Source organism: Heptranchias perlo, chromosome 12 (assembly GCF_035084215.1).
Source record: "Heptranchias perlo isolate sHepPer1 chromosome 12, sHepPer1.hap1, whole genome shotgun sequence".
NCBI classification, from domain to species: Eukaryota; Metazoa; Chordata; class Chondrichthyes; order Hexanchiformes; family Hexanchidae; genus Heptranchias; species Heptranchias perlo.
This window is the reverse complement of record NC_090336.1, coordinates 42,005,785-42,077,873: the sequence shown is the minus strand read 5'-3', so window position 1 is coordinate 42,077,873 and position 72,089 is coordinate 42,005,785.

Genomic DNA, 72,089 nt, shown 5'->3' with positions numbered 1-72,089 from the left:
TAGTTGGCACACATTTTGTGTGAAGAACTTTAACGTGGTCAGCCTGCTTTTTTCAATTGCCAACTTTCTGAACAAGATCATGTCATCTCCATTGATCCACTACCATAACCACCAGCACCTCCTGCATTGCCATCTTGAGAATAACTATGCCGTAGTTCAGTGTCCCATTTCCATGACATCTGCCAAGGTCTTTTTTACTCTATGCCGTGGATCGGTTCCCAGAGTTTGACAATTCCAAGAGTATTCTTTAGCTTCATCCTGGCAATGTGCCTGGGCTGTAGTAACTGTCACTTTTCTATAAATGCAATTCCTGCCCTATGTCACTAGCAAGCAGCGATTCTACAGAGAAAATGTTCTTTAAAAGGTTAAAGTAATAAATTTAAGAAGAGGTGTGATTATCTCTCATGGTAACCTCTGATAGAGGAAGACTTAAAAGGGGAAAGAAATAGAAATAGACTTGTCTATTAGCAAGGTAAGAGTGATAAGTGTAGCATCTAGTGTCTTACTGAATAGAGACATTGATAAAAGAGGATAGTTGGTGAATCTTTATTGTTTGCTGTGATTCTATATCGTTCACATTTCTGTTTCAGTATTGTCAAGTAGCTTAGGTTGGAATTTTCTGTCGGTGGACAGTAACAATGTTTCTTTGATTCAGTGATATATATGCTCAACTACTGAGCAAAGTTGGGACATGACGTTTCCCCTGTAACTGGGTGATGTTACCACCTCATGTTGATAAATGCACTCTTATGATGCATGCTCTGCCTTCAGGTGCTCCCAGGATCCTCGTAGACCTTCTGGTCTGGTGAAGGTCTTGCCACAAACCCTTCTGCCAGCTATTTGGGACATGCCTGTGTCTAGATAGTCCATGTGCAGACACACTGGAAGGGGAGGTAGGAGGGCTGGGAGTGCCCTCTCCTGCCTCATCTGCATGCTAATCCTAGGCCTGAAGCTCCTGCGAGCACAGGTCCAGTAAAGCCCACTGAGGGAGCCTCAGGAAATCCTGGGGCAACATCATGGTTGTTAAGACTTGACATAGTGGGAGTGGAATTCTTCTTGGGTGGGGGAGCCAAATGAGCGGTAATGAATCGGCTGCTCGTTATAAACCCCACTCGATTTTTTATTTCCATAATGGCTGATCCACCACTTTGTGCCCCCGTCAAAGTTGAATCTCACCCCCAATGAGACTCTGCCCTGATTTCCTTTTCGCAACACCTAGGATCACCGCATTCTTCAGGTGCTGTGAAGAGGAAAATGGATTTATTATTGATTGTACTTTTGCTGATGCAACGTTTTACGGAAACAGATGTGACTGTCTGAGCCTTGATGGCAAGTTGGCTCCTACTGGTTTGAAAAGAATCACATGCACAGAAAGCAAGCCAGTAGTCATTTTCACGGCTGTGGTAACAATTGCAAATTCTCATGTAGCTTGTTGAGAACAGTCACAATAGAAATAAAAAACATTATTGTTTAGCGAATGCCAGTGGTTAAATAAAAATTCTGCTTATGGACCTATGGTGCTAGTGCGTGCTGTTGGCTTCTGTGTTTGTTGTTGAATATCACAGTGCAGCTGAAACGTCGAACATTAACAGTAGATAGCTTGTAATACATTGGGCTGGATTTTGCTTTGAGCGGTGAATGAATGGCAGCCGGCATTCATTAGACTTGCCCTTGCCCGTAGACTTGCTATGACCTTTTGCACAGCAAGTTCCTGAAAATTAGAGAGCCAAAAAGCATGCGCCCTCTACAGGGCATCTGGGACCTGTGTGAACAAGGCAAGCAACTGTCCATCCCCTTAACCAAGCAGATTGAAGTATGCTAATAAGCCATGCAGAGACTGAACCAGGAAGTGTAAGTAAGAATAGTGAATTCAATGTCAAATCAGGTACAGTAAGTGAAATAAAGAGAGGGTAAGAAAGATCGAACAAAAGAGACAGAAAGAAACAGTAAAAAAATATACTTTTTTAAATGTCCAACAACAATTAAAATCGGAAGGAATGAGACTCCACACTTGTTAAAGTTAATTTTCAGTGCCAGTGGCAATCATTAAGACTTGCAACGCCGTTAAAAAGGTACTTACATCAGAATGGATAAGCCCTAACTTTTTCTGGCGAGTCTAGGCAGTACGTATGGCGTCAGTGCAGGAACTTCACGCTGTTCCAGTCATTTGAATGGGAGCCAGCCAGTGAGACGCCGTTCTCATGAAGCATGAGCAATCGCCAGATTTGCACAGTAATAACGGTGAGCGCTGTTAGCCTCGCCATTATTTTCACAGCAAAATCTGGCCCAATGTATCTTATCTTATCTTTCTTCCTGCCTTTTTCAGATTTTAAAAGACACTATTTCAGTTCAAATAGCACTTCATCTCACAGCCAGCAAGCCTCAGTAAGAGAAAGAATCAGCACTGGGACAGAATCAATTTTTCAGCAAATCCAGGGGCCATGGTCAAATCCTGCTTTATTTATCCATAAACTTCAACTCATCCAAAACTCTGCTGCCTGTATCCTATTCTACACTAAGTCCCATTTTGTTGCTGACCTATACTGGCTCCCGGTCCTCCCAATGCCTCAAATTTAAAATTCTCATTCTTTGTTTAAATCACTTCATGATCTCGTCCCTCTCTATCTCAGTAACCTCCTCTGGCCCTACAACCTACCCTGACCTTGCTATTCCTCTGGCTCTTGTGAATCCCTCCCCCCTCGTTCCCCCACTCTCAGCTGTGCCTCCATCCACCTAGACCGCATGCTCTGGAATTCCCTCCCTAAATGCCTCCACCTCTCCACCTCATTCTTGTCCTTTAAAACCCTCCTTAAAACCCACCTCTTTCACCTCTCCTATTCTTTCCTTCTTTGTCTCAACATCCATCAGCATCCATTTTTTCCTTAGGCCATTGTAAAATGCCTTGGGATGTTTTTCTACCTTAAAGGTGCTACATTAATGCAAATTGTCATTCTTGTTATTTCACACTGTGATCAAATAACACTTTCCACATAGTGCACTGCTGAAGTGAAGTACAGGTAGTTCAATTGAAGGACTTGATCTGATAGTTTGTCCTTCAACTGAATTGTCTATATTTAATTCTCAGTACAGTACACAAGGGCATTCTTTATAGCTTAATTCTTCACATGCAGGATCTTGACAGATCGTCTGTGTTTGCAGTTTCTTTGCCAATAACAAGTTAAATGGATATGGTATCAGGCTCCATCATGTCAGTCTTGCATTGCAGTCTTTATTTCATCTATCTCTATAGCTAACCATTATCCCTCCACATTGTTAACATTCTTTTCCCTTACTTCAGATGTGTTTTGACGTGGAAGGCTGACCATATCCAGTCTTAATCTGGATTGTTTAAAATGCTTAATATTTAGTAGTGCACACTGACCTTTCATTTCTGGGACCAAGACACATATACAGCCTAGACTTAATTATCTGCTGACTTTTGTCAGCCCTCCTTTGTTGTCCATTCCTGGCTTGGCGTCAGTCCTCCTTAAACCTACCTGTAAAGTGCCTTTGGTTTGTTTTTTACATTAACAACGCTATATAAATGCAAGTTGTTGCTGTTAGCTGTAATGGGCCTGCATGAATAAGTTTGGGTAGTTTCAACCCAACTTCTAGTTGACACAAAACTGCCCATGATTAAACATAAATTGCCATTAAGTTGACAGTCTCATTCAAAGAGAGAGAATGATAGTCAGCATGGGGAATGGAAATATAACAGTAGTGCAGTACAAGGTGTTCTGACATCAGGATTAAGGAACCTTGGTTAAGCAGAGTAGAAGGAGCTTGACTCTGCATCTAAACTTTATTATTTTCAAACTGGAAGTATTCAGTGCCAACACTGGGTCCTAAATGCAAAATATATGCCATTCATCACTTTTGACTTCTCTCAACTTAAAAAACACATTCACCAAAAGAAACAAAAATAGAAGTTGCTTTCAACACTCACATGTAAAACACACACAAACTTGTCTTCCAGCTTTTTCTCTTTGCATTAGTGGAGTAATTTTGCTGTATTCCTGAGTGGTATTGCAGCATCAGTGGAAAATGTATTGCTATGCTTGGTCTCTGTTAAGTTTCAACACCTCAAATTAGTCTAAGGCTGCCGGAGATTACCTTTGAGATTCCTGTATTAGCGAATTAAAGATTCCAGTGCATCTTTTTCCAGCTAATTAAACATATGTGTTGCAACAATCTTTCTTCCAGTAAACTCTTGTTGACTTTCTGCAAAATCTTTTTGTAATGCATCATGTTCTCTAGCTTGTCTAAAGTAGCTATAAGTGTTTTTGTGTTCTTCAAAGGAAGAGTAGGACAGCAAATTGACTTCAAACTGTGAACACTTTCTAGTTCATCTGTCTCAGGCACAATCTTGGCTGTATGAACGCTGAACAACTCAATTACCAACAGCCACCTCTGAAACCTTGAACATTTTTCTCTGTCTTGGTACTGCATTTCCATCTTCATTTGTATTTCATTATGAATTCATACTGAGAAATATTTTTCTTTATCTGCAACCTTACCTGGGTTCAGCTTCATGACTTGAAAGAAAGGCCAGGATTTTAACTGCCAGCAGGTTTCCAGCAGGAAAGTGGACTGGAAAAATAATTTCCCGCCTGCCCATGGCAGGATGTGATCGGGCCTCATTTAAATCCCACCAGCCAACTTCCCACCTGTTCTGGATGGAAAGTTGGTGGAAAGCAGCAGATGCCATGCAGGTAAGCGGCAGGGTCGGCTGCTGGGCTGTCCTACAATCGGTGGGGCGGGGTGGGGGGGGGGGTGGGGAGAACGAGCTGGCAGCAGGGGAGGCCTAAGCTTTCCTTATAGGCACTTTTGCTTCTCCTGGCCCCACAAGTAAAGTAAAAAAACAATTTTAAAATGACCTTTTTGGGCCTCTACTGCCCCAGATCCGCTTCCCTGCTCTATTAGCCTGACGGAAAACTCACTACTGTTACCTGCTCAGGCCACCAAGTAAAAATTGCAGTCAGGTCCCAGTGATGTCATCAGGACCTGACATGTATATATAAAAAAGGCTCCTGCATGCATTGGGTGGCTGTCCTTGCCGCCTGCTCAGTTGAGCAGGTTAAAATTGTGATTGGTCAGTTCCCGGCAGCTTCAGGGAGGGTAAGTAACTTGAGCGATTTTAATTGCCCATCCACCTGGTTGGGAAGGATTAAAATTGCCCCAAAACATTTCATTTCAAGAAAGCAATTGTTGCAAATAACTTTCAAATTGAAACAGAAAAATTTATAGTCAAAATCTAAACTTTAAAAAAAAAATCACTTTTTTGTTTACATGACAGAAAAATCATACACTGGCTTTCACATTGATAAAGTAGTGGTAAATATTGGCCGATTCCCTGATTGATCACTCCTGATCAAGAATAGTCCTTCCAGGGAGCACTGGTTGCTCACAGGTCTCTGTCCAATAATGAAAATGGATGGAATATCAAATTTTACTGGCCAATAATTTCCCAAACCAATGTTCCTTCAAGTGCTGTTCAGCCAAATTGTGGAATCCAGTATTTACAGGAAAATACATTAACGGCATAGCTCCATATATTTGTACTGTGGTTTAACACATGTCAGGACTTGGGCAGACATGAGGTGAGGCAGCACAGCTTGACAGGGACGAACAGGGACTATTCCATCTTTTCTTGAGGTAGTTATGGATCGGTTCACTCTATGCAGCAGGGGACGAAGCTGGGCAGAGGACTTTCATTGGCATCTATCCATCCCTCCCTCTGCAGGTGTGTTTTATGTGATTGGTGAGAGGAGATAGTTGCTCAGGTCTCCAGGAAGGGGCTGCAGACTGCTCGATACTTTTCTAGTTCTAGTTGGACATCGTATATCACATGCTCTGACTGGCATATGTCCCACAGGTACTTAATCCACAAGTACGTGATGGGAGGGTAGGGTATTCTCACAGCATCTGCTCGCCATTAGCAGTGCAATTTGTATTAGTCTGTACATTTCAGGCACATCTCACCACTCTGGGAACAGGCCTAGCAGACAGGTGAATGGATTGGAGGAGATGTCAATGCTGAAATGGCCTTTGTGACACTCAAGATCACTTCTCACAATGGCTGGATTTAAGGGCAGGGTTAGAAAACATAAGACGACCCCCAAAATAACGCCTCCACTCTGTACACTGTGCCTACTTCCGCACTGACAAAACTTACAGAAAATCTAAAAGGAGCATGTGAGTGAGATCTAGGTCACCAAATAACAGAAGAATAGAAGACAATTTGGGAACAAACCCTCACAGTCACCAGTTTCAGTAAAATATGGAATGGACAACTCAAACTCATCCACCAAATCTACTACATTCTACAAAATTTTCATAGATTCGAAGCCCCCCTGTCGGGTGAATATTGCCATGGTTCATTAATAATCATGTATATTCTGCTGAAGGCTGCATTTCTTTAAAGAAAATAAGATCAATTTAAGAATGCGGACTTTTATATATGTACTGCCGTATCAAATCTATCAAAAAATTTCAAACTACTTCACACAATAAGTAAGTTTTTTTTGGAATGCAGTGACAGTTGTTACCTGGACAACTACTGCTACCATTTTTCGCACAAGATTCTGCCAATAAAAACAAAATGTATAACTAATTAATCAGTTATTAATGGCGCTGGTTGAAGAAGGAATGTTGGCCAGGGAGACGTCCCCGTTCATCCTCAATAAGTGCCATGGGATCTTTAACATCCATCTGAACCAGAAGAACAGGCTGACAAGATTTGGATTTAATGCCTCATCTGAAGGCAGCATCTCTGACAATGCAGTAGTCTCTCATTTTAGATTACATACTCAAATTCTAGGGGGTGAATTTCCTCAGATGCACCCCTGTCGTAACTTTGGCAGAAACCCCAGTTACGTACCACACCTCATAAAAGCTTCGTAGATTCCTAGACCGCCATCAGATGAATACTGGCTGGGCTCATTGTTCATGTATGAACAGGGTTTCCACCACGGCGGCTGATTAGAACCCCAACAATGTTCATGGCGCTATCTGTAGAGATTCACAGACTGTTTATTTAATAATAAAATCGGGACGCCAGTCCTCCAATCGCTTTCACAATCGCAGTGATCACAGAAAGGGCAATTTTGACTCTTCCCCAATTGGTGGGAAAGGTGCAGGTGAGTAAATGAAATGGAGTGGCTCCATTTCCTGCTCCGTTCCCACTGACTTGCAATTTTAACACTGCTGTTTTTGGTGAGGGATGAGGCCCCCGCCAGACTCCGGCAGGAGTCGCAATATTAAATACAAATCGTATGTGGGACCCCGATGGAATTTTAACCCGCTTCTGAGTGGGCTGCCCGCCTGGCCGCCTCACCAAGTAAACCCATTGGGAAGCTAATGTGGCCCACTATGCTGAGCTAAAAAAAACCTTTCCTCAGTGGGGCCCAGGGGAGGCGTGCTCTTCCGGGCCCCCCAGGAAAGTCCGGGTTTTTGCTGACCCAGGCTCCCCCATCCCTCAAACCCTCCCAGCCGCAAGACTCTGGTAAACATCATCCCTTCCAGACTTACCTTGAAGCCGGCAGCTTTCTCCTGATGGCGGTAGGCGGTCTCTGGGCCATTGGATTTCTGTCACTTTCTGCTGGAAGAATAACCTATGGAAAAAAAATGGAGAGTAGATAAGGAGCAGACAGAGAGTTGCAGGCAGATCCATATGTATTGTCCATGAGTGATGCCATGGGAGATTAACTATATTATAATACATTGTGTGATACATTGAAAAATTGTCCTGTTGGTATAAAACAGCACATGCTCTGACTCACCCAGAGCAATGTTGAGTGAGATCCGTTTGAATATTTGTAAGAAAAGTAATGCTATTGCCATGCAATTTTAGGAATAAGTAGGTACTGAGAATTCTCACAATTATTTTTAATATACTCCTCAATGTAACCTAGTTTCCCATGAATACTGCATGCTAAACACTTCGGCCCCAATACTTACGGGGAGGCGGGGGAGTGCATTTTAACGGTAGGACCTCATTATCATTTTTCTTCTTCCGTTTCCTGCCTGGCAGACGGCCAAATGGGAAGCCTGGCCGGCCACCAGCCGGGAAATCCATCGGCAGGATGCCACAGCCGGGAACCCTTGGAGACGGTCCCCAGCAATCAGGAGTGGGGAAGGTCGGCATTCGGGGGTTGGGGGGTGGTGCCGGGGGGCGAGGTCGGTCGTAATCGAGGCATGGAGTGGTCGGTGATCGGAGAGGGGGCGTTGGGGTGGGAGAAGAGAGAGGCCATCACCGGAAGGGGGAAGAGTTGGCAATCGGGGCTTGGTGGGGGGGGGGGGTGGTGGGATCGGCCGCGATCAGCTGGATGGAGAGAGAGGAAATCGGAGTTGGACGGGGGGGGAGGTCGGCGATCGCAGCAAGAGGGAGAGAGAGGCTGTGATCGGCAGAGGGGAGGCCAAAGGCTGCTTTGAGGGGCTGGGGAGAGCACTCATGCCCCTCCTGCCCTCCCAGGAGTGCTGTAAAAGGCACTTACATTGTGGAACCAGCAGCTCCCACCTCCCTTTCAGGGCCAGGTTTCCAGAGCCCCGGGTGTCATCCGTAAAATTTAAATCGGGCTCCCAATTGTACTGTCGGAGCCTGATTTAACTATGTTATTGAAGTGTCCCGCCTCTCTACAGTGGGACACTCAGACGCCACGAAACATACCGCCGTAAAAATGGCAGCGGGTTGGGGACGCTGTCCCCATTTTTTCATTTTTAACCTTCCTCCGACCCTCTCCCATCCATCATGAGTTAATATCGAGGCTTTTGTTTTCCAGATATCTAGCATAGCCAAAACCCAATCCATTAGAGTTGGTGACTGTTTTAGACTCACACACTTGGCTGGATGCCACAGTGTTAATGTCATCCTGTATTTATTATTACACTTTACAAGCATGGTGGTGTCATGCCAAACTGCAAGTCCTTGATTAATGGCTGGAACTGTATTTATTCTCCTTTTATTGGGTTTCTCTTAAATTTTATATTCACTCTAGCTATTTTCAACACAGCCAGAAGCATTTCTTCTCATCTGCACTCCCTCCTGTCTACAAAATTCAAATTATGTCTATCCTGTTCCTTTACTTTTCCTCAGCAATGCCTCTGCTCTTCTCCTCTTCAGTATGCATTGTCTCCTTACTGGGGTTTGATTCCAAAGATGCCAGTCACCTTCCAATGCCTCTTACAAGTTGCTATTAATCATGTGTGAACCTTGACACCGAGGGAGGCAATTTTAACTTAATTGGCCTGGCGGGAGACCAACAGGATTGGGCTGGTTTTACAGCTCGCCCAGATTTTAGTCTCCGCTGACGTCAATGGAGAGTAATATGGATCGGGATGTAAATCCAGCGTTCCACTCGATCCCAACGGTTTCCAGACAGGTGAGTTAGGTTAACATTGCCCTCTGAGTGTCCCAAGGTTATTCGTTCGTGGGAGGTGATCCTGACCTCACTTGACAACCACAGAGATGCACTTCCAGTAAAGATCTCTGGATGGTGGTCAGGAGTTGAAATGCTAGTCTATTTGTATCCTTTCCTATCTCAGGATCAATGAAGACAATTAAAGCATCCCTACCACTGTCTTCTGGAGATCCTCTTTTCTTATCCATTATTCACTTCAGTTTTTTCTGTTTAGAGTCATAGAGTCATAGAGTCATAGAGTCATACAGCACGGATAGAGGCCCTTCGGCCCATCGTGTCCGCGCCGGCCATCAGCCCTGTCTACTCTAATCCCATATTCCAGCATTTGGTCCGTAGCCTTGTATGCTATGGCATTTCAAGTGCTCATCCAAATGCTTCTTGAATGTTGTGAGGGTTCCTGCCTCCACAACCCTTTCAGGCAGTGAGTTCCAGACTCCAACCACCCTCTGGGTGAAAAAGTTCTTTCTCAAATCCCCTCTAAACCTCCCGCCTTTTACCTTGAATCTATGTCCCCTTGTTATAGAACCCTCAACGAAGGGAAAAAGCTCCTTAGTATCCATCCTATCTGTGCCCCTCATAATTTTGTACACCTCAATCATGTCCCCCCTCAGCCTCCTCTGCTCCAAGGAAAACAGACCCAATCTTCCCAGTCTCTCTTCATAGCTGAAGCGCTCCAGCCCTGGTAACATCCTGGTGAATCTCCTCTGCACCCTCTCCTTTTATTCTCTTTTTCTCTGCTCTCTTCTGCTCCTTTTCCTTTCTCTATTCCTTTTCTGTTTCTCTTTTCTTGCATCTGTTTCAGCAGCTGAATCGAAGTGTCTCCGTTTTCCTTTCTTTAAAGGTTTGCCTCTTTTCTTCAGTATTATCTGCCGTGATTTTTTTTTTCTGTTGGCTCTCGCAGCGCAATCCTCAATTATTGAACACAATTCTGCTCACAAAACTCCAAACAGTGAGTTGCAGCCATGTTTGCGCCTCTTTCATTAATGAGCCTAATTCACTTCACAAAATTTCAATTGTTAGGTTTACTGAAATGTTAATCCTTGATGATGTTCCTAATTTGGTTCATTAACACTAGGTTCCCTCCATTGAAGTATTCATCCTTGATAATCAATCTCACTTCTAACATAAACCTGTCAAAGTCTGTTGAAATTACTGAATAAAACCATGGTACTTAACCATTGAAACATAGGAACAGGAGTAGGCCATTCAGACCCTCAAGCCACTCAATTAGACGATGGCTGATCTGTACCTCAACTCCATTTACCCCCTTTGATCCATATCCCTTACCTAACAAAACTCTATCTAGTTCAGTTTTGAATTTTTCAATTGACATAGCCTCACCAACTTTTCGGGAGAGGGAGTTCCAGATTTCCACTCCTCTTTGTTTGAAGAAGTATTTCCTGACATCACTCCTGAACGCCCTAACTCTAATTTTAAGGTTATGCCACCTTGTTCTGGACTCCCACACCAGAGGAAGTATTTTCCGTCTATCTACCCTATCAAATCCTTTAATCATCTTAAACACCTCAATTAGGTCAGTCCTCAATCTTCTCTACTCAAGGGAATACAAGCCAAGTCTATTCAACCTGTCCTTATCATGGTGCCCAGAACTGAATGTGATACTCCAGATGCGGTCTAACCAGAGCTTTTACAACTGTAGCAAAACTCCCACCCCTTCGTATTCCAGCCCCCTTGAGATAAAGGCCAACATTCCATTAGCCTTTTTAATTATTTTTGAACCTGTCCACTAGCTTTTTGTGATTTATGTACTTGGACCCCTAAATTTCTCTGCTCCTCCACAGTTCCTAGCTTTTTACCATTTATAAAATACACTGATCTATTTTTCTTAGGTCCAAAGTGGATGACCTCACACTTCCTCACATTGAGCTCCATCTGCCACAGTTTTGTCCACTCACTTAATCTATCAGTGTCCCTTGGCAACTTTCTGCTCCCATCTACATTACTTACTGTGCCACCTAACTTAGTGCTGTCAGCAGAGTTGGATATATGGCTCTCTATTCTTTCATCTAAGCAGTAGCAATTAACAAAATTGTACTTGAAGAAGCACTTTTGGCAATTCTATGCCATTCATACCCGAAGCAATAAGCTGGTGCCCTTCAGCTTTGACATTTTCAGCTTTCAAAACTCCATATTTTAAACTCAAAGTTTCTGCCTTCAAATGCTGGTGAATTTACAATTCCCATAAAAGTATTCCAGCTCTTTATCAGTAGAAATTGTTGTCTTAATGACTCTCATCAAATCACTCTGTGGCTCAGATTTTGCTCTTTGCCGCAATGCCGGTGGATCCTCTGCAGAGTCCGGCTCCGTTCCTGCACCATTGGCACTGGCCAATTTCCTGGGGACAGGCTCATTATTATCATTATCGTAATTTGGGTGGGCATCATGGTCATTTACGCCATCACCAGGTTACCTCTCTTAGATGGGGGGCATGAAATTGCTCCTGTGCCTTGCCGCAGCATTTCCATTCGATCCAAAAATTAATTACTTTTGCTGCAATTTGAATTTGTCGCTTTGGCCAATACAATCGATCATTCTACAATTGACTGCACTAGACAAGGTGGCCCCTTAACATTTAAACTGTCGTCACAGCACTGGATGCTGGGAATGTACTGAACCCAGTGCTGATGATGGAAAATACATTGTAAGAACGAATCCCATCATTTGCATTTTATTATAGTATTCCATCCCTTATTTGGGTGGATGTATTATACGTCAAGCATCACTTCTAGCGGAAAATCCCAGAAGTAGTGTCAGATGGTGGTGTGAGGGCTAACTGCCTGATTTTCCTCTTTCACCTGCCCAAATTACCTGCATAACTGTAGAAGAAATTTGGCCCTTACACCTTACCTTAAACGTGCCTTTACTTGAAGAAGTTTATATCCTTGCTTCCATCGCCCGACAATTCTCGTCGCCCTAATTCACAATCTCTTGTCGTCCAAAACTCAAAATCGACCCCAATAAGTGGGAAAATCTCCCCAGTAGCAGTGTTCCAGCTACTCTTCTGATCACGGAAAACTCTTTCATAACTCACAGTCCCGAAAGAAATGCTTTAACTTGCAATTACTGGCAATGTGCTCTATATAGCTACCAGTGAAAAAATATTACTACCTTCTGGTAGTACTCTATACAAGAAGAGTTTTATTCCCGTTTCATTGCAATCATTATTTTTAGAGATGATGCAAAAGCGATACAGTAGTGCCAGCACACAGTCACTGTAAGATATTTTGTTCCGCACTCCCATCAGCAGCAGCACAGAGAGGGTCAGGAAAGGCAAATTTTTTCAATGTGGCGCACATTAAACACAGTCGTTTTTGTGACACCCCAAGAGGCTTATAGCAACAGTGTTAATAATGGCATCTTGGAAATAATGCTGATGACACTGCTATTTCTACGTTTATCTACCCCAAAACAAAAAGAAAAATGCCATCACGACTCCCTGTGCTGCTGGTTATGGAGTTAATGAGATAATCTGAACCCAAAGATTAAATTACAGCCTCACATATAAAAACAAATTATTTCCCAGTGATTCAGTGCAAATTAAAAACCTGTAACCTTGTCATGATGTGAATGCTTTCTGCCATCTAGATTAGCTCTGAAAGAATGAACACAAATGACACAATGTGGAGAATTATCTCAGAAATACTGTTCTCTGCTATAAACATGAACTGTAAACTGCCTGGAGTACCATGGACTTGAAGAACCTCCCAGTTTCAGTGTCAAAAGATCTCCAACTGCTGCTGCTTCACAATTTACCTGCACCAAATTCTGCAAATATAGTACACTATTAGCAATCCTTGGAACAAACCCTGGGTACAGTAGTGGAAATCTGGAACTCTGTCTCCCAAAAAGCTATTGAGGTCAATTGAAAATTTCAAAACTGAGATTGATAGGTTTTTGTTAGGTAAGGGTATTAAGGGTTACGGAGCCAAGGTGGGTCGATGGAGTTAAGATACAGATCAGCCATGATCTAATTGAATGGCAGAACAGGCTTGAGGGGCTGAATGGCCTACTCCTATTCCTATGTTCAGTGGAAATGTCCACCAAGGCACTTGTGAATTGTTTTAACAGTGAACTCAAAAATGAAAAAGGATTCATATAATCACCAGCAGTATGGCTCATAATAATTAATAAGTGCTACTGTCAGAATGACTGCAGAAATACTTCGAATTTAAATGTGTTCCCAAGCTCAGACCTCTACTTGCACCTCTCCTCATTGACTGCACTCATAGATAATGGACAGAATTTCAATAATGAAATCTTGGGACTAGCTAGAAAAAAGCATAATGGCCTCGAATTTGGATGGCGTCGCAGCTGTTTTTTGGGCACTAAATGGGCTCCTAAGCCTCCAATATGGTGGGCAAGAAGCACACGCCCATTATGAGCCAGAGATGCGCCGCCTACCATATCAGCAAAAAAAAGGCAGATAGTGCCCATGGCTGAAACAGGTGTTAGCGCCTTTGCATATTCAAAAAAGGGGCCTAACGCATATTTGAGGTCCCCTCTGCAATATTGGGTTGCCCTGAACACAGCCAGCTATTTTCAGATAAACCAGGTCTACAAGCAGCTTAACAGGCACTCCTTAAAGGGACTGCTGCTGGCTGCAACCAACAAGGTAAGTGTTTAAAATATACTTACCTGAACGTGGAGTCAGGAGAAGCAGAAGTGCTCGTATTTCGAGGCCAATATGTCAGGCGAAGGAGCATTAAGCAACAACAGCTCAGACACTTAAAAGCAAATTCAATATTATACTTGACGGTTTTTTTTATATCACTGTGACGACTGGAATTCCTATCTGGGAACCTGAGCACCTGTCATCTAACTTAGGGGAAGAAAAAACACTGAACTATTATTATCTTAGCTGAGTACTTTCTCAATATCTTTCTCGGTGTTTACCATGCTTGCCTTACTACTCTTAATAAACTTGATTCTAATCTGGCGATGTTCAACTGACCAGCTTTTTAAAATGTTAGCATAATATTAGGCAGTAAAAGCCATTCTCACAGTGCATCAATTCACATTCTGTGCCATACATGGCTTTCTTCTTGGACTTGATTTCAATAATATGTGATTTGTGTACTTCAGTTATGACTTCCATTCTGTCAGGTTGATCGCAGTCTGCATTTACCATCTCATGCCACAGTGGCCTTTTCATCCCACTTCTCATCTTTGTAATATTTTTCTGTTCTACACCTACTCTTTGTTTTTTTTATTATTATCTTTCTCCTGGTATTGTTTTTATAATCCTGCTCCTGGTATCAGTCTACTTTTCCTTAGAGTTGCTCCCAGTCTTTTTGCTATTAAGGATAGCTCTGCTATTTCCTTTTAACTTATGCTTTTGGTGTTTATTTTTTTTTTAAACTACAGCTCACTATTCTTTTTTTAACCCGACTCTGTGGGTTCTTTTTTAATGTCAATCCAGCTATTTATTTACTACTACTCTAAGTCTTTATGTTTCTTTCTAGTGCCAATGTGAGTGTTTCCTTTGAGTCACACTCTCAGTATTTATGATTATTTTAATTTCGCCCTCACTTTGAGATTCTTTTTAACTCCTACCCCAATATTTGTACTTTTCAGTCCCTTTCTCATATGTTTTTTTAATTACTACTCTTCTGATATTTTAAGTCCTACTCCCAGCTTTTGTTTCTAAAACTCCACATACTGTAAAACCATCCAATTTTTATAAATCATATTGGATTTTTACCTTTCCTCACTACATTTTCATTCACTAGTCTTGTCCATGTAATAGCCCTAACTCCCTCTTTCCAGCTTGGACCTACAGGTTATAGAAAAAAATATATATATAATAAAATACTTTATAATGCTACAACATAATTATATGTTAGATAATGGGTAAAGATAAAGCAGGGTTTTAAATGGCCATTGTAAAATCCCTAATATACTTAATATGCCCTTTATATATCAAGATCATCTATTTCCAACTGTGCGGCATTCCATGCTTCTGTTTCTACCTTGGCCTCTTTATCACTGAAACCCTTATCCATGCTTTTGACAATTTTAGAATTGATTATTTCAATGCTTTCCTTTCTGACCTCCCATTCTTTATCCCCCACAAACTCCATCTTCCACAAACTCCAACTTATCCAAAATGCAGCTGCCTATATATTGTCCCATTCACTCATTACCCTTCATCCTATATTGGTTTTTTGTCCCCCAACATTTTCAAATACCACTTCATCTTCAAATACCTCCATGGTCTTGCCCCCCCTCTATCTCTGCAACTTCCTTCAGCTTTACAACCCAACACCCTTCAGTCATCTGACCCTATCCTTTTGTGCCCATTCCCTCCCCTTTTGTGCCTATTCCCTCCCCTTTTGTCCCTATTCCCTCCCCTTTTTGTCCCTATTCCCTCCCCTTTTGTGCCTATTCCCTCCCCTTTTGTGCCTACTTCCTCCCCTTTTGTGCCTATTCCCTCCCCTTTTGTCCCTATTCCCTCCCCTTTTGCCCCTATTCCCTCCCCTTTTGTCCCTATTCCCTCCCTGGTAAACAATTGAATTTTGATACAGCTTCATAACTCAAGGGCACCTTCATTTTGGTTTAAGCACTTGCTGCACGTGATCAAATGATGCTGTTACTATTTAATATAATCGAGAAGCAAAATACACATAATGTTATATGTAATGTAGCTCAGAATCTGAATTCTTATAGTGTTTATTCTGCTGTGTGCCCTTTTAGCCATGTGAATGAGAAGAGGATGTAAAAGGTTGAAACTACTGTACTAATTTATGTTCCAGCTGCTCTAGATGCTTTCAACACAATTCAGAGCAGTTGGAAGTAGCTGTCAAATCGTTTTTCTAAAACCTTGTGACATATGCCAACCTCGTGACGACTGCTGCGACTAGAAAAAGGAAGAATTGATCATTTCAGTTGCGTCATTTCCATTGAGTTATGGTGAGTTTTAATAACCTTGATCAGGGTGGTAAGGGGAACCTTTTCATTAAACCGGTGTCTGGATAACTGTAGTTAAATTCACCTGTCAAGCTTTAAAATAAAGCACAGAAGGGCTGGGGTGGATGTTTAACTAAAGCTGTGGAGGAGTGCTGATGGTCTAGTACAAGAATTAGATTGCCAAAAATAGCAATGCAGAAAAAGAGTGAAAATAAAAAAAAATTGAAATAATCAAAAGAAAAAGAAGACAATGGAAGAAAGCAAAATAATTCCGAAAAGAAATAAAGTATAAACAATACAAAAATAGAAAAGGAAGAATGAAAGGCAGCTATAAATAACTGTTGCAGGGGCCTACAGTCAATTTACTTGGCCAAGCTCTTTTACTATTAGATCATTTCTACTTGCTCATCTGGGTGTCTAACATGCACAGAAACCCCTCACCATACTTAAAATTGTCCAAACAAAGCTACTTGAGCATGTAATCTCGGCCGGCACCTAAGTGCAGTAATGAAGAAGTCCTGCACTGTTCGAGGTGCTATCTTTCGTATGAGATGTTAAACCAAGACCCCGTCTGCCTGTTAAGGTAGGTTTAAAAGATCTTATGGCACTTTTTTCGAAGAATAGCAGAAAGTTCTCGTGGTTTCCATCCCTCAACCAACACCACTGAAACAGATTTAACTCGTCATTCATCTCATTGGGACCTTACTGTGTGCATTCAATGGTAAACTAGCATAAGAGGTTTACCTACAATAGAGCCAGCATATTAACAAAGCTATTCAGTGTAAGTGAAACTGTTCTACTAAGCAAATGTTTCAACTAAGCTAAGATGTGCACAAAATCCATGGGGTCATGATCTAGGTTGATACAATTATGTTGACATATATTTGAGTACCTCCCAAACTTGCATGAAACCTGTGTTTAAATGCTACTAGCATATTTTGCTTATAAAGAAATTGAATGGGTGAGCCAAACTGTCAGCCACATCTGTTTTGTTGTTAGAGCAGAAAGAGGGAATTACTCTCCTGATATTATTGCAAGACAAAGCAATATCACCAGTAATCAGCAGTGGTAGTTAAAATGACTCCCTTTCTTTCAAAGCAGTGGACAAAGGTAGACAGTGTTAAACAAATGATAACTTTGTTATCATTACTGAAATCAGTTGTGCTCTAAGGGCCTTTACAGCAGTAACTGAGTAATCCTTTGAGCGAAGGTCATCGTGATGCTCTGTTCCATTTACTTTTGTCTCCAAAGTAGCTATGGCCACCTCCCCAGGAATGTCCATGTTTAGGCCTTTTTCGATGCTGTACTTGTGTAGGGCACAGCAACGGCTATATGAGTTTGCAAACGTTCCTTGGTATTCTGGGTTTTGGAGGCAACCAACGCATTTCATGTACAGCATATAACCCAGTATTAAATCGGCCTACTGGTGCAGCTCTGCTGCTCGATTACAGATGGTGGCATTATGCATAACCCTGGTATTCACATGATCTTCTTTCTCCACTCCATCTTCACATCTACTTCAAGCATCAATTATTCATTGCTCCCTGCTGATAGATTGACAACATCTTACCATACAGCATTGCCATGTTATGCAGAATACAACAGGAAACAAAATATTTCCAGACCTGTACTGTGATATGTCTCCGTGAAAGCGAAACATTTAAATCTCATTTCTTGAACACAAATTGCTCACTCGATAACTATCCTTGTGCCACTGTGTGCCCCATTATATGCCTGTTGTGCTTGAATCTGGAGATGTCTCTGTAATCATGAGACATAGCTTCAGGCCACAGGCTCTGCCACCTGCCAAAAACAGAGAGGCATTAATTAAAATTAAGACACAGATACAAAACACAGACACAGAGATCCTGGATTAATGTCAATTCTCCCTCCGGAATCCCCCTGCCTAATGTAAAAATGGCTAAGGGATGAGAATTGTGGGTGCTGCCAGGGAAATTAACATGCAAGACCAACATTCTTGGCATCATGTATCTTTACAATAAAAATTGGAAGCTTCTCCTATCTCATTTTCACAAGTGCTTGGATAGGTACACAGTGCAAGATACTAGAGGTGACAGAGGCCACCATCTCCTATGGTGGGGACCCTGAAGTAACCCCACTTCTGGAGCCTAGAATGAGACATAACTTATTGACATTGCAGACTGATGCCTTTGATTGCTCCATCAGGATTCTGAATTATGCTAGCAGCGTAGAAGGTGAGCACGGTGATCACTATTATTGACAAAAGCACTATTGGTGTAAGGCTCTAACTTTTCATACAGGAATGCACATATGAAATAGTCCATGTCTATGAATCCAGAAATCCAGAGTGATGCCTTTCTTTCTACGATACAAGCATGTCTATCAGTGAAACACATTCTCCTAGTGTGAAGCTGTGATAAAGATATAGCAAATTGTAAAGTTCTATACTCTGTTATTTACTCCACTATAAAATGCTGTAGACAATAATGCAAAATGAGAAGACTAATAAACTGTTTTATAACGAGAATTATGTTATGTGTCTCTGCTTTAAGAGGTGTGGAGGACAGTCACAGGAGCTCTGACGATAGTCGACCATTGATGATGCTATGTGCTAAATGCCTTATTTACATATATACAAAATGCAGCAACACACAAAAAAGGATCAAAACAAAGAACTGATTTAGAACACAATACATGAAAAATAAAAATGCGCAATGCATACCACGTCAAAATACAATGCATAGTCCAAAGTAATCTGCCTATACTGGTACAAAATTAATTCCTATGTTTTTGAGTCCCACATGAATGAAAGGAGGCCATTTCCCTACATGCTTGTGTGGTCTTAAGATTTAGACTTTAGGTTTGAATTCGAGTGATTTGAATTTCAGACCATCCAAATATAAATCTGTGTTCAATATTTATCTAAACACTCAATCTCAGAGGGAAATCAGCAGGAGATGAAATTTAAAGATGGAAAATATATTATGAAGAGTCTACGGTAAACATATATTCCAAATACAAGGAATGAAGTTATATTAGCACCAGATAGCATTATTTTACTGCAGATGGGTTAGTGAACCAACAAGTATTGAATGCAATATATTGTGCAACCTTAGCAACCATTTTCTTTATGTAAGTTACTAAAGATGAGATCTCTCTTTCTGTGTTTAGTTGAACTTTAAATCAAACTAGCCAACTACCTCTGCCTTTGAAAAATTGACTAAGTTTATCATAAATGTGCATGCACAGTTCTAGCCTTCACATAATCATTTAATGTTTGCACATCCTTTTAAGATTCAGATAAAATGATCAGACCCCATCTGGAATACTGCATTCAATTTTGGGCACTGCACCTCATGAAGGATCATAGAATCATAGCAAATTTATGGGACAGAAGGAGGCCATTTGGCCCATCGTGTCTGCGCCGGCCGAAAATGAGCCTCCCAGCCTAATCCCACTTTCCAGCACTTGGTCTGTAGCCTTGTAGGTCACGACATTTCAGGTGCACATCCAGGTACTTTTTTAATGAGTTGAGGGTTTCTGCCTCTACTATCCTTTCAGGCAGTGAGTTCCAGACCCCCACCATCCTCTGGGTGAAAAAAAAATTCCTTAGCTCCCCTCTAATCCTTCTACCAATCACTTTAAATCTATGCCCCCTGGTTATTGACTTCTCTGCTAAGGGAAATAGGTCCTTCCTATCCATTCTATCTTAGCCCTTCATAATTTTGTACACCTCAATTAAATCACCCCTCAGCCTCCTCTGTTCCAAAGGGAACAACCCCAGCCTATCCAGTCTTTCCTCATAGTTAAAATTCTCCAGTCCTGGCAATATCCTCCAAAATCTCCTCTGTACCCTCTCTAGTGCAATTACATCCATCCCGTAGTGTGTTGACCAGAACTGTACACAGTACTCAAGCTGCGGCCTAACCAATGTTTTATACAGTTCCAGCATAACCTCCCTACTCTTATATCCTATGTCTTGTCTAATAAAGGATAGTATTCCATACGCCTTCTGAACCACCTTATCTACCTATCCTGCTACCTTCAGGGATCTGTGGACATGCACTCCAAGGTCCCTCACTTCCTCTACACCTTTCAGTATCCTTCCATTTATTGTGTACTTCCTTGCCTTGTTTGCCCTCCCCAAAGCATTACCTCATACTTCTTCGGATTGAATTCCATTTGCCACTTTTCTGCCCACCTGACCAGCCCATTGATATCTTTCTGCAGTCTACAGCTTTCCTCTTCACTATCAACCACATGGCCAATTTTTGTATCAACTGCAAACTTCTTAATCATGCCCCCTACATTTAAGTCCAAATCATTAATATATATCACAAAATGCAACAGACCTAGTACTGAGCCCTGTGGAATCCCACTGGAAACAGCCTTCCAGTCGCAAAAATACTCGTTGACCATTACCCTTTGCTTCGTGAAACTGAACCAATTTTGGATCCAATCTGCCACTCTCCCTTGGATCCCATGGGCTTGTACTTTTTTGATCAGTCTGCCATGTGGGACCTTGTCAAAAACCTTGCTAAAATCCATGTAGACTACATCAAATCCACTACCCTCATTGACCCTCCTGGTTACCTCCTCAAAAAGTTCAATCAAGTTAGTCAGACACGACCTTCCCTTAACAAATCCATGCTGACTGTCCTTGATTACTCCATGTTTTTCTAAACGACGTTTTATCCTGTCCCTCAGAATTGATTCCAATAATTCGCCCACCACCAGTTTAGACTGACTGGCCTGTAATTACTCAGTCTATCCTTCGCTCCCTTTTTAAACAAGGGTACAACGTTAGCAGTCCTCCAATCCTCTGACACCATGCCTGTATCCAGTGAGAAATGGAAAATGATGGTCAGAGCCTCCATTATTTCCTCCCTTGCTTCTTTTAACAGCCTGGGATACATTTCATCCGGTCCTGGTGATTTATCTACTTTCAAAGATGCTAATCCCCTTAATATTTCCTCTCTCACTAAGTTTATCCCATCCAATATTTCACACTCCTCCTCCTTAACTACAATGTCTGCATCATCCCTCTCTTTTGTGAAGACAGACGCAAAGTATTCATTAAGAACCATACCAACATCTTCCACCTCCACACATAGGTTACCTTTTTGGTCTCTAATAGGCCCCACTCTTTCCTTAGTTATCCTCTTGCTCTTAATGTATTTATAAAACATCTTTGGGTTTTCCTTGATTTTATTCGCCAATATTTTTTCATGCCTTCTTGTTGCTTTCCTAATTTCCTTTTTAATTTCACACCTGCACTTTTTATACTCCTCTAGGCTTTCTGTAGTATTGAGTTATCAGTGTCTGACATAAGCTTTCCTTTTCTGCTTTATCTTACCCTGTATGCTCCTTGACATTCAGGGGGCTCTAGATTTGGTAGCCCCACCCTTTTTCTTGTGGGAACATGTTTACTTTGCACCCCTTGAATCTCCTCCTTGAATGCCGCCCACTGCTCTGACATTGATATACCTTCAAGTAGCTGTTTCCAGTCCACTTTTGCTAAATCACTTCTTAGCTTAGTAAAATTGGCCTTTCCCCAGTTGAGAACTTTAACCACTTTTCTATCTTTGTCCTTTTCCATAATTATGCTAAAACTAACTGAATTATGATCACTACCATCAAAATGCTCTCCCACTGCTACTCCTTCCACTTGCCCAGCCTCATTTCCTAAAACTAAATCCAGAACTGACCCCTCTCTTGTTGGGCTTGCTACGCACTGGCTAAAAAAGTTTTCCTGAATGCAATTTAAGAATTTTGCACCCTCTATACCTTCACACTGTTTGTGTCCCCGTTAATATTAGGGTAGTTGAAATCCCTTACTATTACTGCCCAACTGTTTTTGCACTTCTCAGAAATTTGCCTACATATTTGCTCTTCTATCTCCCTCTGGCTCTTTGGGGGTCTATAGTACACTCCCAGTAGTGTGACTGCCCCTTTTTTATGTTCCTTAGTTCAACCCATATGGCCTCATTTGATGATCCTTCTAACAGATCATCCCTCCTGACACTGTAATTGTTTCTTTAACCAAAATTGCCACCCCCCTCCTTTTTTATCTCCTTCTCTATCTCGTCGGAAAACCCTGTAACCAGGAACATTGAGCTGCCATTCCTGCCCCTCTTTAAGCCATGTTTCTGTAATAGCTATGATATCATACTGCCATATGTCTATCTGTGCCCTCAGCTAATCTGCCTTATTTACTATATTCCTTGCATTGAGGTAGATATCTTTAAGCACTGCCAAACTCCCTTGCTGTTTATTTTCTAATCTTTGTTTCCTTTCCTTCCTAAGTCCCTAATTTTCCGCCTTCTATCTCCAGTTCTGATTCTGTTCCATCTGAATCTACACTCAGGTTCCCATCCCCCTGCCAAGCTAGTTTAAACCCTCCCCAACAGCACTAGCAAACCTCCCCGTGAGGATATTGGTCCCAGCCCTGTTGAGGTGCAACCCATCCGGCTTGTACAAGTCCCATCTCCCCCAGAACTGGTCCCAATGCCCCAGGAATCTAAAGCCCTCCCTCTTGCACCATCTCTCCAGCTAAGGTTTCTTCTGCTCTATCCTTCTATTTCTATACTCACTAATGCGTGGCACCGGAAGTAATCAGGAGATTACTACCTTTGAGGTCCTGCTTCTTACTTTGTTTCCTAACTCCTTAAAATCTGCCTGCAGGACCTCATCCCTCTTTCTACCTATGTTGTGGTACCACTATGGACCACGACCTCTGGCTGTCCACCCTCGCCCTCCAGAATGTTCTACAGCCACTCAGTGACATCCTTGACCCTGGCACCAGGGCGACAACATACCATCCTGGACTCACGTCTGAGGCTGCAGAATCGCCTGTCTGCTCCCCTAACAATAGAACCCCCTATCACTATTGCTTTGCTGACCTTACTCTTCTCCCTTTATACAGCTGAGCCACCCATGGTGCTATGTCTTGGCTCTGGCTGCACTCCACAGAGGAACCCTCTCCCTCACCAATTCTACTGAATACTGGTCAGAAAGCGAGATGCCCTCAGGGGACTCCTGCTCTACCTGCTTGGTCCTTCTTGTCGGTCTGGTGATCACCCAGTCCCTCTCTGCCTGCAGTCTCTTAAGCTGTGGGGTGACAACCTCCAGAAATGTGCTATCCACGTAGCTCTCAACCTCACTGATGCACTGCAGTGACGCCAGCTGTTGCTCAAGCTCCAAAATCCTAAGCTCGAGCTCCTCCAGCTGACGACACTTCCTCCACCTATGGTTGTCCAGGACATGGGAAGCGTCCTGGAGTTCCCACACATGGCACAGGATGTGCATTCGATGAGTCTGAGCTGCCCTGCCATCCCTCGATTTATTAGATTATTAACTAAACTTAACAAAAATAAACTAAAGACTTAAAAAAAAGCTCACCAAAAAAAGAAACACTCACCAATCAGTTCCTTCCCTTGAGCTGACGTCACTTTGTTTTTTTCCCTCTCTCCCTGACGTTCGCGCTCAGCCTCTCCTCTGCTCCGCCTCTTCAGCTGATCCTGCGCTCCTGATTCCCGCCTATTTATGGGCTGTTCCTCTGCTCCGCCTCCTCAGCTGATTCTGCGCTCCTGATTCCCGTCTATTTATGGGCTGGTCCTCTTATATTATATTGACCTTGGAGGGATTACGGAGCAGATTCATGAGACTGATCTTAAAGGGTTAAATTACGAAGCCAGATTACACCAACTTGGCTTGTATTCCCTTGAGTTTAGAAGGCTGAGGGGATGATAAAATTGAGTTGTTTAAAATAACAAAAGCATTCAATAGAGTAGATACAGAGAAACTATTTCTTCTGGTGGGGGAATCTAGAACGTGGGGGCACAATCTTAAAATTAGAGCTAGGCCATTTAGGAGTGAAAGCAGGAAACACTTTTTCACACAAAGGGTAGTGGAAATCTAAAATTATCTCCCCCAAAAGGTTGTGGTGCAGGATCAATCGAAATTTTCAAAACTGAGATTGACAGATTTTTTATTCGGGAAGAGTAGCAAGGGATATGGATCAAAGGCGGGTAAATGATGTTGAGGTACAGATCAGACATGATCTAATTGAATGGTGGCAGAGGCTCGAGGGGCTGAATGGCCTACTCCTGTTCCTATGTTCCGATGTTCCTAAAATCTGAGTCACTTTCAAAACTGTATGTATATATGTCAAGGGGACTTGAAATATTTCCACTGCTAAAGAAAAAGAAGCCAAGTACACATCAAACTTACATATTTTAGTGATCACAGACAGAAATGTAAACTAGCCTGTTAGGTTTTAATTTTCCCTTCAGTTCATTTCCAATTTAAAATGCTGAAAAAGCTGATAAACACCTTGGTTAATAGGTGATATTATTCATGTGCAGCTTTTTAATTATGTATGTTACAAATTCTATTTTAAAACATGTGTATATTTATATTTGCAAATACATACATTTTTAAAAGTTAGCAGTTTTTACATGTTTTTAGTACGACTGGTTTCTTGTCCTAATATGATGCTTACTGCATGACAGTTCTACAGTCTGGGAGATTTGTTGTGAGGCTACGAGGCAGTCTGAAAAACTGTCAACTATTGCTACAAACTTACAATGTTATCAGCTGAAACATTTGCTGTCCATCTATAATTCCTGCGACTAGGATAAATCACAAAATAAAAATATCTCTCAGACACATCACAACCTGCCACAGCTCATCACTCTGTCTCTCAAAATTTTAATATTGCTATTATATTTTTAGTGTTATTTTGACATAATTTTCAAGCTAACACATGTACAGCAATACATTAGCACAAAATGTGTAATATTCATTCAATATTAAGAAATGTAAGTTGTTCATAAATGCTATAATATTTATGCTCTTGTCACCTCTGGACTTGATTCCTCCAAAGTCCACTGGTTGGCCTCCCTTCCTCCACCCGCCATAAAATCTAACTTGTCCAAAATTCAGGCAATTGTATCCTGACCCTCACAAAGTCCTGCTCACCTGTTAACCTCACCCTTGCTGACCTACGTTGGTTCTGTGTCCCCCAGTGCATTGAACTTAAACTGGTTCATTTTCAAATCCCTCCATGGCCTCACCCACTCCTATTTCTGCAACCTGCTACAGCCTATATCCTCTCCTCTGCCTCTGGCTTTTTGATCTCCCTTCAGCTCACCATTGGTGACGTAGCCTTCAGCTGCGTAGGCTCTACTCAGTGGAATTCCTTCACTAAACCCCACTGACTGCTCCGTTTCTCTTTAAAAACCTTTTCAGAGCCCTTTTTGACCAAGCTTTCGGTCACCTCTCCCACCATGGCCTGCTCGACAATTCCTTTATCTATTTAATTCCCTTCTCTGTAAAGCACCTTGCAACATTTTCAACATTAAAGGCACTATATAAATGAAAGTAGTGCTGTCTTATTACAATTTCCTCATTAAATATATGAAAGTGAAATTTTACTTAATTTAAGACAGCATAGAATGAGAAAAGGCCATTTGGCTCATCACTGTTGCTCCTTCCATGTACCATACACAAACTGCTACACGATAGATCCCAAACTTAAAAAAAAGCAGAAATTGCTTTAATGACGGGGTTTTATTTACAAATTGCCTGCATAAGAATGCCTAAATGTAACTAAAAAGCAGAAGAGAATGTTCACATATTACAGACAAATCACTAATCTTATCTGATATATCTGAACATTCTTTAATGTCTTTTATTTAAGTTTTTGATCTTATTCCTAATCTTTCCCTATCCATTTTTAGGCTTTCACTTCCATGTCATCCATCAGGTGAACAAGTATGTAGAAATACATAAAAAGTTACAAGCCATTCAGCCCAACTAGTCAATGTAGGGGTTTACCCACCATTTAAGCAAATAGTCCTAATCACATTTGCCCACCCCTCTTTCCATATCCCTTTATCCCCTTTTCTTTAATTCACCTATCCAATATAATCATGAATGTTGACATCATTTTTGCTTCAACCACTAACCCTAGAAGTGAAATCCACAGCCTCACAACTCCCTGTAAAGGTTTTTCTCTTGCCCTCTGTTCTAAATCACTAACAATGTAATCTTGTATGTATGGCCCCTCATTCAAGACCGCTAAAATACTTGAAACAGTCTGCTTCTATCTACTCGGGTCCCATCCTTTCAGAATTGTGAACACTTCCACCACATTGCCCTATAATCAGTGTTGTCCTGATGAGAATAGTACCAATTTTTCAAGTCTTTCTTTGTATTTGTATTCCCTCATACCAGGCAGCATCCCAGTGAATCGGTGCTGTACCTTCTTTGATGCCTCAATATACTTCCTATAACGTGGAGCCCAATATGCACATAGTACTTTAACTGAGGCATTAGGGTTTCATATAGGCTTTTATGTTTTATGCCTCTAGTAAAAAATCCTAGAATTCTATTCGTTTTTTTATGGCCTTATCAACCCTTGGTTCTGCTTTTAATGTCCTTTTTCGTGACCTGTGGAGTTGCCCATAACTTTGATCTTGGTGTTGGACTATTCTACCTGTTTAGGCTCTGTAATATGGGACTATAGAGAAATCTTTTGCTCCCCTTCACCATTCAAGGGAACAGTGTGTGGAAACAAGGAGAAAGAAGGGGAACATTTTCATAAAGGTAAGGCAGTAAAACCCTTAACATTTGTATTCCCTGTCTGGACGGGATAACCTTTTCCCAATAGACTGATGTGCAGTTGTTTTTTTGTTAACACGATCGACTTTTAGAGAAAAAAATGTCTGTGAAGGCTAGTCCTCACTCGATAAAAATAACAGTTTAGTGTAACAATTAATTGAAATTGAAATGTAATTTACATTTCTAACTGGGAAGGTCACATGCATTAAAGATAATTAATAATTTACACCTTCTTTTGAATTAAGTGGATGTGTTTAAAAACTTCTATGGCAACTGCTATTATGCTGTATAGTAAGTACATTCCTATAGTAAGTGACAAAGTCTGCAATACAGTCTTATCTTCTTTGTGAGCTTATGGCTTACATTGGGAAAAGACATAGCCGGCTTTTTTTAAAAAAAACTGACAATGTTAATTTTGCACCGTGTTTTGTCACAAACTGTTTTTATGCCATTGTTTGTGTTGTAATACACAGTATCTTATTACAAATGGATTGAATTTCTATTTATAAACTATGGTATGGTGAGCTAATCAACTGGCGTGTGACACATTGTGCCACACATGCTACTTTAGAAGTCAATTTGAAGCCACTGATGGTTAATTGCTTCTGGGCTTATTTAGATTACATTTTTCATGGCATTAAGCACAAGAACAGAATACATAATACAGCTGCATTGAGGCACAGTAAACAAATTCCAGAGATGCTAATGGGTTTCTGCTTGCACAATGAAAGCGAACAGCACACATTCATTCTTATCATGGATTCAGATTCAGCAGATAGATGAGGTATGATTTGGAGTGTCATATCTTGAGTTATTTTACTTTACCTGTGCAATTGAAGGTGACTGCAACATTCACCTTCTATGCCACTGGCACTTTTTAGACCCCTGCTGATGCCATTGCAGGTATCAATCATCGATGTCAAAGTATATTTCTCAGGTCACTGCAACATTGCTCAGGAGAGTTGCTTAATTCATCGGCTTCCCTTCAACCCCACAGCAGCATCTGGGAGCAAAACAGAACATACTTTGCTACTGCAGAATTTCCCAACAGTCTGTGAGCCATTCATTGTACTCACAGCCTTCCCTAAGCACAATCATTTAATTTAGGTGTTTTCAAAGGCAAGAAAGTGTTCCCTTCACAAGAGAGTCACAATGTCATTACTGACATTTGCTGGTTGCCTCACCTCTCGCCATGTCTCCTTCATACTCATGCATTGTGTTTGAGAGTAGACTGTTCAGTCAGTAATAACCATTTCTTTTCTGGTTTCTGCCAGCATTTGTTTCATACGGTCATTTATAGATTTCCTTTTTTTTTTTGAAACAGGTGACAGAAGTTATTGTTCCACAACCTTGACTCATTGGTCCAGCAGCAAATCCACACGGACTCTAGCCCAGGAGCAGTACAATCAAGCACGTCAAACGACACGATTCATAGTCAATGGTATTTAGGAGGTTGTGAAGACACATTTCTGTATAGATTTCTCCGGGAACCTTACAATAAAATCATACGGTTACTGCTTTTTTATGGCCATTATGTTTTAGATAACATGACAACAACCCATGGGAGTCTGATAGCTTTTGAAGAGATTAGTGGGAGCAGGAGGAATTCTGACCACAGTTAAGGAACAGGCAGCCATCAGGGTCAATGTAGCTCCTTAAGATATTTACAATAAATTTATTGAGAATCACTTTACAGAAGGAAATGGAAAATACTTTTGCCACATTGACCTCTGCTATGTTGTCATTCTGAGTATAACACTTGCTAACAATAACAACTTGCATTTATATAGCACCTTTAATGTAGTAAAACGTCCCAAGGTGCTACACAGGAGCAATTATCAAACAAAATTTGACACGAGCTACAAAAGGAGATATTAGGGCAGGTGACCAAAAGCTTGGTCAAAGAGGTAGGTTTTAAGGGACGTCTTAAAGGAGGAGAGGTAGAGATGTGGAGAGATTTAGGGAGGGAATTCCAGAGCTCAGGGCCCAGGCAGCTGAAGGCACGGCCACCAATGATGGAGCGAAGAAAATCGGGATGCGCAAGAGGCCAGAATTGGAGGAACACAGAGAACTCGGAAGGTTGTAGGGCTGGAGGAGGTTAGAGAGATAGGTAGGGGTAAGGCCATGCAGGGATTTGAAAACAAGGATGAAAATTTTAAAATTAAGGCATTGACAATGTAGGTCACCGAGCACAGGGCTGCTGGGTGGACGGGTGCGAGTTAGGATATGGGCAGCAGGGTTTTGGATGAGCTCAAATTTACATAGGGTGAAAGATGGGATGCCGGCCAGGAGAGCATCGGAATAGTCGAGTCTAGGGGCAACTAAGGCGTGGATGAGAGTTTCAGCAGCAGAAGAACTGAGGCAGGGGCGGAGACAGGCAATGTTACGGAGGTGGAAGTAGGCGGTCTTGGTGATGCAGAGGATATGGGATCGGAAGCTCAGCTCAGGGTCAAATAGGACGCCAAGGTTGCGAACAATCTGAATAAGAGACCTGTTCTCTTTTTTTCTGTTTGATTTTGTGTGAAATTGTCTCTTTTCCAGCCTGGGGCAAAACCAGAGTGTTTTAGGATAGGGCAGAGCTCATTCTGATTTAGTTTTCTATGCTATTATTTTTACTCCATCTATTGACCCCCTTTAAAAATAATTAATGTTGCACTTATACTGCCACTTTAGCTTTGATGTGAAGTGGCTTGTGCTGATTCTTCAGTTACATAACTTTTGGTGGTGGCCAGCAGCGGTCCCTTTAAGTAGACCATGTTTTACCGATCAGCCAGCCCAGCACCAACTGCGTCAGGACAAACCAATTTGATAAATGGATTATCAAACAGACGTTATTCAAATAATAGACCTATGAAAAAGAGTCTAACTCCTGCTTTAGATGTGGGCACTGGACGCCTCTTTTGATGCCTATACCAATATAGTGGCGGGGGGGGGGGGTGGGGGGGTGCTGCCCGCCATATTGGACGCTTTTGCACCCATTTTACGCCTGTAATCAAATTTCTAGTCTAAACAGTTTTGTTGTCGAAAGTGGACTTGTTCACTGATGTAGGTGAGCTGAACTGTTTAGCTTATCTCACAGGCTCTGTTGAGGGTTATGGTAACCAGATAAACCATGACTATAAAACAACTGCTAATTGTTTTCTCTTGTTTCAACAATAAAAATTGTCCACAAGATAAACCCTGTTTAACCTTGAGCAACTATTGCTAAGATGCCTGTCGAATCAGTTGTGCAATATCAATGTGCCATCAGATTTTGCACTTGTTGAAAGGACAATCTGAAAGCCGATTGTATTACCTGCTTTTTCTGAAATGTTTAATGGCTGAGTGTGCTTCAGCTATATCTCGAGACTTTGGGCAGAGCTCCCTAGACGGTTTTAGTTTTTATACACCCACATGGATGCATCTAGCTGTCTAAATTACCTTATTGAATATGGCTAGACTGAATAGATTGAAATGGTTTGTTCCTGCCAACCTATATCCTGACCCCATTTCCCAAGCAGTATGCGAGTACAGTTTCACTCCACCTGACCTGGAGTAAAGGGGAAATTAGCAAGTTGAGCTGAACTAAATCGTTAATACAGAAAACTTATCTTCAAAAAAACTAGTTCGGGAGCATAAGGATACAATACAATTTAAAAAAAACCTCAAACATAGATTAAATATTACAATTTTAAACATACAAAACTTTTAAGAACCCTGTATGGATGTTCCTAACAGAAAAACTGGGACAGACATGGAATTCTGGACCCCCTGTTTGCCAAACGCATTGCACTATGAACGGCGATGATATCCTGTTGCTGTACCTGACCTGCCTTATACTACAATTGAATCTTTACCTCAGGTAACTGATTTGAGAACATTGTGGCCTAGGAATTCTTTAGGTGCAAACGGGCGCCTAAGCATCCAGTATGGCGGGCGGGGCACGGGTGCTCATTACGAGCCAAAAGAGCAGCATCCGCCATATTGGATCAGGCTGCTCCGCAGGTATCCAGGGCGCAGGCCATAGCTATATTGGTATGCCCAAGCGCCTGACTCTCAATGTGATCAACTCGCCCAGCAACCTGTGGCACTAACAGGACCCTTCAGCAATGCTATTTAAAGGGCTCATCCACTACTTACAGGTTAGTTATTGGTTTGTCATTTGAGGCTGCTGGTTAGTGAAAATAGTTTTATTTTCCTACTTCCCTTATGGAAATCCCTCATAGCTTTGAGCACCTCTATCAGATCCTGCCTTGTAATTTTATACACTCAATCAGTAAACTATTCCTTAGCATTACTTTCCATGCACGTAGCCACTAATACAGCTGTGGATTTTCAGTTTTTGTTCTTGAAAAAGAAATCACTGGAGGCTGCTCAGCATTTGTTTTGAATCTGAGTAAAAATCAAGGGAAAAAAGCCAAACATTTGGCAGAAATTGGAGAAAAAAATATCCTATACAGTTGAAATAAAGCTGTGTGCATGCTTCAGATTTCAAGGTCACTTCATTCTCTGTATGTGTGTTAGTGTAAAAAATAAAAGTACTTTACTCGGACTCAATAATTTCATCAGAATGCAGGACATGACAAAAAAGTGTGGGTGTTTGGGAATCAAAAGTAGCAATTACAGGTGAAATCCAGGTGAAATCCATGGATAAAACAAGCTTTTGTCAGAGGATAATAAAATGCAAAAAAAAAATACAGGCGAGAAATTGGGTGAAAATTGGAAAAAAACTGAGGTGAACTGAGGATGAAAAGGCAAGACTTTGGGGTAAAATTGGAAAATGTGAAACCCTACCTATTAATTAGTGATTTAAAAAAAATGCTTATCTTCTTTCAATGCCAATCTGCTTTTCTCTGCTAGCTTTGAAGGAAAATATAAAGTGGTTGTACAGATAAACCTTTTGAAGTTCATCTTTTAGGATAAATGTTTAATCTTTTGCCTCTTATGCTCGTGTTTTTTCTTCCCTTCAAGTATTCTATTGAGATTTGTGAGGTACTGTGACAGAATTTGCAGGGACCATTGTCATGCTACTTGAAACCATTAGTATCCAGATGACTTCTTCAGTCACATTACGCATTGGAAATGGGTGTTGAACCTTCTCAGTCCAAAGTGACACTATTGGGCATTTTGTATATGGAAATATGAGTTTTTCCCATTTGTATTGCTTTGTCTTTAGATGCAGTCATTGCTTTTAACAAGAAGTCCCTTATTTGTGTATATGCTGCTATTCTCTGCATCAAGAACAATTAACATGCTCATTTATGGAGAACATTTTTGTACCATTGTGCATATATTACAAAAATATATATTTTTAAAAATTCTCTTGTCTAATTTATGGTTGTCACCTGGGGTGAGGAGCAGATCTGATCTTTGCTAATGTTGTGGACTGATACCCAAGCCTTTGCAAACTAGTGGAGAAAATTCAATTTTCTGGGCAATCTAGTGGCTGGGATGCAGCCATTTTTCATGGTTAGTCAAGCCAAGCAGATTATTCCAGTTTGAGTGTCTGTATCTGATCCCTGCTGAGTATATTATCCTAACAGTACAGATGTGAGAATGGGGCTGCGGGGTCCAGTAATGGAGGTGAAGTGCCCATGATCTGTGGAGGTCAACAACAACTTGCATTTATGTAGCGCCTTTAAGGCAGTGAAATGTCCCAAGGCACTTCACAGGAGTGATTTTCAATCAAAATTTGACACCGAACTACATAGCGAGATATTAGGACAGGTGACCAAAAGCTTGGTCAAAGAGGTAGGTTTTAAGGAGCATCTTAAAGGAGGAGAGAGAGGTATAGAGGTTTAGGAAGGAAATTCTAGAGCTTAGGGCCTCGCCAGCTGAAGGCATGGCTACCAATGGTGGAGCGATTAAAATCAGGGATGCGCAAGAGGCAACAATTGGAGGAGCGCAGAGATCTCGGAGGGGCGGAGGAGGTTACAGAGATAGGCAGGGGCGATGCCATGGAGGGATTTGAAAATAATGGATGAGAATTTTAAAAATCGAGGCATTCCCAGACCGGGAGCCAATGTAGGTCAGCGAGCACAGGGGTGATGGTGGAACCGGACTTGGTGCGAGTTAGGATACGGGCAGCAGAGTTTTGGATGAGGAAGGCTGCGTGCTGAAATCGGAATTAATCTTCAGCACTCACTTCACAAACAACGTTGCAGCTGCATGACCCCCTCCTTCTGAAAAAAATGGCAAAGGGCCGAAAGCTGACACTTCAGTGCCTAAAAACTGCTACCTTCTCCCAGCACTGTCATTTCTCACCTTGCCAAGCACAATGCATACATGCATATTTAAGCACACAAACATAAATCACATTTATGTAGCATTCTCCATGAATAATGGCCACATAAAATGAATGTAATTAAATTAAAAAGTTAGACAAATGTTACCATATTTATATATTTCCTGGAACTGATAAAAGCAACATTCAAAGGCATCTTAACAACCCAAACCTAGCACTGCTGTATAGTTGGTTGCCAGAGATATAATCAGCTCAAATATGCCTGGAAATGTTGTGCTTTGAATACTAGGAGCTTCCTCTCTTTGATTAAGTTTATTTTTGACCCATGTCTTGACAATTTTCAGAAAATTCATTTTTTAGGAAATTAAATGTGTCATGTCGTGCTGTGTGACCGGAAGTAAATTTTTACCATCCATAATTGGGACTCAGTCAAGGTCTATCTTAAAGTGTGTGTTGTTACGGTAAGCGAGGGGCATCTTAATCTCAAAACTCAAGCGTCGCAGCAGAACTGAATCATTTTATCGTTAATATGTTTCCACTTCAATCCTGGAAATAGCTTCATAGCTAAGCTGTAACCATGTTTTACCTTTAAAGTTGCAACTATTAATAAACAGTAAGCAGTGAAAGGATTGCAACTGAAGAATGAAATTTCATTTCTTTAATTATTCTGAAACTCTCTTTGACCAATATATCAAAATATCAATCTCATGACATCAGCACTCTGTAGTCTACTTTGGAGAATGTGGCCACCTCCAGGGACGCTGCAGCTGTGCTCTCACAACACAAGCCCATCTTTCATGCTTCATAGCTTTACTTGGCTGCCACGTGGACTCTGGGCTCAAGCCTTGGATAGACAGACGTCCACCTTGGAGAGATTGATGGAGCAAGTGGATAAGGGCTTTGAAGGAGTCACTCAGCTTCTGCAGTCTGCCCCCCTGCAAATCAGTGGAAGTGATGAGCTGCAGCACCATGGGAGTGGCAGTAACCCAACGGACGTGGCATGTGTTGCCCTCTCACAGGACGTCAGCATGTTTGCTATCTGGTCACTGTACCTAGTACAGTGCCTAAATGCCAGCTGGGCCAGATTGGCCCAGCAGAAGTCAAAGTCGGAGCCTCACAGGCTCAAGCACCCAGAAGTCACCGGCCATGGTCATCGCAAAAGTTCTGCACGTGAGCAACAGCAGCCTTCCACCAGCTCTGTTGAAGCTACTCGTAGGGGTAGTAGAATGAGGAAACCTTCTGTTAAGAAAAGCACAATGGGTTGAGTACTTGGGTGTCAAAATACATAAGTCAATCTTCCGTTTGTAAATAAACTCATCACCTTTTTTTTCACATTTAGGAGTTGCTGGATGGCTTTTCATTGCAACTAGTTAGTCTGCATTATCAGAATGTCTGTGATTTGGAGTTGGCTGAATGGTTTCTCTGTTCTTTAATGCATAATGAAGGGAGTGGTGATGGGTGTAACAAAGACTGTTAATACAGAGGGGCTTCTTCTCAATTTTCAGGTCAGTGGATTGAGAAGGTCAATGAGAGGTTTCAACTGACCCCTGGCCTCTCTGGCTTACTAATGTGACAGCTTACCAATGCCTTGGAAATACAATAAGCCGTGCAGCACAAGCATTTCTGTAATCTTCTCTCTTCAGGTAAGTTCTCATTTAAATTCTTCTCACAGCTGTGGTCAGTCAGTTTCTGAGGCCCACCCCGTGGGTTAGCCGCTGGGTGAGCCCAGTTAATATAGCGTCAAGTCCCAACGACATCATGAGACCTTGATTTGCATATGTTTATTTGGCATTTTCCTGTTTCTGACGGGTGACTTTCTCACACGTTTCAGTGCTGCAGTTAAAATGGCAGTCAGCGGATTCCCGGTGGGAATGGGGTGGTAAGTTGATTTTGGTGATTTTAACCGCTCAACCCCACCCCGTCCCTGCCATGCAGGTAGGGTTAAATCAGGGCAGCGGTCTTCTTGCTATCCCAATGAGCTACCCTCTGTATAATTCCCAAGTCCTTTTATATTTTCTGGAAAATCACCTGCTAGTTTGCAGGTTTTGAAATTACAGAGATGCTATTTTCTTATAATGTTGTACTATCATTTCACCTCTGCACTTACATCCATTTATCATAATAATAATCTGCCTGCTCGCCCAAGTATTGTATTTAGCTTGGGACTTTGCTTTCATTTAGGAAAGATGATAGCCAAAAGCAAGTATAATCAAAATTATTGAAACGCATAAATGGAAGAGAGGGTTCATCATTGGCTTTGGGTTTGCTTAAACACAGTAACATGGATTTTCTGATTGTTTGTACCACCAGTTAAAACTTTGCTGGGGGAGAGGGGTGGAGGGGCTCAGAATTTAAGTTTAGATCTTGCTCACCTTGGACTCTGCAAATACAGTAACAACTTTTCCAGCAGCTTCCAGGCTGCCAGCAATTGGGACCATGAAGAGGGAGTCCCATTACAATAATGGGCTAAAACGTGCTCTGACCAGCATGGTAAGGCTCTCCGCACGTCCTGTGGATAAAAAGTACGTATGTACTTACTGCGTGGTCCACAAGGTAAATTTGCTGGATTCTGAGATCTTCCTCATTGGTGTGTTCCGATATCAGTGCAGGCCATGTGTGCACGGAAACACTGTGGGACTGCAAGCCCCGGCCACAAGCAGGCAAGTTAAACTCATAAATTTAAAGTGACATTCCCTATGTTAGTCTAAATAAAAATTTAATATAATAACATACATTATAAAAAGGCAAGGAAATGATTTATAATGTACTGAAACATACGGAAATTAATTTTTTTTTAAAATAATTTTTAAATAATTTTTTTTAATGATCAAGAAATATTAAAATAGGAATAATTAGACATTCCACATTTTTAAAATTAAATTTTTTGTTGTTTTGCCGTCATTATAAGTCTCCGTGCTTTTAAAAAGTAGTGCAGGGCTGGTATTTTCAAGTGTACCTTCTCGTGGCATAAGTAACCTCGTTCCAACTGGGCAGATGGGTAAGTTTACGATTGTTTGGTGATTGTGTTTTATTGTATATGATTGTGGCGTAGTTGGCCATTTAATTTGGGACTGTCAAAATGCCGTTGAACCAATCAGAGCAAGTTTGTGATTTCTGGGTTTTAATGCGCATGTGTGAACTTGCTTCGATGGATCCCACGGCGGGTGGGATGGACGCCATTATGGAACGGCGTCCAAGGTAATTAAGTTCTGGGCCAATATAATGAAATGTAAATGCATTACAGTGAAGCTGAATTGCAATTCATTGTGTTTCATCCTGGGAATGCAATGCATCACATGAAACAGATGTCTGGAACTACAAAATTCTGTCATAATCAGCCTGAGGTGTCCGTCACTTTTTCATTTTATTTTTTGAACCTGCATTGTAAGTATCTTTTTGGTAGAATAAGTCTTTTTTTTGCCAGCAATTTGTTACAATTGGACTTTTATCAATAATTTTTTCTTTGGTCATTTGGAGTTGAAGTATGCGTGTCCCAATGGGGGATGCTAGCCAGGTGAAGCTTTCCCAGAGGCATATTTTGCACTCTTACTGTTAACCTCCAACTTGCACCTGTCAACCATGACCACCACTCACACCTATTGACTAAAAATTTATCTGAGGAAAACTGGGGTCGAGATTTGTATGTGATGCCCCTATGGCCACCTACTAAAGGTATGCTTTTTTTTGTTTTAAAAACTTCCTGTGGAGCCAGGAGTTGCAGGAGTGCTCCCCGACTCCACATTAATCGTGATCGGCCACCCCACCGTAGCCCATTCCCAGATTTGGGCTGCTAATGGCAAGGCAAGTGTCCTGTCATTCATGACCCGCAATACTAATGAGGGCCGAGGCCAAATTTCTCCACAGCAATGAGTCTGAACCTGGAAATGGTCCCAGAGGAAATTCTACTCCTGTGTCTCATAAGAACATAAGAACATAAGAAATAGGAGCAGGAGTAGGCCAATCGGCCCCTCGAGCCTGCTCCGCCATTCAATAAGATCATGGCTGATCTGATCCTAACCTCAAATCTAAATTCATGTCCAATTTCCTGCCCGCTCCCCGTAACCCCCAATTCCCTTTACTTCTAGGAAACTGACTATTTCTGTTTTAAATTTATTTAATGATGTAGCTTCCACAGCTTCCTGGGGCAGCAAATTCCACAGACCTACCACCCTCTGAGTGAAGAAGTTTCTCCTCATCTCAGTTTTGAAAGAGCAGCCCCTTATTCTAAGATTATGCCCCCTAGTTCTAGTTTCACCCATCCTTGGGAACATCCTTACCGCATCCACCCGATCAAGCCCCTTCACGATCTTATATGTTTCAATAAGATCGCCTCTCATTCTTCTGAACTCCAATGAGTAAAGTCCCAATCTACTCAACCTCTCCTCATATGTCCGCCCCCTCATCCCCGGGATTAACCGAGTCAACCTTCTTTGTACTGCCTCGAGTGCAAGTATGTCTTTTCTTAAGTATGGAGACCAAAGTATGCAGTATTCTAGGTGCGGTCTCACCAAAACCTTATATAACTGCAGCAATACCTCCCTGTTTTTATATTCTATCCCCCTAGCAAGAAAGTTAATAGCAGAAGATGGTTACGACCCATCAAGCTCTGAGTTATGGGCCCAACACGCTTCTGCTGCGCCACTCTGCTCTGTCTCCATAAGTTGCACTTCACAAGAGAGGCTACAATCGAATTGTGCTTCATGCTGATATACTGACCTACAGCCAACTTCCACAGCCTTAATCTCTATGCCTCAAGATCTGTCCAGACTGCTACAGGGGAACTGAATCACATAAGTCAGTCAACAGTGTGCAGGTGTGTAAAGCAGGTAAGTGATGCTTGTTTGGAAGAATCAGTCATCGCCTTCCTCAGGGACAACCGACAGCAGCATCAGGAGACTGTAGATTTCCCCCCCACATTTTAGGATTCCCCAGCATCCAGGGCATCACTGATAAAGAAAGATTTGCATTTATATAACACCTTTTATGACATCAGGACATCCCAAAGCACTTAACAGCCAATTACATACTTGTTTTGAAGTGTCACATGTTGTAATGTAGGAAAAGCAGCAGCCAATTTGTACACAGCAAAGTCCCACAAACAGCAATGTGATACTGAACAGATAATTTGTTTTAGGGATAAATATTACCCTGGATACTGGGAAGAACTCGCCTGCTCTTCTTCGAAATAGTGCTGTGGGATCTTTTACGTCCTTATCTCATTTTAATGACTCATCCGAAAGATGGCACATCCAACAGTGCAGTACTACCTCAGTACTGCACTGCAGTGTCAGCCTAAATCTTGTGCTCAAGTCTCTGGAATGGGACATGAACCTACAACCTTCCATCTCAGAGACAAGAGTGCTACCCACCGAGCCACAGCCGATAGCTGATGATAATTATCTGGCCCTGTGGGCTGCTGCATACAATTCAGTCATTGTCATGACTCACAAGGGCTATCACTGCATTAATGTGCAGCTTGTCTGCAGCTATCAGTATGGAATGATATAGGTAAATACTTAGTTCCTAGGCAGCAGTCATGAGGTACCTTTCAGTCATGAACACTTGCTGAGCATAGGTGAGGTGCATGCAGCCATGAGAATTAAAAAAAGAACAAATCATAGGTATCCTGAAATACTCCCGATACCTTAACCGGTCAGGGGCTATGCTTCAATACAGAAAGGAGAAAGAATTTGCAGGTCTATAAACCTCTTTATATAGAGTCTTGCATGTCCTTGGTATGTCCCAAATTGCTTCACACCCAATTAACTAGTTTTGAACTGTAATTACCATTGTTACATAGGCAAACTTGGCAGCTAATTTGTGCACTACAAAGCCTCACAGACAACAATGAAATAAATTACCAATTAATCTGTTTTGGCAGTGTTGGTTAAGAGATGAAGGTTGGCCAGGATGTTGGGAGAACTCCCTTTTCTTCTTTTAAAAATTTCATGATCTTGCGCTTGGTTTCACATCTCATCCAAAAGACAGCACCTCTAGCAATGTAGCATTCCCTCAGTACCACACATTCACAGTCCAGTAAAAATCTCCTGGATCATCATCGAATGCTGTACAACTTTGCCATACAAGGCATAAACAGATGGAGGAGGAGGACAATCAACCACAGCTAGAAGCACAATGAACATAAAGAGCCTTTAGATGCACCGTACCAGGCTGCTACATTCATACACCACAGTTAAAACCTTCTCCTAAGTACCCCACTGCACAAAACATCAACAGTCATCTCTACAGCTTCACTATCCCGGTCACCAAAAACATCTTCACCTACATATCCATAACTGAAACTAAAGAAACAAAGATCCCATTCCTGCGACTTGCATTATCCAATACCATAGCAATAATTCTCACTAGACTCATTAAGCTTCAAGGCAACTAAATTTTAATTTTCTAAAAGTGATGTGCATCTGTATGTGCGCGCATGCGTGTGCACACACCAATTGTTTAGCATCCCGATGACAACCATGCTCTGGACCTTAACCTAATGCTCCTTCTATATGTTGCCATCGTGGCAAGAGTAAATTAAGTTGCTGGGTGCTGTTTATCAGTGGGAGTCTCTTGGGAGTCAGCTGGCTCTTTATCTTGTTTAACTGGGTCATGGCATGACTCAGCTACTAGCTCTGCTCCATCTGCAGCTATGGGAGCTGCCTGGCCATGCAAGTTTTCCACCACAGCATCATCATCCATGGTTGTGTCCCTGATGGCACTTACGAGGTCTGTGATGCTCTGAGTTGCCTTAATCCTGAGATGCTTTGAATGTACCTCAATCAATTATTTCATGCTTTCAGTGGTACGAGATGCAAGAAGGCAAGAGAAGGAGATCAGCAGGCAGCACAGCTGTCATTTGTGGAGGGTATCCAGACATGGCACACTGGGCAATCCTCCTGTACCTACTCATCATGTGGCACTTCCATTTCAGGGGTTTGGAGTGCTGTATGGCTTCATCATTTGTCCAAAGACCCCTACCTTCAAATTTATTGTTCCAACCATTTTTTGGCTGAAATAACCATTTACTTATCTTTATGTGGCTGCATCTCTTTTTTTCTCAGCACCTTTATAAGTAGCTAAAACATTTGTAAATTTTCATGGTCCATTTCTACTAAACAGTTATCCAAGGTTGTCAATTAGCACAGTATATCATCCGAATAATGAAGTTTTTGGAAGGCAGCCAAAATCTGTACAATAATGAGAGAATGGTATAACTGCAAGGAACATAGATAAAGCTCACTGATGCTTTTTGAGGGAACCCAATGCTCCAAAATATATGGTATTCCATATTCAGTGGAAAATATAGGTTTCCTCCACAAATATATACGTGCAGAAGATTGAAAACTCTGCTATTCACTTTTCCTGGTGTTGCAGCTTCTGACGATTATTGCATACCAATTATCTGTAAATCATTCCTAATGGGCCAGAAAATGAATTAAGTCATATCTGTTGCTGACTTTCATATTTTAAGAACATAAGAAATGGGAGCAGGAGTAGGCCATACCGCCCATCAAGCTCCGCCATTCAATAAGATCATGGCTGATCGTCTACCTCAACTCCACTTTCCCGCCCTATCCCCATATCCCTTGATTCCCTTAGTGTCCAAATATCTAGTGATCTCAGTCTTGAATATACTCAACGACTGAGCATCCACAGCCCTCTGGGGTAGAGAATGCCAGATGATTCACAACCCTCTGAGTGAAGAGATTTTTCCTCATCTTGGTCCTAAATGGCCGACCTCTTATCCTGAGACTATGCCCTCTAATTCTAGACTCTCCTGCCAGAGGAAACAGCCTCTCAGCATCTACCGTGTCAAGCCCTCTAAGAATTTTATATGTTTCAATGAGATCACCTCTCATTCTTCTAAATTCCAGAGAATATAGGCCTATTCTAAACGATCTCTCCTCATAGGATAACCCTCTCATCCCAGGAATCAATCTTGTGAACCTTCGTTGCACCCCCTCTAAGACAAGTATATCCTTCCTTAGGTAAGGAGACCAAAACGGTACACAATACTCCAGGTGTGGTCTCACCAGAGCCCTATATAATTGCAGCATGACCTCCTTACTCTTCTACTCCAACCCCCTTGCAACAAAGGCTAACATACCATTTGTCTTCCTAATTGCTTTCTATACCTGCAAGTTAACTTTGTGTTTCATGTACAAGGACACCCAAATCCCTCCGTCTACCAGCAAAGTTGTATGCATCTTAGTGAATCTATTTCATAAGGTTAGTGGAATGATCATAAATTCTAAAAGGTTGGCAAGTTATTGAAAAAAAAAATTGGAATTAAATATTTTTAAATTCCTTTGAACAGAAGTATAAGGATTGACAGAGTTAATTGGAATGGACTCAGGAAGGAGACTTGCTCTCTTTTCCTCAAATGTACTCCTCTAATTTACATCCTTCCTTCCTCTCCTGAAGGCTTTAGAGTAAATTGTTTGAGGCCCAATGCTGCTAGTGGGCTTTGCACACAGTTAGTACAGTCCCCACCATTTAAAATGCCCAATCGCTTAAATCGCTTAAATCGGCCAAAAAGTACTACCCATTATTCGTTCGCATTAAAGTCTATTTCAAAGATGTCGCTTACAGCGTGTTAAGCGTTCCGTATTTTGCGCGGGAACAATTGTTTCTATTGTTTGAAAGTGTTCAGTTTCTCACCTCTCAGATCTCTTTCCCTTCTCCTGGCTCTGAATCTTCATCAATTGGTTCAATTGCCTCCACTCTCCCAGAACAACTGTGACTTCCATCCCTTTGAGGATGCGCCTCATCTCCAAGTGACCATTTATCTCACTCCCCGTGGCAACTCTTCCTCTGTGGTCCAAATGCCTGTGCTCCTCTCAAACTTGCAACAGATGCGATCTCAGCTGTCAGACATCATGAGGTTGTTGTTGGGCCATTGCTGTGCTCCTGCTGCAAAGCACAGGTGTACGTACCATGGGTGAGAACACTGGGATATTCCCACACTCAAATACTCACTCTCAAGGCTCAGGCATCACTCGCTACTTGGTGGCCTTGGCGTTTCTCTTTAAACCGTTCAGCGTGTATAGCGGGCAAATCGTGTTAGCACCCATGATAAGCACATAGAGCTTACTGAGGGTAAGTAGGTCAAAAAATGGCAGAAAGAAGCGATCAGGAAGCTGGAAACTCTCCTGGAAAGCCAAACAGCATCATGGCACATAGATTCTATGATCCAATTATTTGAAGTTGAGTGCACTTTTAAATAATGGCTCCAGTGGCTTTGAGACACCAATCCCACTAAGTTTTTCAAACAGGTTGGGTGCTAGATGGGTCTTCCTTGATTTCAAGTCAAAATCACATTGGGGTTCTAATGATATCATAGGACCCCAATTAACATGTATTCATGAGGCCTCTGTTTGTCTCTGGAGGGCACCTTGGCTGACTAAAAAAAACTGTGTAGTTAGTTAAAATGGTAGTCAACTGGAACGGAGCACTAAGTGCTCTACAATGATTTTAACTGCCCACCCACCCTGTTCCAGCCAGATGGGTACGATTAAAATTGTCCCTCATATTTCAATAATGTTAATGTATTATTTTTTGGGAATAAAATAATCATCTAAGGTAAGTTTGCCTTTGAAGTAACTCAGATATTTCACAGAGGAGGTGGTTCATGATGAAAAATGGAATACTAGGGAGATCAGCAGGATCAGACTATTCTGTGATATTTGGCAGACCTACTGGCCAATTACCCAGAATAACTGCTTCAACCTTACTCTGGGTCAGGAGAGAGCTCTGTCATTTGCAGCAAGTTCACCGATAGCAACATACAGATGGCATTTCCATGGTTGACAAGATCACACTGCCCTCAGTTGTTATGCCTATGGTTTATTCCCAGCCCGCACGGTACTATCAGGTACTTTGTTTGTCAGAAAAGTGCACTGGTCAGCAATTTTATCTCCTTTCTCCACTTAATAACAAGGCATACACGTCACTACATTGGTGCATTTTCCAAATTGGAGGAATTTACTTGGGATTCAATTGGCTGCCATGTGCCCAAACTGAAGCCCTTGGGAGTTGCAAATTTGGCAAGGCATTCAGTTATCCATTGCATTTTGGCTGTGTGCTTTGCAGTAGATATAGTAAAAGAGATGCAGGGTGTATGAAGGCTTGGCATGGGTCAGCAATAAATGTGGGACAGGTTGACAGATTACAAATTATGGCATATTACATCTACCGAGTGTATGACACTATTTTAAGTCTTTCCCTGTCACGTATGTTAAAGTATATCATCTTCTCCCACATCTATTTCCAAGTCCTGCAGATACTGTAGACAGCATTCACTTTGGTCACCATCTCCTCTTGGATATGGTATATTGTCAGCCTCTGAAAAGGCTCAAGCTGTGCAGGGAACACATGCAAATGATTAAGTAGCTGTTCTTGCCAAATCCAACTAGACCAGCTTCCCACTTTAGTTGCACAAGCGGGCTCATGCGTGCCATGATTTCAGCACCATTTTCACCAGCATCACAGATTTTAACTTCCTAGCTAGAGACATGGGGGGAGGAGGGGTGCTGGCTATGGCAGGCCACAAACCGCCCAGCCCTACACAGCGAGGCCCAGGAGACTTTGGGTGGCAGGAGGCCCAAAGGAATAGTCCTCAGCACTCAGATAAATAGTTGGAAAGGGGTCGGGAGGGCATCACGGTCAGGGGAGGGTGAGACCCAATGTTTTCTCCTGCTCTTCCTGGGCCACAGGAAACCAAAAAATAATGAACCTACCTCCCTGGGCTTCTTCTGGGCCCGGATACTCTTGCCACCACGTTGGCCTGGCAAGGAGCTACCATAGCTTCCTCGCACAGGCCTCAGGTTGAAATTGCAGTTGGGCCCCAATTACATCACTGAAGCCCAATCTATATACTTAAAGAAGGACCCCACTGCCTTCTGGCGGGTGACGCTCTCGACTGCTCAAAAGAACTGGTTAAAATCATCAGGAAGGCAGCGGGACGGAGTGGGTAAGTCACTGCGACCATTTTAACTACCCGTATTTCTCTGGGTTGGCAGGGTTAAGATTGGTTCTATACATTCTCCCATTTTTCATTCCAAGAGGAATTTCGCTCACAAAAGAGACAGAAAAGATGAGAGAGAGGAAAATCAAGAAATCAAAAATGAACAAATTAAAGCAGACAGAGAAAGCAAACTAAACTATACTTGTTATATTAAACCCTTGGATAAAATGAACTTCCTACTTATAGTGTATTCTCACTCAAGTGTATGTACTTTAAAATAAATGCAAGAAAAATACCAATAAAATAAAAAACAATGTGCAGAGCTAAGAAAAGTCTGAAAATGATGTGGGAGCAATTGTTGCCCATTCCCAGTTCCCACCATTATCATCTCATCTAAAGATAATTCCATTTGTCTTTGCCGAAATTTAAACATTTTTCTTCCAAACGTCTGAAAAAAAATCCCCCACAGGCTCATTATTACTCGTCTTACAGGCAATAGCCAGAATCCTTTTTTGAAGAAACCTACTGTCAATCATAATTACACTGGGGGAAGTGGCTATTTCATTCATGTTCCCATGACATAACTGTGATAGGCAGCAGTTTTCTTCACAGAAAGGTTTTACCAGTAAGAGAATTATCAGTCTATCTCAGGTTTTGCACTACATAGGATCTGATAACTTTGGGCGTGAAGGGATTTCGATTTTGGAATGGATAGAAAATCCAACTAATTGAAATTGATCTTGGATATTGAAGATATATACATATATATATATATATATTTCTTACACTGAATATACACCAATATCATGTGCAAACCAGCAGTTCCTGCTTTCATTGTTGAAATACTGGCACAGAATCTGCATAAATGTCTGATTAGAATTTCTGGCCCAGAAGAGAAATTATTTTTTTAAATTTGTTTATGGGATGTGGGCGCTGGCAAGGCCAGCATTTATTGCCCATCCTTAATTGGCCTTGAGAAGGTGGTGGTGAGCCGCCTTCTTGAACCGCTGCAGTCCGTGTGGTGAAGGTTCTCCCACAGGGCTGTTAGGAAGGGAGTTCCAGGATTTTGACCCAGCGACAATGAAGGAACGGCAATATATTTCCAAGTCTGGATGGTGTGTGACTTGGAGGGGAACATGCAGGTGATGTTGTTCCCATGTGCCTACTGCCCTTGTCCTTCTACGTGGTAGAGGTCGCGGGTTTGGGAGGTGCTGTCGAAGAAGCCTTGGCGAGTTGCTGCAGTGCATCCTGCAGATGGTGCACACTGCAGCCACAATGCATCGGTGGTGAAGGGAGTGAATGTTTAGGGTGGTGGATGGGGTGCCAATCAAGCGGGCTGCTTTGTCCTGGATGGTGTCGAGCTTCTTGAGTGTTGTTGGAGTTGCACTCATCCAGGCAAGTGGAGAGTATTCTATCACAGTCCTGACTTGTGCCTTGTAGATGGTGGAAAGGCTTTGGGGAGTCAGGAGGTGAGTCACTCACCGCAGAATACCCAACCTCTGACCTGCTCTTGTAGCCACAGTATTTATGTGGCTGGTCCAGTTAAGTTTCAGGTCAATGGTGACCCCCAGGATGTTGATTGTGGCGAATTCGGTGATGGTAATGCCGTTGAATGTCAAGGGGAGATGGTTAGACTCTCTCTTGTTGGAGATGGTCATTCATCAGCGAACATCCCCATTTCTGACCTTATGATGGAGGGAAGGTCATTGATGAAGCAGCTGAAGATGGTTGGGCCGAGGACACTGCCCTGAGGAACTCCAGCAGCAATGTCCTGGGGTTGAGATGATTGGCCTCCAAAAACCACTACTATCTTCCTTTGTGCTAGGTATGACTCCAGCCACTGGAGAGTTTACCCCCTGATTCCCATTGACTTCAAATTTTACTAGGGCTCCTTGGTGCCACACTCAGTCAAATGCTGCCTTGATGTCAAGGGCAGTCACTCTCGCCTCACCTCTAGAATTCAGCTCTTTTGTCCATGTTTGGACCAAGGCTGTAATGAGGTCTGGAGCCGAGTGGTCCTGGCGTCCAAACTGAGCATCGGTGAGCAGGTTATTGGTGAGTAAGTGCCGCTTGATAGCACTTTCGACGACACCTTCCATCACTTTACTGATGATTGAGAGTAGGCTGATGGGGCGGTAATTGGCCGGATTGGATTTGTCCTGCTTTTTGTGGACAGGACATACCTGGGCAATTTTCCACATTGTCGGGTATATGCCAGTGTTGTAGCTGTACTGGAACAGTTTGGCTAGAGGCGCAGCTAGTTCTGGAGCACAAGCCTTCCACACTACAGCCGGGATGTTGTTGAGGCCCATTGCCTTTGCTGTATCCAGTGCACTCAGCCATTTCTTGATATCACGTGGAGTGAATCGAATTGGCTGAAGACTGGCTTCTGTAATGGTGGGGATATTGGGAGGAGGCCGAGATGGATCATCCACTCAGCATTTCTGGCTGAAGACGGTTGCAAACGCTTCAGCCTTGTCTTTTGCACTCACGTGCTGGACTCCGCCATCATTGAGGATGGGGATGTTTACAGAGCCTCCTCTTCCCGTTAGTTGTTTAATTATCCACCACCATTCACGACTGGATGTGGCAGGACTGCAGAGCTTTGATCTAATCCATTGGTTGTGGAATCGCTTAGCTCTGTCTATGGCATGTTGCTTCCGCTGTTTAACATGCATGTAGTCCTGAGTTGTAGCTTCACCAGGTTGGCACCTCATTTTTAGGTATGCTTGGTGCTGCTCCTGGCATGTTCCTCTACACTCCTCATTGAACTAAGGTTGATCCCCTGGCTTGTTGGTAATGATGGAGTGAGGAATATGCCGGGCCATGAGGTTACGGATTGTGCTGGAATACAAATCTGTTGCTGCTGATGGCCCACAGAGTCTCATGGATGCCAAGTTTTGAACTGCTAGATCTGTTCTGAATCTATCCCATTTCGCACGGTGGTAGTGCCACACAACACGTTGGATGGTGTCCTCAGTGCGAAGACGGGATTTCGTCTCCACGAGGACTGTGCGGTGGTCGCTCCTACCAATACTGTCACGGACAGATGCATCTGCGACAGGTAGATTGGTGAGGACGAGGTCAAGTAGGTTTTTCCCTCATGTTAGTTCGCTCACCACTTGCCGCAGGCCCAGTCTAGCAGCTATGTCCTTCAGGACTCGGCCAGCTCGGTCAGTTGTGGTGCTACCGATCCACTCTTGGTGATGGACATTGAAGTCCCCCACCCAGAGTACATTTTGTGCCCTTGCTACCCTCAGTGCTTCCTCCAAGTTCTGCTCAACATGAAGGAGGACTGATTCATCAGCTGAGGGAGGGCAGTAGTTGGTAATCAGCAGGCAGTTTCCTTGCCCATGTTTGACCTGATGCCTGAGATTTCATGACGTCCAGAGTCAATGTTGAGGACTCCCAGGGTCACTAACTCCTGACTGTATATCACTGTACCGCCACCTCTGATTGGTCTGTCCTGCCGGTGGGACAGGACATACCCAGGGATGGTGATGGAAGCGTCTGGGACGTTGGCTGAAAGGTATGATTCAGTGAGTATGGCTATGTCAGGCTGTTGCTTGACTAGTCTTTGGGACAGTTCTCCCAATTTTGGCACAAGCCCCCAGATGTTCGTGTGGAGGACTTTGCAGGGTCGACTGGGCTTGGTTTGCTTTTGTCGTGTCCGGTGCCTAGTGGTCCAATGCCAGGTGGTCCATCCAGTTTTATTCTTATGACTTTTTTTAAACAAGATTTTATAACTGAGTGGCTCACAAGGCCATTTCAGAGGGCAATTAGGAATCAACTACATTGCTGTGGGACTGGAGTCACATATAGGCCAGACCTGGTAAGGACGGCAGGTTTCCTTCCCTAAAGGGCGTTAGTGAACCAAATGGGTTTTTATGACAATCCAGTAGTTTCATGGCCACCGTTACTGATATTAGTTTTTTTTAATTCCAGATTTTATTTAATTAATTGAATTTACGTTCCCCAGCTGCCGTGGCGGGATTTGAACTCATAACTCCGGATTATTCGTCCAGGCCTCTGGATTACTAGTCTCATAACATAACCATTATGCTACTGTACCCTCCCTTTGGGAGTGTCAATTAAATTCACATGAGCAATTTGTTGGGAACTGTACGTAAAAGTTTTTTTTTCTTCTATCGCTCACTTGATCTCTTCATGTGTGGACCATCCCAAGCTTAAGAGTAGACACACTGCTTGACAATGGGTCCATGCCCACAGATGCTGCCTGACCCGCTAAGTGTTTCCAGCATTTTTTGTTTTCGTTTCATGCCACCACTGTTGTTGCTTTCTAACTGGCAACTAAAAAGTGCACAAGAGTGACCAACGGCAAGTGTCATTATGATTCTCCTCCTCCCTCCACTATTCCACTGATTGTAGTTCTTTCGACTACGAGCTTTTGATCTAAATTGGCCTCATTGAGCGGAGGGATATGCTGTACAGAGATAGGACTTTTAACACATGGGGAAATAAAAAGCTGTGCGCAGAATCTCTTCTCTACAGCTCCAAAACTGTAATCTGGAGAACATTGAAGGATAATGCAGATATTGACAATGTGTACCAACTGTTTTCTCAAGAAAATATAATTTCAACAAAATGAACAACTAATTATTTTTTAAAGTATGTATGTAAGATTTTTGAAGAGCCCGTACTGGAGAAAATGATTTATGAGTTATCACACTGTATTGGAAGCTGGGCTTGCAAAAAATGTCTAAGTGGTCAATTACTCTGTTGCATGTGGTTGCACCAATTTATCATAGCTCTAAAGAAAATGCATCCTTTGTAATTATGATGTCCTTCGATGCTTTGAAACAGTGTTGCTGTGGTCCATGTAATGTTCAGAAGGAATGACAGGGGCACAACAAACTGGAAAGAGTGATGTTTCCAAATTCTCCTACATATAAGTCATGCAGCATATATAATAACAATAAGATATTCAGGCACAAGCTGTGCCAGAAAACAATTGCTTTATGAAAACTGGATTTATCTGTTAGACAAATAAATGTTTGAGAGTCTTTTATAGAGACACATTAATAAAGAAACTACACAGATGCTACAAATTGTGCAGGTTAGGTATTTTATTTTGTTGATTTTATACTCCCTGCACAATTAGGTTTAATCTATTTTTCTGGTTATGTATTTAAGCAAAGCCTGTAGATTACCTATGCAACATCTTAACAGGATGTAACAATCCAGCATTTAAACCAACAGTAATAATATACAATGTTCAATCTAATTGAGTGTAAATTAGAGACATAGGCAACAGCATAGTTGTCCTCAATAGTCAGGGCCCAACATTGAATAAAGCAAGTCAAGTTTCTAGCCTTGTGGTGGCCAAAAGAATCAATGCTTGAGCAGATGCCAGATTTTGCTCTAAAACTATGTAGATATTTTGGTGCCAATCATATTTTCAGCTAGAATCCAAAGCATTTTCTTAAATATCTATTCTCGTTCAATACCTTCGTCTTTAATTCAGTTCTGGACAATTAAACAACTAACAGGAGGAGGAGGCTCTGCAACCTCCCCATTCTCAATGATGGCGGAGTCCAGCACGTGCGTGCAAAAGACAAGGCTGAAGCGTTTGCAACCATCTTCAGCCAGAAGTGCCGAGTGGATGATCCATCTCAGCCTCCTCCTGATATCCCCAACATCACAGAAGCCAGTCTTCAGCCAATTCGATTCACCCCAAGTGATATCAAGAAATGGCTGAGTGCACTGAATACAGCAAAGGCTATGGGCCCCGACAACATCCCAGCTGTAGTGCTGAAGACTTGGGCTCCAGAACTAGCTGTGCCTCTAGCCAAGCTGTTCCAGTACAGCTACAACACTGGCATCCACCCGACAATGTGGAAAATTGCCCAGGTATGTCCTGTCCACAAAAAGCAGGACAAATCCAATCCGGCCAATTACCGCCCCATCAGTCTACTCTCAATCATCAGCAAAGTGATGGAAGGTGTCATCGACAGTGCTATCAAGCAACATTTACTCACCAATAACCTGCTCACTGATGCTCAGTTTGGGTTCCGCCAGGACCACTCGGCTCCAGACCTCATTACAGCCTTGGTCCAAACATGGACAGAAGAGCTGAATTCCAGTCAATGGGAATGAGGGGGAAAACTCTCCAGTGGCTGGAGTCATACCTAGCATAAAGGAAGATGGTAATGGTTGTTGGAGGCCAATCATCTCAGCCCCCGGGCATTGCTGCAAGAGTTCCTCAAGGCAGTGTCCTAGGCCCAACCATCTTCAGCTGTTTCATCAATGACCTTCCCTCCATCATAAGGTCAGAAATGGGGATGTTCGCTGATGATTGCACAGCGTTCAGTTCCATTTGCAACCCCTCAAATAATGATGCAGTCTGAGCCCGCATCCAGCAAGACCTGGAGAATATCCAGGCTTGGGCTCATAAGTGGCAAGTAACATTCGCGCCAGATAAGTGCCAGGCAATGACCATCTTCAACAAGAGAGAGTCTAACCACCTCCCCTTGACATTCAACGGCATTACCATCGCCGAATCCCCCACCATCAACATCCTGGGGGTCACCATTCACCAGAAACTTAACTGGACCAGCCATATAAATACTGTGGCTACGAGAGCAGGTCAGAGGCTGGGTATTCTGCGGCGTGTGGCTCACCTCCTGACTCCCCAAAGCCTTTCCACCATCTACAAGGCACAAGTCAGTAGTGTGATGGAATACTCTCCACTTGCTTGGATGAGTGCAGCTCCAACAACACTCAAGAAGCTCGACACCATCCAGGACAAAGCAGCCCGCTTGATTGGCACCCCATCCACCATCCTAAACATTCACTCCCTTCACCACCGGCGCACTGTGGCTGCAGTGTGTACCATCCACAGGATGCACTGCAGCAACTCGCCAAGGCTTCTTCGACAGCACCTCCCAAACCCGCGACCTCTACCACCTAGAAGGACAAGAGCAGCAGGCACATGGGAAAAACACCACCTGCACGTTCCCCTTCAAGTCACACACCATCCCAACTTGGAAATATATCGCCGTTCCTTTATCGTCGCTGGGTCAAAATCCTGGAACTCCCTTCCTAACAGCACTGTGGGAGAACCTTCACCACACGGACTGCAGCGGTTCAAGAAGGCGGCTCACCACCACCTTCTCGAGGGCAATTCGGGATGGGCAATAAATGCCGGCCTCGCCAGCGATGCACACATCTCATGAACGAATAAAAAAAAACATGGCAGATGAAAATTAACACAGGGAAGTGTGAAGTAATGCATTTTGGTGGGAAGAATGTGGAGAGTCGTTATAAACGAAATGGTAAAATTTTTATGGAGGTGCAGGAACAGATCGACCTAGGATGTATGCACACAATTCTTTGAAGATGGCAGGATAGGTTGAGAAGGCTGTTACAAAAAGAAAAGGGATCCTGGGCTTTATAAATAGAGGCATATTCCCTGATATTTATGGGGAGGTGGGGAGGGTGCGGGGAAGACCGTAAATGCCCGAAGAAACCTGCAAGGCCGGGAACGCAGAGGTCCTGCCGAACTTAATAGCAGGGCCACATTAACATTTTTCAGTTCCGGTTCCCGCCCGTCAGCCGGCCAAATGAACAGCCTGGTGGACAGGCAGGAGGGAACGCCAGCAGCAGGAGGCCACAGTGAGGGACCCTTGGGGACGGTCCCTGGAGATCGGGAGGTCGGAGAGGTCCGCGATCGGGAGGGCTGGGTGGAGGTTGGCGATCGGGGCTGGGTGTGGCGGGGGGGGTGGTGGAGGTCGACGATCGAGGCTTTCAGGGGGATAGGCTGGAGCTCAGAGCTGGGGGAGGACGAAGGCTTACTTGGGAGATTTGGGAGGAAGCACTCCTGCTCCTGCTGGCCCACAAGGAGTGCTAAAAGAAGCACTTACCTTGTGGAGCTGACAGCTCCCGCCTCCCTTTCACTGCTGGGTTTCCCGATCCCTGGGAGACCCATGCAGCAAAAGTCAATTTTAAATCAAGCCCCCAATTACACTGTTGGAGCCCTGATATTCGTCACCGTAAAAAAGGCAGCGGTGCGGGCGCGGCGGTTTGGAGTCACGTTTCCCGTATTTCACTCTTTAACCCCACACCCGGCTCTCTCCCACCCTTCATGGAGAGGTTAATATCAAAGCCATGGAGTACAAAAGCAAGGAAGTTATGCTAAACCGTTATAAATCACTGGTTGGACCCCAGCTGGAGAATTGTGTCCAATTCTGGGTACCACAGTTTCGGAAGGATGTCAAGGAGAAGGCGCAGAGGAGATTTACTAGAATGGTACCAGGAATGTGGGACTTCAGTTACGTGGAGAGACTAGAAAAGCTGGGGTTGTTCTCCTTAGAGGAGAGAAGGTTAAGGGGAGATTTAATAGAGGTGTTCAAAATCATGAATGGTTTTGATCGAGTAAATAAGAAGAAACTGTTTCCAGTCACAGAAAGGTCGGTGACCAGAGGACACCGATTTAAGGTAATTGGCAAAAGAACCAGAGGAGACATGAGGAGAATTTTTTTTACTCATTGAGTTGTTATGATCTGGAATGCACTGCCTGCAAGGGTGGTGGAAGCAGATTCAATAATAACTTCCAAAAGGGATTTGGATAAATTCTTAAAGGGGAAAAATTTGTAGGGCTGTGGGAAAAGGGCAGGACACTGGGACTAATTGCATAGCTTTTTCAAAGCATGATGGGCCGAATGGCCTCCTTCTGCAACTTGGGATGTTGTCCTATATTAACGGTGCTACACAACAGTCAACAGGATAGAACTCAGATGTGCAGCAGTGGCCAGTTTCCCTCGCGTCCAAGGTGTCATTGACTGCACACATTCTGCCATCAGGGCATCAGAACACCAGCCAGCAGCCTTTGTGAACAGGAAGAGGTACCACTCCATTAATGGTGTAGCTTGCCTCTGATCATAGAAACAGGATCATGGAAGTTGTTGTTGTTGTGCATCATTCTATGATTATCAATATCCATTTTCAGCTTCCTTTGGTCTTTTAAAGAATTTACTATACCTCCTATTTTGGTATCTGCTGAAAATACTACTCTCTCTAGGCCTGTATCCAAATCATAGATATACACGGTGAACAGCAATGGCTCCAGAACTGAATCCTATGGGACACCACTACCCACTTCCAACCATTCTAAAAAAACTACCCTGAACACCAATCTCGGTTTTTTCCCCATCTAGTCAATTTTAACCCAGTTTTCTATCCTCCTCCTAATTCCATACCCCTTAAGGTTCTCTAGTAATTTCCATGTGGTTCCTTGCAGTCTGCTCCAGGGGACCTCTCCCACATAATCCATTCTTCAACACACAGATGCATTGTGCAAGTCACCAATGTCCTGTTCAACAGTAGCCATGATGTGGAGATGCCGGTGATCGACTGGGGTGGACAAATGTAAGGAATCTTACAACACCAGGTTATAGTCCAACAGTTTTATTTGAAAATCACAAGCTTTCGGAGGCTTCCTCCTTCATCAGGTGAGTGTGGGATACCATGGAAGGTACCGCATATATAGTCAGAGAACAATGCCTGGTGATTACAGATAATCTTTGCAACTGCCCGTTGCTAAGGCAACCAAAGGAGTCGAATAGTGTTCAGACAGAGAGACATTACATACAGGACTACTGAATATACAAACGGTCAGAACCTGTCTGAACACTCTGTCTGAACACCATTCGACTCCTTTGGTTGCCTTGGCAACGGGCAGTTGCAAAGATTATCTGTAATCACCAGGCATTGTTCTCTGACTATATATGCGGTACCTTCCATGGTATCCCACACTCACCTGATGAAGGAGGAAGCCTCCGAAAGCTTGTGATTTTCAAATAAAACTGTTCAACAGGGTTAACTAATACATCACTTTCCCCATTGACGTCAACAGTCAACTCAATTGTGCAGCAGCGGCCAGCTTCCCTCGCGTCCAAGGTGTCATTGACTGCACACATTCTGCCATCAGAACACCAGCCAGCAGCCTTCGTGAACAGGAAGAGATACCACTCCATTAATGGTGCAGCTCGACTCCGATCATAGAAACAGGATCATGAAAGTTTGTGGTCTTAAAATCAGGTGCAGTGGACAACAGGCAGCCAATCCGCTACCACCGGTTTTTTAGTTGTTCTCTTCTACCTATACGTGGAAGAGTCACAGCTGCAATATTCTCCAGTCCAGCCTCTTTACAGGCACCAGCAGAGAATATAACAGATATCAGCCTAGCATCAAATGTGCTGTGTGTCTCAGGTAATCGTTTCTGTTGTCAGGATGATTGTTAGTTTTACATATAGCTAGCTAGAAAGATATAAATAAGTATATATTCCCAGTACAGCCCAAGATCAACATTAGGCCAATCATTATTCTGTTTTCATGTAGCAGGCTTTTCAAATCCCCTGTGGGCAATCCATGAAACCTGTGAAGCTTTCAAACTGCATACCCTGAATAACTTCTATTGAAAATAATAAAAAGATTTCCATCCTGTGAATGTGTAAAAGGTCTGTAATGCCAAATGTACAAGCATTAATATGATTCCTAATTTCCAGAATCACAATTGTTTCGTACAATATGGCCAGCTGGGCACCAACGGAGGAAACTATGGGCAACATTGAAGCTCATGGAATAAAAGGGGCAGTGGCTGCATGGATGCGAAATTGGCTAAGTGATAGGAAACAGGGAGTAGTGGTGAACGGTTGTTTTTTTGGACTGGAGGAAGGGATACAGTGGTGTTCCCCAGGGGTCGGTATTAGGACCACTGCTTTTCTTGATAGATATTAATGACTTGGACTTGGGTGTACAGGGCACAATTTCAAAATTTGCAAATGACACAAAATTTGGAAGTGTAGTGAACAGTGAGGAGGATAGTAATAGACTTCAAGAGGACATAGACAGGCTGGTGGAATGGGCGGACACATGGCAGATGAAATTTAACACAGAGAAGGGCGAAATGATACATTTCGGCAGGTAGAATGAGGAGAGGCAATATAAACTAAATGGTACAATTCTAAAGGGGGTGCAGGAACAGAGAGACCTGGGGGTATATGTGCACAAATCTTTGAAGGTGGCAGGACTGGTTGAGAAAAGAGTTAAAAAAGCGTACGGGATCCTGGGTTTTATAAATAGAGGCATAGAGTACAAAAGCAAGGAAGTAATGTGAACCTTTATAAAACACTGGTTCAACCACAACTGGAGTATTGTGTCCAATTCTGGACACTGCACTTTAGGAAGGATGTGAAGGCCTTAGAGAGGGTGCAGAAAAGATTTACCAGAATGGTTCCGGGGATGAGTGATTTCAGTTACGTGAATAGACTGGAGAAGCTGGGGTTGTTCTCCTTAGAGCAGAGAAGGTTAAGAAGAGTTTTGATAGAAGTCATGAAGGGTTTAGATAAAGTAAATAAAGAGAAACTGTTCCCATTGGCGGAAGGTTCGAGAACCAGAGGACACAGATTTAAGGTGATTGGCAGAAGAACCAATGGCGAAATGAGGAAAAACTTTTTTATGCAGCGAGTAGTTATGATCTGGAATGTGCTACCTGAAAGGGTGGTGGAAGCAGATTCAATCGTGGCTTTCAAAAAGAAATTGGATAAATACATGAAGGGAAAAAATTTGCAGGGCTACGGGGAAAGAGTGGGGGAATGGGACTAACTGGATTGCTCTTACAAAGGGCCGGCACAGACTCGATGGGCCGAATGGTCTCCTTCTGTGATGTAACCATTCTATGATTCTATGATTAACACCACGTTTTCAGTCATTATCACCGTGTCAATGGTGAACAGTAGTAACGGCAACATGTTACTTATGTCCTGCATTGCTAAGGGCTGGTGGAAGGGCCTTTAAAATCTAATCCTCGCTCAGAAAGTGAAATTAATCACGGGGTGATGCATAGACTCCTTCCACCCACGACTGTTAAATTATAAGCACTAAAGACCTGTCTCCTTATAACGTCCCGCAGACAGCTCGCCCCATTCTGCTGTTGCAGGCACCGGAGGCTTGCGGCAGCCATTTTCCATCACCCCTGTCCCTCCCATTCCCCCCCTGCAAGTAGGAATGCTGCCAGGAGCCCGCCTAAGAAATGCAAATTAGACTGATCTTGGATAACTGACCAGGGTCGATGACACGACAGACTGGTGAGCAGAAGTCCTGCCCTGCATACTTACAACGCATATTACTGTCTGCAAAATCTCAGACAAATCGTTTTATTAAAGTATCCACCAATATCCTATTAACAAATCTTGCAAATTCTACACTAGTATTTAGATCAAACAAATTCACTTACATAATGTTATAGTCTCGAGCTATTGCCTTCAGGGGCTGATGGTGTTAATTTCATCATTGTCACTCATCAGTATTCACCCATTTATATGGAACAAGATGAATTCTGGTATAGTTCCTGTGAGAACATTGTGAAAAGATGTTACTGGGGAGAAACATCAGTAATTCTCGTTGTTTCAATAAGATTCCGAGCCTTAATTAGGGTCTCAGTAGCAAATAGACTCTTTTGGCCCCGACATTAGTGGGGAGGCGGGATGGCAGCGAGGGGGTGATTGGGCACATGGGTAACCTGCCCAATAAAATCTGTCCCTTCCCCACGCAATCGCGGGTAAATTGGAGCCGCTTAATGTGGCTTCCGGGTTTGCCGTCCGAAAGCTGCGCAGCGGGCGGACTGCGCACCCGCATCACAGGCTGTCAGCTGGAGGAGCTCTATTTAAAGGGGCAGTCCTCCAATGGCTGCTCCTGGAGCAAACACCCACACAGCACAATGGAGCAGCACAGGGGAAAGGCTACTCCTAGATTCAGTGATGCCTGACTCCAGGTGCTAATGGATGGGGTGAGGAGGAGGAGGGATGTGTTCTACCTGGCAAACGGGAGGAAGCGGCCTGCCTCTGCCACCAAGAAGGCCTGGCTCGAGGTGGCAGAGGAGGTCACCAGCAGCAGCAACATCTCGTGCACCTGGGTCCAGTGCAGGAAGCGTTTTAATGACCTAACTAGGTCAGCCAAAGTGAGTACACTTACTGATTCTCCTACACTCCGTCTTCCACATCACCGTCCCCACCCCCCAACTCATTCTGCACTGCCAACACTAGTCTATCACATCACTCCTCACACCCACTCAAAGCTCATCCTCAACTTACCTGCACTTCCTCACCTCCCCATCACTCACCCCACCACTACCACTCAACCCAATCCTCATACAACGTCATGGTTCTGTCTCATACTCACCCTCTGAGGCATTTCTTTCATGGTCAGCCGCACCCAAACTAATGCATTCATTGGTTGGCCACGTCACCATCACTCACTCACGCATCTGTATTTTCTCCCCTTATTGGAGAAGAGAGCTCAGAATGCACGGAAGAAGGTGAGGACCGGAGTGGGGGCCGCAATAGATAGTCGTCCTCACACGCGGAGCAGGAGGCGCTGGAGCTGAGCTGCACCCTCAAGTGCCTGTCCGTCGGGGAAGCAGAGTCTGGCAACCGACAAACTTCAGCACACACAATATGAATTGATTTTAACATGCCTTGCCATCTTCAGCACCTCAACATCTGTGATCATGCTTAATATTGCCTTCTGTTCTCTTACAGCGCTTTCAGCGACCGCTGTGACGGCAGAGGGAGATTCCTCAGAGGACCTGCCGGCTTTTGAGGGGGCACCGTCACATCTGAGCGAGCCATCCACCAGCACAGATTCACACACCTTGGTGGGTCCTAGTCCTCGGTTAGTTGGGTCGCACATGGTGAGTTTACCATACACATGTGAGCACGAGCAGACACTGGTGGCAGGGGCAGATGTGGAGAGTCCGTGTCGATGGGAGCACTCCTCTCCAGGCTCTGCTCAGCTGGACACAGATGCTGAACCACGGGGGCCATCCTTTAAAAGGAGAATTATCAAGGGGCAGCAGCACATTTGCAAGGTGCTGGAATAGGTGCCACGCGCACGCTGCACAATTGCGCAGAGGATGGAGGAGTCCAACTCCTTCATGAGTGGAATGGTGGCACAGGTAATGGAGGGAATCTCTGAGATACTGTCACAGGGACGTGAGGGCATCTCTGAGATAGTGTTGCCGGTAAGTGCGGGAATGTCTGCAATGGCGGGAACGCTAGCCTCCATGGAGCTTCAAGCACGGCTCAGAAATGAATCCATTCAGGCCCCGATAATGGCCGTTCGGACTCAGCGTGAGCAATATTCTGCCACTTTAAACTGGCAGGCAGATACACGAGCACTGGCCTTTCAAGGCTTCACATATGTCCTCCAAACAGTCATCCAGCAGAGTGGTAGGAGTGGTGTGGGCCTGGCCCAAGGGAGGGTTGATGGCGAAAGGGGACATGGAAGTGGAGACACCACTAAAAGCACCCCCACATCTCACCCGTTGCCCACCTCTCAACCAGTACCCGCAATGCTGCCTCCTCTCCAGATGGCTGAATCTGCCCCTGCACAGGTGCAGGTGGAGTAGTCTTTGGAGGGGCCCTCACGGGCACCGAAACCCAGAGGGCATCGGCCCAAATCATCTAATTGGTCAGGGAATTAACAAGAGCAACCTGCCACTACCTCTGCTGCAGCCACAGGGGACGCACCATGTAGGAGTAGTTGGAATCGAAAGGCGAAGGTTTTGTAAGCACATAGGGGATGCACAATGGTGTTTGACGGTTGGTCATGTTTTTTTTAATTTATATTTGCTTTTTGTTAAGCACACATTAAATACAATTATTGTCACCACTACTGCCACATCTTGGCCATTCTTGACCGGCTTGTGAAATAAGTCCCTTTCATGAGGTTCACCATGAACGCCCACCCATTGGGTCATTCTACAGTGGGTGTATGTGTAGTTGCAAGACTGTTTTGTGCAGGGAGGAGTTGTGGGGGGGGGTCTGGTATGGGTGCTGCTCTATCCAGATGGTGTGAGGACTGGACTCTTCACACTGTCTGATGTTAGGAGAACTGTTCACATATCAATGACTCCCAGGCCTCACGAGCAGCCAGGTGAGCTGCTGTTCTGCCCATGGGTTGCTCCTCCTCCTGCTCCTCTTCATCCTCCTCCTCCGCCTCCTCCTCAATGTGGATGACAGATCTGGATGGGGCCTCCTCAAAGCGGCACTCCTCTCTATTATGCCATGTTGTGCAGGGCAGAACACACGACTGCAATGTGTCCCACTCTGTTTGGTGTGTATTGAAGCGCTCCGCCAGAACAATCAAGGCACATGAAGCGCAACTTCAGCAGCCCGATAACATGCTCAATTGTAGACCTGGTAGTGATGTGGCTGTCGTAATATCAACGCTGTTGCTCAGTGATGGGGTCCCTCAGAGGTGTCATGAGCCAAGTGTGCAGGGGATACCCCTTGTCCCCGAGGAGCCAGCCCTTACGGGTGTTCGGTGCATGGTAGAGGGATGGGATGTTGGACTCCCAGTGGATGAAGGAATCATGGCAGCTGCCAGGGTATCTGGTACTTACATGAAGGAATCTCTTGCAGTGGTCACAAACGAGCTGATTGCTGATGGAGTGATAGCCCTTCCTGTTGATGAATAGTCCTGGCTCGTGTGGAGGTGCTCGTATTGCTATATGGGTGCAATCGATTACACCCTGCACCCATGGGAAGCCAGCCACAGCGTGGAATTCCACTGCCCTCTCCGTCTGGCTGAGGTTGTCCATGGAGAAGTTGACATAGTGCGAGGCCCTGCGAAAAAAGCCGTCGGTGACCTGCCTTATGCACTTGTGCGCAGACGACTGAGAGACCCCGGCGATGTCATCGGTGGCACCGTGGAATGATCCGGAGGTGAAGAAGTTGAGGGCAGTGGTGACTTTAACAGCGACAGGTATGGAGATGCTGCTCAGCCCAGCCCGGGAGCAGCTCGGCGTGAAGGAGGCTGCAGATGTCTGCGACTACCTGACGACTGACTCTGAGCCTCCGTATGCACTGCTCCTCAGAGAGGTCCAGGAAGCTGAGCCTCGGTCTGTAGACCCTATTGCGAGGGTAGTGCCTCCTGTGACGTCACTCTCTCTGTTGTTGCCCTCTGTGCTCTTGTGCAGGTGCCTGTGGCGCAGCACTGTGTTGTGGAGCTCCACGAGGAGGACGCCTTGCCTGGCGAGGCTGGTGATGTTGCTCGTCCTCAGATGTAGTGGTGAATGCAGCCATGGTGTCCCCAATCCTGACGGTGTGAGTTTGAGGGGGTCCGCAAAATAGGTAAATATATTTGCACAGCAGAGTTTTGGGTGGAAAGTAAGAATTTTGAGTGAAAACACAAAGATCTTGCAGCCAAAACTTTGTCTGAAGTGTCAGTGTGCCCTGCTGCAATAAATGAAGTTTTCTCCCCATCTGTCAAATAATCATTTGCATCTCCCACTGGCTGCTGGCTGAAACACGTCTGTTGCAACAGGGAGTGTTTCCCACAGCACGGGAAACATGCTGAGGATCCCTCAAAATTACACCACTGCCAAAATGTCTATTCAAACATGTATCTCAAGTACCTTCACTATCTGTCAAGGTATGTAAATGATCATCCCGCCGGCTTTAATTGCCGGTGGGACTCCCACATTCGGGAGGCGCGCGCACACCCGAACGCGTCACTGGGGAACCCGGAAGTCAGCGGGTTGGAGCCGGGCTCTGAATCCGCTCCGGATTTCCACAATTTTAGGAGCCCCCCCGCACCCAATGCACCCGCTCCCCCATCTGAAAATCGGCCCCTTCAGCAGGGAATGCAGCTCGACTGGAAATATCACAGGGGATTAAGATTCAGGTTAAAAACCTAGGTGTAAGGATTGCTCATCCGATTTTCACCCCAGCATTCATGGTTTTCTTCCCACTGTTGAGAAACAACAATCAGGCCTTCTATCTTTAGCAGCTTTAAATATAGACAAGAGAATTTTATACTGACACTGTATTTAGTTCAGAGTTTGGGGAGACCATTGTCCATGAGTTGGCTCCCAGTGTTTACCCTGCTTAATCCAGCTGCTTCATCCCAATGACAGACTCATTTGGGGGAATTTTAACCCCCCCCCCCCCACGATGGGCGGGAGAGGTTGGGGGGTTAAATAGTCAAATTCACGAAAGCCGACTCCAACCCGCCGCGCATGCGCCTGTTTCTGTTTTAACCGCAGCTGATATTGGGGCATCCGAGTAACCTGCTCTGGAGAAGCGGGTCCGTTATTATAATATTTAAATGGGGCTCCTTTCCTGAGATTCTGGTGACAATTTTAAATTAACGCTTCCTGCATGGGGTTTCTTGGAAACCCAGCAGCTAAAGTGAGGCAGGAGCAGCCGGATTCAGTAGATAATTGCTTTTTACAGCACTGCTTCTGGGCCAGGAGGAGCAGGAGTGCTCTCCCCCCGCCCCCCAAGCAAATCTTCTGTTGCAATAAGCCAACGCACCCCCCCCTCCCCCCACAACCCTGTGATCTCTCCCGGTCTCCCATCCCTCCGGTCCAACCCCCCATCAACCCCCGGTTGCCGGGGACCATCCCCAACCTTCCCCGGCTGCGGTCTTCTACCGCTGGCTTTCCAGCCCGCTAGCTTGTCAATCTGACCAGCTGCCGGGCAGGAAACAGAGGAAAAAAATGATAATAAGGTTCTGCCATTAAATTTGGCAGGACCTCCGCATTAATGGGTTTTCCAGGTTTTCCCCTGCAAACACGCTTCTCCGCTCCGCTCCTGCCTCCCCGTAAATATCGGTGCCATTGATCTATGAGATGATAATATAGTAATGTATACGCCCAAAGCTGAACTAGAGCGGCACACATATAAAAGCAGTTTAAATATCCCGTTATGACTTTTGCTTCAATCAATAACTTCTAATTGCACACAATGAGATACTGTTCTTCTACTTCAAATCAATAGCTGTGGTTCATGCTTAATACAGTTTCAGAAATATTATTGTCATTATTTGCTGGGTCTTTGGGTTTGCTTTGTCTGCACAATGCAAAATCTTTCTGCAGTGCATATCTTACATGATAGGTTGTAGTCTCACTCGACTGTGTTACTGATTTCACAGCTTTAAGGTAAAAGGTTAACACTGCTTACACACAAGAAACTTCAGTCTGTCAAACTCGACATTACATTGGTGAAAACCTCAGGTCATTGTCAGGAGGGAAACAAGAAGATTAAAAGATGAACATCATTAGGGAAGAAAATTTTGAACTGTAAGCTTAACCCCTCATCCCACTTCTATTGCATGCAGAAAACTCAACACCTCTTGAAATTTCAGTTTCAGATTCAATTTTAGTTTATTCTCTACAGGACAGTATTGTAAAAAATAATGGCCCGGAGTTTCCTCTGTGGTGCAATCAACATTTTGGCGCAAGTTGCACCCAAAGAATGTGCTGCCGCATTTTACACTGAGTTACACTGAGTTTCCGCTAAAATGCATTAACACAATCACAAACATAAAATCTGCCATGTGTCAGTGCAGTTAATCAGCTTAACACAGCGTAATCGTTCATTTATTGTTTTTGCAATCAAAAATATTCATTGATGTATTTAAGAGTGGTAACCGGTGCAGTTTTATTAATACTGAAAATGGGTTTATCACTAAAAATAAGCATTTTTAATAAAGGTTCTCTGCCTGTGAGTAACCTGATTTAAAATCACTGAAAATTACTCAAAAAAACGATACCGAAGCATTTACTACTTTCATTGGTGTACACTAGACAGTTTCTTAGTAAATTAATATATTTTTAAATTTTAATTAAATATTAATATTTAATATTTAAAAACATTCTTTTTTTAGCCAGCGCAAAAGATCGCAGAAATTTGAATTACGCTGGGCGCAAATTACGCACGGCATAATTCGAAATGCTGAAAAAGCCAGCGCAATCTAAAGTCTGGGCCACCAACTCTTCAATCTGCCATTCATGGATGGCCAAGTGAGTAACAGCACTCCGATCAAAGAGTCTGTGAAATAGGAAGAAAGGGAAGCATAGAAATAGGACTAAGCGTTGAGTTTGAGATGAGAGCATAGGGTGACGTGCCGATCACAAATGAGGAGGAGCAAGTGGAGAGGGCAGCCAAGGTATAGGAAGTAGCTGGCATGGATTCAAGGATTCCAGCCTTGGATGTTCCTCTGCTGCATTGGCCTAGGATTGTTCCCCTGCCTTCAGAAGGGAGTTAATCAATGACATCTTTTGAGGCTGTGCTAAAAACCCTGCAAAGGTTGTTGAAGAATATGTAGCAGCACATCTCCAAACTCTCTGCAGCAATACATGCAGGAATTTCACAATTGCAGTGCACAATAGAATGACACAGTTTCTCTCATGGACTCGTGACTTGGGCTCATACGCTCAACATTAATTTTAGTTGAGCCATAATCCATTTATTTCTTACCCAGTTTGATAAGCAACAAAATTTTTGGATGAAACAATCATTCATATCTTGTATGTGGATAACATGAATATCCAATACATCCATGGAGTTCCGATCTCAAGTTAGAACAAAAGCTGAGGAATCAGGGCTGTGATTTACGCTCTTCACAGTACAAGTATTTCTCTGAAGTATGAAAATATCTTAAAATTTAACAGATCTTTTAAAGTTGGGAAATTTTCATTCTCTGCATATGTTTCCCTTAAATGGAGTTTCACACTTGTAATGGATTTTCCCAATGTATCAACATTCAGAGAGAACAGGGTAGTCTGCAACTTGATCTGTCAATTCACACTCTTTGATGTTTCAGATGAACCACACCATCTGGTAGGTGCCAACAGTTACATGTATCGATCACTCTCACAGAAAGAATGGAGCTGATTTTAATGTTACCCGCCCGGTGGAAACAAGGCGGGGGATGCGGTGGGCAGTTAAAATTGCCCTCGTTACTTACCCACCCTGAAACTTCCAGGAGCTGATCATCCGGGATTTTAACCTCCTCAACTGAGCAGGCAGCAAGAACACCCGTCCCAAGACGACAGGGTCCTTTTCTAACTTATGCATGTCGGGTCACGATGATGTAATTGTGACCTGACTGCCATTTTAACTAGGCTGCCTGGGTGGGAAGAGGCAGTGTTTTTCCCAACAGGCCAACCCAGCGGCGAAGCAGATTGGGGCCAGAAGAGGCCCAAAAAGGTAAGTTTTTAAAATGTGTTTTTTTTTACTTTCCTTGTTGGACCATGAAATGTAGGACACCACAAGGGATATTTAGACCAGCCCTGCTGCAAACTCACTCCCCCCGTCCCGATCGCAGGATGGTCTAGCAGCCAATCCCACCGCTTATCTGCTGTCAGCCTCCAGACTGCACGATTTTCCGCTGATTCCTGCCCGGAACGGTTTGCTGCTGGAAACCCACTGACATATAAAATTCAGGCAAAAAATATTAATGTAGAAGTAGGAAAAGGGCACAGGTGCTCTTGTTCAACAAGAAATTGTCATCCTAAAGTCCACAGGGAATGAAATTTGAATTTTCTGTCACTCATAACCGAAGATGTAGCTAAATTAATCATAACTAGCATTTGTGAGTTTGCAGAGGACACTTTGGTGATACAATGATAAATTGCTTTTCAGATAGATCCAAGAAACTCACTCTTGACCTATACACCCTGTGCGCTGGGAAAAGCCTCCTACGAGCAGCCCCCTTAACCTCTTGTCTTCCAACAGGCTCAGCTGCTGCTCGTGCTGGATGCTGCTGTTGCTTCTCCTACTCCATCCAAATCAAACTTGGAATAATAACATCCATGATAAGCAAATAAAGCTTACTGAGGCTAAATCAGGCAAAAAAAAAATTGTCAGTAAGAAGCAATCTGGAAGCTAGAAACTCTCCTGACAATCCAAACAGCACAATGGCATACAGATCCTATGATTCAATTACCTGCAGTTGAGTGCCCTTTAAACAGTGCTTCCAGTAGCTCTGAAAGACCAATCCTGCTAGGTTTTACAGACAGGGTGGAAGTTGGGTGGGGCTTCCATGATTTTGAGTTAAAATCGCATCAGTTTTCTAATGACATTGAAGAACCCCAATTTGCATGTATTCACGAGGCTCCCACCTGTCTCTGGCTAAAAAAAGCTGCACCGTTAAAATAGCAGCCAGCAAGAATACAGCAAAACGTAGCAGTAAGTCCTCTACAGCGATTTTAACCTCCTGCCTGTCCCGTTCCCACCCCTTATATTATCAGGGCTTTATTGAATGCTGATGTATGCTGGAGGATTGGAGCATGGCCAATGTAGTAATAATATTTTTTTAAAAGGAGATTGAACTAATCTGATATTTATAGGCCAGTTAGCTTAACATTTGTGGTAGAGAAAATTTTAGAGTCTTCAATTAAGGATGAAATTACCATGTATCTAGATAAAGAGAAAATAGAAATAGCCAACACAGATTGCTTGACAAACCTCATAGAATTCTTTGAGGAGGTATCAGAGTAGGAAATCTGACTGCATAGGCCTCCAACACTCATATTTTCATGTAATTTACATTACTGCATCCTCTTCCAGTGCAGTCAGGTTCAACCGCGTGAGAAGCCATATAGGAAATTCAGGCGCAGAACAATAACATAGGATTAGCACCTGATTTTTCTGCACAAAGCACATGTTTTTTCATATGCTGTTTGGGTGCTAAACCCAGGAAAATTGTCCCTATGCTGTTTTTAATAAGAATTATGCCATATGAGGTGACTTAACTGGCATGGGTTTTGCAATTTGACAGAGAGAGAGAAGTTGGCCTTTTGGCATGGTAGTACCTCAGAGGGAGAACCGAGGTTGGTTAAGCTAAGTCAAGGCGCGAGTACCCATGCACATACTCAAACAATGTTAGAAGCATGACTCACCAATCATGTCCTCACAGTGTAAATCACAAAATGAATGTGACAGTTAATATTCCTAAAGTGCCTTACAAACCACACACACACTCCTTTTCCACCATATCACTGCTGCCTCTCCCAATGCCTGAGACATAGCAGCCAAAATTCCTTAGGTCGTAATCCCAGCAAGGATTTTGTCTGCTGTTGCCCTCCAGGGGTGACCCCGCCAGACTGGTGGGAAGGCATCAGGGAGCGTAAGCACCATTAGGGGTGCATCTCAGGTGCCTATCTGCCCCATGCAGCCAGTAAAATCTAGCTACATGCCTGCCATTGGAGGGAGGCTGCCAAGGCCCCTTGACCCTGGCATAGTCATCCTTGGCCCCCTGTGTAAGGGGCCAATCAGTAAATGTTTAATAATGAAATGATTCCCTTACTTTTGGAGTCCAAGCCACTTCCTTGGGGTCCACAGTCAACCATCTGGAGGCTGATACATCTCAACCCTCTTGGTGTACTTGGTCCAGAGATATGCCAGGTTCCTACTGAGTAAGGCTAACTGGAGCTTCCGGTGTAGGGAATGCCTGCCTGTGCCTCTGCCCCCAGTGACATTTGCCATATAAGAGCCAGGCACAGATTCCAATCCTTACAAAGCATCATAAACTCCTGGAAATGACAGAGACCTGATGCAACTGGATTGCCGCCGATTTCTGATTGATTCCCAGCAAAGTTACTGCGGGAGACTGCTGGAACCCCCAAGGAATTTTGCCCATCAAATGTAATAGTGAGTGGCTGCTAGCCCGTACCTGGAAGCATTCTCACCATGGAATGGCTGTAGACACCTGGGTGAAGTTTAATATTGTGTCTTTCTCACTCTGTATTTTCCCTGCAAAGTAAAAGGTTGCCAGCAATTATTGGCAAAGAATAGCCATAAGGGGACGAATAGCAACCCAGCAACCTCTAAATGCCAACAAGGATGAAGCTGTTAAATACTAGGGAGAGGCACAGGACAGAGAGTGAAGGATGGGGAAGTAGGAGGTGAGCTGCCAGGCACATGTTAGTAAAAGTAGGAATCATCTACAGTATAGTGAGTTGTTACCATCTTCAGACAATCAACGTTATTATAAAGCCTACTTTTATTCCTCAGTTACATTTTTGCAGGCAAATGTGGGCATCCTTCTTCCTAAAAGTCTTCCCTTTTTAACTTCCCTTCTTTAGATGATGCTCAGCAAGAAGCTGATGACTATTGAAGAGCAGCCTGGCTACCCCTGCACCCACCTCACCATTATGTCATGACACCCTACGTGCTCAAGCACCAGCCTAGATACATCCACTGAGGAGTGAGTCAGAGATAATATGAGAGGGTGATCCACTGGGCACCAGTGAGCAGCAAGTAGCTAGCAATGGAACATGAGGAGCTAGCCTTGGTTGACTAGAGGTAAATCTGGAAGCAAGTCCTTCTAGGGCATCAACATTGCCTAGAAGAGTGTCACCTCAGTGCTCAAAAGCTCCAACAGAAATGTACAAGCACCCACCTCACGATCTCCTGATACTCAGGGAGCACCATATAGAGTAAGAAGTTATGTTCTTGTGTAAGCCAGGGTTTTAGTTACAAGGAACAGTGGACATAATGATAAGAAATAGAAATATCAGTAAATTTTGAAATTTACTATATATCTGGTGTTAGCCTGCATTTTTAATACTGAAGTTTCTTGTTCCCTTTTTACTTGATGATCATGCTTGGAATAGTCCTTTCTCTGAAAGATTCTATGATTTATTGGTTGTGTGAATTATGGTAAGCACTCAATTGCAAGGGGTCTTCCATGAAATAATGGGGTCTGGTGATGGACTGCCTAATATCTAGTGGAATCACTTGATGATGATTTGCTGCCTCATCTCTTTTGCTGCTGGCAACAGATTGTCATGTGTTACCTCTTCTCCCTCATGGGCAACTTCTGGAGATGCAAGGCCTTGTACTTCTTCCTTCTCATCATCTGCAGATGGAAGGACCAATCCTTCCTGAGCTGTAATCGATCAGCAGTACATCACTTTGATAAACAGGTAACAGATATACTGTTCAGGCAAGCTCCTCAGTTTATAATCATTCCCCATGAACCCACCAAAATGAGACACTCAACTATCAAGTGGCAGGAATCCCCCAGGTCCAGGGTGTCTCGTGGTATTAAAGGCTTCATTTGAACACACCCTCAATTACATCAATAAAAAGCATTATCATTCTCTTAATGTGCAGCTTCTGTGGAATGCCAACACCTAATTGAACGTGTTAACGCATACTATCCTGGAAGCTGGCGTCATGGTTTTGCACGCAGAATGCCACTATAATTCAAGACACCCTTGCAAGGCTCCCCAGTCCTACCCCGGCATCTGAAGCAGAACTTCAGAATCCTGAACGTCTACTCAATGACAGTGCATCATTGTACCTGTTGTCCGTAGCTGATTTGTATGCCGGAAGGGGGTCACCAGCAATAGAAGCAAGAAGTAGCTGTGATCTCCACGCAACCACAAGGACACACTTCTTTGCCGGAATAATCCAAGTTTTGTGGATTGAGGTAAAGCAAGACCATGCGCCAGCTTCCAGGATATGTTAACACGTTCAATTAGGTGTTGGCATTCCACAGCGGCTGCACATTAAGAGAATGATAATGCTTTTTATTGATGTAATTGAGGGTGTGTTCAAACGGAGCCTTTAATGCCACGAGACACCCTGGACCTAGGGGATTCCTGCCACTTGATAGTTGAGTGTCTCATTTTGGTGGGCTCATGAGGAATGATTACAAACTGAGATATTTGCCTGAACAGGATATCTGTTACCTGTTAACAAAGTGACGCACTGCTGGTCGATTAATGTGTCAGTGATCATCCAAGGCTGTCTAGAATGAAGCGGTAGCAGAAAAATAAAGAGCTGTTGTCACTTTAACAGCTACTGACAAGACTATATCCCTTGTAGAAAATGGCTGCAAATCTGCAGCTAGCAGCTGACTTAACTCCTCCATTGGCTCTGGTGGAAGTGTAGCCTTCTCACACACTGCCAGTCTGAGAAATCCAGGTATGACCTGCTTGGTCTGTAAACCTCTGGCACCTTTATCTACGGGTATGGTCTTCATGGCATTTACGATGCCAGATTCTCCTGACTTCCATCCCCTTTTATTCCATATCTTCATCATCCTCTTCCTCAAAACAGAGGAACAATGGAATACCCATAAATATGCTGAAAATTTTAAGTACTTACTAGAATCTTGTTAGTAAACTTTACTGCCTAAGGTCTCAGTAACTCACTATGAATAGGCTTATCTTTTAGGTTTTCATTACTCAACAGGCAGTAATTAAATGCAGTAATCTCAGATGACTAGATGATAAGTTTTATTCAAATCTGCTTGTGGGGAAATATACCTAACCTTTTGATCCCTTCAGTAACATAACCATATGTATATTTAAAAGCAATGTATCCACAATGACACAGGCCCAGATTTAGGTTTGCTCTGCTGCTTTTCTCACATGTAGTTAATACAATTTCTCATCTGTATGGCAACAAATATTATTCATTTAGGGTCCAATTCCGAAAAGTGTTGGGCTTTCTATTTTGGTTACAAATACGGTTTGGGATCGATTTGGGACTGCAACAGCTGACAGTGAAAATATATTTCTCCTAGACTGGCTTATTATGAGGTTCTGCAGGAGAGAAAAATAAAGGACAGCCAGCATCAACTCCTTAGATTGGACTATTATCAGCCAGTGCTGCCAGAAGCAGCTAACGGTGAGTGGCATGTGATGAGTAGAAAGACCTGATTTGCAAGTGGAACATTTTAAAAAGTGCACACCTGCTTCTCTGGCCACAACTTGAGAAGTCCAGTTAGTCAAGTCAAGCTTCTACCAAGTGCTGGTGGATAGAATATGAAGTTATGTTCAGTCCAAACTTCAGTAAAGCTGCAAAACAAAACAAAAAAAATGGGGTATAAATTCATCTGGGCACCCGCGAACCGATAGACCCGAAGCTGTCCCGAAATTGGGCCTTGGGCAGTTTGCCCTTCCGGAAAATTGAATTTTGGGTGGCTTGCTTCACTGGCAGAGGTCTCAGGTAAGTCCTGGGAGGATAGCAGGAGGGGGATAGAGTGAATGCGCCAGTCAATGAGTCAAAAGTGCTGTGCAGCCAGAAGGAGCACGCCCTCATTTTCTGGCGACACATTAAAATTGAAAAAAAAACATTTTTATTTAAGCTTACCTTTTTGGAGGCATTCACTTGCCAGTAAAACCTAAGCCCCATAGGGCAGCCCAATTTCCCTGAGGGATCCTAAAACTGGCATCAGGCCCCTCATTAGCATAGGCAAGGGGCCTAACGCCTGTTTTAGGTGGCCGCCCCACACACCTGAAAATCGTTCGAGGCCGTTATGACATCAGACGTTTATCAGGACCTTTTGGGCTGCAAAATTAGTCATTTTTGCCTGAAAACAGGCACAACGATGACCAATTTCTACCCCAGTGTGTTTAAAAGGAGCAACTCTTCGGTGTTAAACTCTTAAATAAAGCATTTAAAAAGAAGTAAATTAGCGTAAACTTCCTTCATATGGCCTGTTAGTAAAAAATGCTAATATTTTCTGAGAAGAGATTTACATTGTTGCGGGTAAGAAAGCAATTCAACAACATTCACTATATTAGCTATCCTGACTTGAAAAAGCCAATGCAATTCACGGAGACTTTTGCAAGACTTCAGTGTCAGTATGTAGCCTCATGAGAGACAAGCATATGTTGGAAAATAGTTGCTATTGTATCGCAGTCCTATTCCAACCTGAGTTTGCGTCTAATGAGACTCCATGCTGGGCGGGAAGCATCACCAAATTATCTCTCATACGTCCCACTCTGACTTCAATTGAAATGTCATTCCTATTGCTGAAATGTACATAAAAGGGTTCTTTCCTGGCTGGAATACAATGATCTGTGTTTCGTTGCGCCATAAAGAATAGCTACTTTTCTCTGTTCACTAATGGAAAATTCAGTATGAGTAAAAATCAGGCTTCTCCACCTTGTACTCAAGTTAACATTTTTACTAACATTAACGAGCAGAGGAACATATACATCAGTGTTTAATAGTGCTTTGGAATGGTGCCAACTTGTGATTTTATTCATTGATGTTGTTTGATGTTCTGGATACAGTGAGGCAGTTGCGCATTATTAGGCATCACTTTTGTGGGCAGCTTTGTCGGTCTCCATTTTATTTAGCTGATATTCATATAAGCTTATTAAGAGATACTTACATTTCTTCTTGTTCAATGTGTAACACCTCCATCTATTTTGTGTACTATTAGCACTTTAGCTTTGTCCAAATCACAAAATTAAGATACAATTGTTTATGACTGCTGAATTCTTTTAAAATGGCTATAAAGAGCTGGATGCTTTAGAGAATCATTGCATAGCTAAGACACATGCAACATTTCGTGAAATTTTTATAATGACAAACTAAACACATACGTTTAATAAAAGGAGTTTTGTGTTCAGTTTTGGGCACACACCTCAGGAAAGATATATTCGCCTTGGCACAGATTCGCCAGAATTATATCAAGGCTTAAAGGGTTAAATTCAGGACATGTCGCATAAACTTGGCTTGTATTCCCTTGACTTTAGAAGGTGGGTGATCTAATTGAGGAGATTAAAATGATAAAATTAGTAGATACAGGGAAACTATTTCCTCTGGTGGGTGAATCCAGAACAAGGGGGCAAAATCTTAAAATTAGAGCTAGGCTATTCAGGAGTGAAATCGTGAAGCATTTTTTCACACAAAGGGCAGTGGAAATCTGGAATTCTCTCCCCCAAAATCCTGTGGATGTTGGGTCAATTGAAATTTTCTAGACTGAGATCGACAGATTTTTATTAGGTAAGGGTATCAAAGGATATCGATCAAAGGTGGGTAAATGGAGTTGAGATACAGATAGGGTTCCCAACTCACCTGGAATGATCAGGAGTTTCCCAGAATTGGGAGTTCCTCCCCAAGGAGATTCAGTGATTTAAATTTCCTGCCGCCGTGTCCCCCCGCCCACTCCGTGACGTCACTGGCTGCTGTGCAAGAAGCCCCTGGCTCAGTGATGTCACCCAACCACCGTTCACAGAGCCGTGACCACGCGGAGCGCAGTCAGGAGGGGGCCGGTGAGTCAGGAATTGGGAGGCCTCGGCAATTGGAGGGCTCGCTGAAATGGGAGGGGTTCTCTGAAATGGAAAAAAGGGGTTTCCCCTCTTTCCCACCCTCAGTTTCCC